The following is a 64,955-nucleotide window of genomic DNA, read 5'->3' as shown; positions in this document are numbered from 1 at the left end:
GGATTTAAAGGTAAGATGCTCCTAAAAGTTTTGTCATCTGAAAGGGGTGTAGGTAAGGTGTAACCTCGGGATTCAGTCAGGATCATTGCTTTATGTGAAATTACTCAAATGGGTAAGTCTCTTACGCTTTTAGCATTCAGGGCATTGATTTCGACTTGGCTGGACAAGTTAGAGTTACTACTGTTGTGTGTTCAGTCCTGGTAAGTTTTAAGTTTGATGAGTTAATTGGAACCAGACTTGAGAATAGCTGTTAGAAAGTCACATGAGAAGTGGGTACAGTGAGTCTGTGGTCAAATGCCTGAGTTTGTGATGGTGAATTGTGTCCTAAGAATTTGACCTCCCCACAAGATATTTTAATGATAAGCTGTAAAGTTGAAAGTTCATGAGAGACATCTATGATGAGGGCTGCAGCCCATTGTAAAAAGCATTGCAACACAGAAGTGTCCATTCGTGTACATATGCCTGCTCTGTATTACAGTGGCAGGTGTGTGTGCTTAACCGGGAAAGCCCCAGTTCATAATTATCTGGCCTGTTACAGAAAGGTGACTAGTCTGTGTCTGAGTAAGTCACGTGGTCAGTTGAATACATTAACTGGTATTAACATACTTTACTATGCTGGTTTTGCATAAATATCACACCAAAAACTTGTTGGGGTTAGCATTGGCAGTTTGAGCATGAGCTGCTGTCGGATTAGTCTTGATCTTGGAGTAGGCCAAGTGTCTCTAAACAGCTGTGCTGGTGGAAAGTAGGAAGTCACTGCCCTCAGCCAACTTCCAGATTGGAAGTCTTCACAGTGTGACTTAATGTTTCACGAGTAGTAGATAACTTGTTTTTTATGTTAATTTTGTTTCCATTAAGTCACATTTAAAAACATCCTCACACCTGTTTTAGGTTAATTAACTGTTGACCTAGACATTTTTCTGGCCACTGATTATTTCTTGAACTTTTCGATTTGTATAAGTCTTATTGTTGGCTTCGTTTTTCTTGATTATGCATCTTCCAGTCTGAGCCAATTGGCTTTTCAGGGATTCCTGTGTCTCTCAATTAGGTCCTTAATTTCCTAAATCCTTCCACTTGTTTGGACATATGTTTTCCAAACATTGAGACCTTGGTCTTCAGTACCATAGCCGTGTCCCTAGTTGGGCTGGACAGAGGCGGGTTTGGTGAGGGGGTTTGTTAATTTGAATCTAGGTCTTACATGAAGTCTTTTAAGTAGGATTTCTACCTTGTCACTGAACTGTTCAGTCTAAGCACCCAGTGGCCTCTTTAACTGAACTCAAAACTTCAGATCTGGGATATGTGAATTGATTATGAATTACTGGGATGGGTTTTTATGTTCTTTTGTTGTTTTTTGATTGTTTTGGTTTTTGGTTCTTTGTTGTTGGTCATGAGGCCTGGGCAGAAACTTTCCCTACTTCTAGTTTCTACAATTTAAAATAAAAGCGAAATTCATCTTAGAATTTTTCACCCTCTTCCCCAAGCTATTAAAATCAATCTTAAGTGTACCCTTCATCTTTTTTTTCTTCTCTAAGGCTTTTACTGGTAGCATAATCCTTGTAATCTCAACCGTGGGAAGGCCGAAGTGGATCCTTGAGCCCAATCCAAGGCTGACCTGGGCATTGGCCAGAACCGAGGAGCTTAGAGAAAACACATGCAAGGCGTCTTCCCTTACATCCTGTTGCTTGGACTTGTTCCTGTTCAAAGTTTTCAGTGGATGCTGAATGATTGATCCTTTGCTTCCACTGAGGAGTGGAGCACTTTAAAATAGATATTTTTATTCTCTGGTGAGGGTTACTGGAGTTTTCACCCTGCCCGAAGGGTAAATCTGGCTTGCAGTGTTTTTAATCTCTTCTTTAAGGGAAGAAGGCAGATGGATGTGTCCAGAGAACCACAGTTGCTTCAGAAACACTAGAATGGGCGAGTCCGGTGGCTGCTGGAAGATGTGGTGGTCTTACATCAGACTTGAAACCTGTCCTTTCTCATTCCCCATATGTCTACCAGTACTTGGGCTACCACTTAGGCCATTGCGGGCTTTGCAGGGACGTGCTGACAAGCAGTTTCCTTACCTTTGCTCATAGACTTGTAAAGCTTATTTTCTCTTAAATCCTCCCACCCCACACTTAACAAGCCCTGGTAGAGTTTTCAGAAGAATGTTGGCGTGTGTGTGTGTGTGTGTGTGTGTGTGTGTGTGTGTGTGTGTGTGTGTGTGTGTGTGTGTGTGTGTGTGTGTGTAGGTGGGTGATGAAAAGTTTGAGAGAGATGAGGTCAAAATGTTGACAGCTCATTTTAGAGTTGTAGTTCAGTGTACATGTGGTGGACCTGCTAGTATTTATTGCCAGCCCTTAAGCAATGAGCGCCCTGGATCTTGGTTTACTAAGTATATACTACCAGGCGAGTCATTTCTCTTCCTGGAGTTTCTCATTTAACACTTTTATATGCTGTTCCCAAGTTAGAATTGAAAGTTGTTGATTAGGACAGCTCATCCTGAATAAGTTCCAGTTCCCAGGGTTTACGTCCTGCACATTAGAAACTTGTTCGTGTGCTTTTATTGAATTTTTGTTTAATTTAGACTACCTTCCACTTTGAGTTTTGTGTTTAGGATGTTGAGGTAATAGGATTCCTGACAACCAGAACCACTGAACCCACTACCTAGTATATATAAATGTATGCCTTTTTGATTTTTTTCTGACATTGTCACACCATAGATCCATGCTTAACTGTGATAATGACATGCATCCGCCCACCCAGCCCCCCTGAGACAGTTTTTCTGTGTAGCCCTGGCCATCACAGAACTTGCTCTGTAGACCAGGATGGCCTTGAAATCACAAAGGTCCTGACTCTGCCTCCCCAGTGCTGGGATTAAATTCGCGCATGCGTGCTTCTGTGGTGTGTGTGTGTGTGTGTGTGTGTGTGTGTGTGTGATAAATCCTATTCACTGCTGGCCACATTAAAGTTGTAACAGTTGAGAAGTCTTGTCTGAATTTCCTTGGGTAAAAAGATCCTAGCCAGATAAATACCCTTCTGTGCAAATTCAGTTTGCTGTTAGAATTTGCTCTCAGTTACCTGTAATCTGGTAGGTTGGAAGGAGGTTGCTTGTAATGTACTTGAAGGAGGCCTGTAGACTTGTGCCTGCATCAGTTGTACAGCACTGTTTCCTGGCTTCCTTATTTCACATAAACTCCCAAGTATTAGCCATGGTGATGGCTCTACTGTGGAAGAAAACTATTCAAAAGATTGTTAGCATTATAGTGAGGATACGTGATGACAACAGTAAGTGGGGGGAAACAGCACGTGGCCATGGTTGGGGACGTGCTTAGGCTTTGTGGCTTTTAAATTCTATAGGCAGTATAGTCTGTATGCACTTTGACCCTCTTACCAGTGACATGAGTCATTTATTGCATTATGTATTAACGGGCTGACTCACATTGTCTTGAGTTGGGCTCATTATGCATTTACTCCGTTGACCTGAGTGGTGGCTTTATTATAAACAGCCTTAGATAAAGAGGGAGCTATATAATTTATGAAGGTGAAAGATGCTACTTCCAAGTTGAGGGGAAAGACCTTCGAAAATAACATAAGGAAGGAAGCCTTGGGTTATTAATTCCCCAGTTTAAGAATGCTTAAGAAGTAGATTCTATGGAAGATGAGGGTGTTAGATCAGTCCAAATTTTTTATTATAAACTTGCAGTGGGAGGAATTTTTAAATATCAGATAGACACACTCATTAAATACACTGATAAAAGTCTTAGAATTCCAATTTGGGGAATGATGTTGGCAACACTTCAAAGTTAATTTGTATATGTTTGTAATTTGATTGGTTATATTCTGTTGCACTCTAGGATTTGAAGGCAAGGTTACCTCGGCTTTTTATTTTGTTTGTTTTTTGTTTTTTTTTAATATTGAAAGGGATTTCAAGAGATCTGTTAATTCTGGTACCTGAATGTGGCATTTAACATGTCATTGGAAACTGCTTTGAATAAATACTTGAGAAAAGGAATTAAATGATTGCTGTTTTTGTTGTGTGGATGGGTGTGATTATACTGAGCTTAATCACAGTTCTATAAAGCAGGTGTGAGACTGAAGTGGAACCCTTATTAAATGTGGAAGATGGCCTTTGAGTATTACACTATAGATTCAGCTAAATCAGTAAATAAAACTTTGAAACAAGTTTGTTATAAATTGCTTCTACAATCATGATCTATAAAGCATGCTATTGCCGATCAGTTTTATGTATTAAGACCTATCAGCATGTCCTCTTTCGTACTTGGTTGACTTCATCTTAAGTTACAAGATGCTCTCTGTACTGTTGAACATTTCCAGGACTTATTCTTTCCAGGCAAATTCCATCGGACTGTTTCCATTGTAGAAGCTTCCTTAGAGATTCTTCAAGGGAAGCCTAGAGTGCGCTTTCATGGGGTTTTAATTTGCACTAAATTTTATTTTCGGAACGATCACTTCTGTTTATAATGTAGTGCTTTTGTCTCACAATTAAACTCGTACAGCACTCATGCATCTTTTGCACTGTCTTTTTTTCCCCCCAGTGTAAGCTGTTTTCTTGGACGAGTATCTTTAAATAAAGATCTTGGTTTTAGTTGAGAAGGTAAGAGAACTGTAATGGTTGAACAGCACGTAAGAATTTGAAGTAATGGTTCCTTTGGAAATTTAGAGTCTATACACAAGTAGTCAAAAAATTACATTACACATTGAAGAATCAATGAGAGTGCTAGAAAGAGGACCGTTCATGAGAAGCCTGTGGGAGTGGCAGGACTCTCTGGCTGGTGCGTCATTGGGTCACTGTTTAGAGAGCAGTAAATGTAATTAGATGTTTAGCCGCAGCAGCACGGCCAAGGTCTCAGTAGAGGTGAATCCAGGAAACAAGGGCACTTCCGTTTCCTTTTCCTTTTTGAGATAGAGTCTTGCTTGCTATGTATTACTCCTAGGTGCCATGGAATTCATAATGTAGACCAAGCTGTCCTAAACGTCACTCTATCCTGCCTCAGCCTCTCCCAAGCACTGGAATTGCACCGTTAGCTCAACTTGTTTAGACGAATGTGGGTTATACTTAGTGTTGACCTTGCCAGGGCGCTTTGCAGGTCTTACTGAATGGCCTGTTTGAAAGTAGCCCTTTCTTTAAGAAGAGAGAGTGAATAGGTTTTACTGTAGTTCACAGGAGCCTTGTGAGTTTTGAGCACATTGAGTGAGAGTGGCTTTTGTTTAGTGGATTGTGAAGCTTGCGGTTTTGTACATCGCATGGGAATTGTGTGCAAGACCTGCTGTTTGCACACCGATGTTGGAAAATTAAACTCCATTCATTTTTCCAGTATAAAATGTTAGGCACTTCTTTGCCTATGGACGTAGTTGAGGCATAGTGAAGGCTTTGGAATTAGCACCTCCCGGCCTCCTCAAGATGTATGGGTCCCAGAGTGTAGCAGGGTCTTGGGAGGTGGAGCCCTGGTGCCTGGTAAGATTTCTGGATCTGCCCTGATGGTGGCTCTTAGCCTTCCTGATGCTGCAACCTATTCCCTTCCTGTCATGGTGACCCCCACAACCATAAAATCATTTTTGTTGCTACTTCATAGCTAATTTTTGGCACTGTTAGGAATCATAATGTAAAATCTGATATGTACCCATGACTGGGGTCATGACCACAGGTTGAGAAACCACTTTCTCACTGTGGGAGACAGAAGTGGATAACCTGAGTTCAGGGCCACATAGGAAAACCCTCCTTCAAGATGTCTGAGTATAATGCTGGAGCCTGGGAGCCGCGCTTCACTTCCTTACTGCGTGTTCTCTATGGAGCTTATACGTGAGAAAGTGGCTGATGCCAGTGCCTCTGCTGGGCACAGGATAGAGGAACATGAAGCGGTACAGTTAACACCATCAGCACAGGACAAGTGCCCTGGGCACTCAGAAGGAGCCCTGCCTTTGCTTCTGTAAACTTACAGAATGCTGGCAAAGAAGTCTTGTGTTGCTGGTTGAATTGGAAAGGAGAGCTGAAGGGAAGAGCTCGAGAGTTTTACAACTTCAGGTCACTGGATAGCTAAGCTCCATGTACTGAAACTAGAAAGGAAGTCAACGTGAGCGGGTTTGTGAAGAGAAGACAGCCGAGTTAGGGAATTTAGTTTGAGGTGCTTGCATGGTGTCCGAGTGACTGTAGTAGGTGGGAGTTGAAAAGCTAGTGTAGGGGGAGCAATGGGGGTGTGAAGAAAAGCACCCTGGGGAATCAGAGAGAACCAAAACCTGGGCTGCCGTAGACTGAATGACCGCATGATTCTGTTTCCCAAGGCCTACTGTCCCTCCAGCAGCGTCCAGTCTTTGTTGGTTTCCTTCCTCTTACTAGTCCAATGACCTGTGGGACAACATGGGCTTCTGTCGTCCAGGGTGGATGATGGAAATCGTCTTAGAGTTGACGGAAAGATTAAGAGTCTCAATTGCCAGCACATTGTGCGCTCAATAATTTGTCACTGCTGACTGCTGCTTCTCACTACTGGTCAAATGGAGCTTGTACGGTCCAGATTCCAGCTCCTTTGTAACTTAGGACATCTAGTGACTTGTGCCTGTCTTGGCCATTCCTTGAATTTCCTCTCCGCTGTGCAGTATGCTACTTAGGTAGATGCTGTTTGATCACATCGGTGTCCTTTCCCCTACTTTCCTTAACTTTCCTTAGGATTAAGGAGATCCTAATGCGAGCTTTTCTTAGGACTATAGCCACTTGTATGTACAGACATCATTCTGCTGCTGACATGAGGTCTCTGTGGTAATGCGTCCAAGCTGCTTGGAGCAGAGCAGGGGCACAGCTAGTTTGAGACCTAAATGAACAAGGTCTGTGATGCCCTGATACTTCTTGCTGAGGTTTCTTGTGGCAGCCTAAGCACGAAAGCTAGTAAGAGAATCATTTCTAAACAGTGCTTTCCGTCTTCCAGATTCCTTCAACCTGTACATTCACATTATCTTGAAAAACCCTTCAATTCTGCTTGATTGTGCAAGAAAGCATTGAGATTCCTTCAACCTGGAGCCAGGGCAACAACCTGTGCTTTTACTGTACCGTGTATTAGAGATGAGCTTAAAAAACTCAAAATTCAAGACGGGCTACATAACTCAGGGATAGCGTTTGCTTGGTATGTGCAAGGTCTTAGGTTCGACCTCTAACTCCCACCTCCTAAAGGTCACCGTTCTTTGAGGCTTTTGACTCTTGGCTTTCTAATATGTAAAATGAGGCAACTAGGCTAGTCGATGTTGAAATGCTTACCTTCCTAGTAATAATTATGCTAATGTGTACTATTAGAAGCTACATGTTTTATATACAGAACTATAAACCACTTTGCCATTAGCCAGCTTCGTATGGTTTCAGAAATAATGTTAGTGAGATATGCGATGACTTTTCTTACTGTTAGAATTCTTTCACCTAAAAACAATGTACCAGACAATAGACTGTACCGATTGTCTGTCTGACCCACAGCTAGGGCGTCAGTCAGTCACTCATCACTGAAATGGACCCTGCGGCTGATAGAAGTGAGTACTTGATTCGGGAAATATCAGTTTCGAAGCTGTGTGATCTTAAGGATTTCTTTTCCTCATCTAAAACAAAAATCCACATGAGGGCTTTTATGTGCCTACAGTGACCTCTAATCTTCAGCTTAGGCCGCTATACATAAAGGTCCTTTATAGTGTCACAGTACAGTGTAGTGATGCGCTATTCACCGAGCCATTACTATGTTGTAAGAGGCATTACTGAGCTGCCACCTTTGCCCCGGGCACGTAGACTACTGGGATTATGTATTGGGAATGATATGTGCTTCTTTTTTTTAAAAAGTATATTTTTTATATAAGTACACTGTAGCTGTCTGCAGACACACCAGAAGAGGGCATCAGACCCCATTACAGATGGTTGTGAGTCACCATATGTTTGCTGGGATTTGAACTCAGGACCTCTGGAAGAACAGTCAGTGCTCTTAACCATGGAGCCATCTCTCCAGCCCCTGGTATGTGTTTCTTTAGTTGGAGGGATAAGGTGGGTGTTGGAAGTGCTGGCCGCTGATCATCACCACAGTTCTCTAAAGCATCATCCGCAGTACGTCATTTCCGTTTGTATTTTATTTTTTGTCTCTATATAGTCCTGATTGGTGTGAGACCCGGTGTGTGGACCAGGCTGGCCTCAAGCTCAGAGAGATTGCCTGCCTCTTCTTCCTAAGAAGAGGGACTGGGGACTAAGGGAATGTAGCACCATGCCTAGATTACTTTTCTATTTTCTTTTTTTTTTTTTCCGGAGCTGGAGACCGAACCCAGGGCCTTGCGCTTGCTAGGCAAGCGCTCTACCATTGAGCTAAATCCCCAACCCCTCTATTTTCTTTAAAACACTACATAGCCCAGACTGACAACTGCCTTCCCCCAAAACTCCCAAATCTGCCTCAGACTTGCAAAAGCTGTACTTAGTGCATGCATAAAACTAGATGATTTTTAAAACATTTAAGACCTGGAATGGTGAGATAGCTCAGGGGGGAAGGGGCTTGCTGCCAAGTTTGATGAGCTGAGTTCAATCCCTGAAATGGACCTGGTGGGAGATGAGAACCAGCTCTCATCAAGCTATCCCTTGACCTCCACAGACACACTGGCATATGCATGCAGACGCAGGTGCACAGTGGACAGATGCTACAGGGAAAAGAGCTTAGTTTCCATGTGGAGAACACCGCTCCACACACACACACACACACCCCGTTAGTAACTGCTGAGTAGAGCAAGAGTGGGAAGGTCTCAGTGACTGGAGGTTGCTGGGAGCCATGCTGTAAGCAACAGCAAAAGCTGTCGGGTAGTGAGAGGACAAAGCCTCTGACCTGGGAGAGAATGTGGCCTAGTAGGTTTTCGATCCTTCCACAAGGGATTGCCTCCTATAAAACACAATGGTGTGCATTTTCATTCCAAATGAAACTATGTGAAAGATAAAACTATGCATTCATGTGAAAATTCTCATTTCTAAGGATATTTTAGGGTTAATTGTAGGTTTCTGTATGATTATCAATAATTAATGGCATTAATCCATTAACCCACTATTAATAAGATTTAGATGACATTTACTTTCTTGAATTCAATCGGTATCAGCTCCCAGATAAGGAACAGGACATGATATATCTTGTCCCGAGACACAGACATGACATATGTAACTTGTCCCAAGACACAGACATGACATATGTAACTTGTCCCGAGACACAGACATGACATATGTAACTTGTCCTGAGACACAGACATGACATATGTAACTTGTCCTGAGATGCAGACATGACATATGTAACTTGTCCTGAGATGCAGACATGACACATGTAACTTGTCCCGAGACACAGACATGACATATGTAACTTGTCCTGAGACACAGACATGACATATGTAACTTGTCCCGAGACACATAGAAAGAGCTGAGTTGAGCTTCAGGAGTAATGCAAGGGTTTGTGCTTTTCCAAATTTCTACTTTTTTTTTTTTTGGTTCTTTTTTTTCGGAGCTGGGGACCGAACCCAGGGCCTTGCGCTTCCTAGGCAAGTGCTCTACCACTGAGCTAAATCCCCAACCCCAAATTTCTACTTTTTGAAACAAGTTCTCACACTATAAGTAAGCCCAGGTTTGCGCTGGAGAACACTATGGAACTAGGGGTGGCCTTGAACTCCCAGCAGTCCTGCTTCAGCTTTGGGGTTAGCATGTAATCCCTCCAATGATGGGAATGCAGGCATGAGTCTCCTGTTCTGAGCAGGATGTTAGAGATGGGCTAGCCACCATCTCAGATCTGCCCACCGAGCCTCCTGAGTGCCGGGGGAAAGGTGCACACCAGGGCTCAGCCTTCCAGAGGGGGAGGCCATGGAGGAAGCACAGCAGTGTCGGGAAATCAAGGCACAGAAACAGGAAGGGGTCAGAAGATGAAGGGCCAGGAAAAGCTCCATCCTCTTCCCCCATTTCTACCCCTGAGCGAGCTCACAGCTATGGGTGCAGAGCTCTGTAATGCCACACAACACTTTATTGGTCAGGTGGGTATTACGTGTGCACTCAAGAGGATGATAATGATTGACAGGGGGATGGCAAGGGTGGTGACTACGATCTTGAGGCACTTCCACCATGTCCTCTTGGGCATCTTCTTGGCGTCTTCAAGTTCTTCAGCCTGAAACAAAACACACAAACTCCCAAGTTTCTATTTCTGAACTTAACGTTAGCAGCACCACTGATTAAAATCATTCGAAAGGATAGACTTAGTTAACGTTAGCAGCACCACTGATTAAAACCATTCGAAAGGGTAGACTTAGTTAACGTTAGCAGCACCACTGATTAAAACCATTCGAAAGGGTAGACTTAGTTAACGTTAGCAGCATCACTGACTAAAACCATTCGAAAGGGTAGACTTAGTTAACGTTAGCAGCATCACTGATTAAGCAGCACCACTGATTAAAACCATTCAAAAGGGTAGACTTAGTTAACGTTAGCAGCACCACTGATTAAAACCATTCGAAAGGATAGACTTAGTTAACGTTAGCAGCACCACTGATTAAAACCATTCGAAAGGGTAGACTTAGTTAACGTTAGCAGCACCACTGATTAAAACCATTCGAAAGGGTAGACTTAGTTTACTTTTAACCAATTCCGACAGTGGTCAGTGGGACCCGGAGGTTTGTAAGGAGAAGCGAGCGCCACATTTCAGGCGCCTGTGCAAAGCTGTGACTGTCAGCGTTGGCACCTTCACCACCTTCCTGTCTTCATTTTTTTTGTGCTTTTACTGAATTAATTACCATGTACTGAGAGTTCTGATCTTGATTTAAATTCTACCACAGTTCTGTCCTAGACCCCTTCCTCTCAATTCTTCAAGATTTGTTTGCCTGTGTGCGGCGTGGAATTCCCAGGAGCTGAAGTTATAGGTGGTTCTGGGAACACAGCTTAGGTCCTCTGGAGGAGCTGCAAGCAGGCTTAACTGCTAAGCTGTCTCTCCAGCCCCCTTGCTTCCAATGCTTTATTTTCTAGTTAATCGGTAAGTAAATGTCACATGATGTTTGTCTTAGGTTCCCATTGCTGTGAAGAGACACCATGACCAAGGAACTCTTATAAGGACAGCATTTAATTGGGGCTGGCTTACAGGTTCAGAGGTTTAGTCTATTATCATCATGGCGGGAGCATGGCAGCATCCAGGCAGGCATGGGCTGGAGAAGGAGCTGAGAGTTTTTGATCTGAAGGCAGCAGAAAGATACTATAGACCACACTGGAGCATGGGAGACCTCAAAGCCCACCCACCACAGTGACACACTTCCTCCTAATAGTGCCCCTCCCTGGGACGAGCATTGAAACATGTGAGTGTATGGGAGCCATGCTTATTGAGACCGCCACACTGGACAATCTCCTGAGGACTCCTCAGGGCCTCTGGAAGAGCAGTCAGTGCCCTTAACCCCTGAGCCATCCTCCAGCCCCTGGTATGTGTTTCTTTAGTTGGAGGGATGAGGTGGGTTTTACAGCAGTGAAGAAAACAAGGCAGAGGCTTTAGTTAAGGTGTTATAAGTGATGGGGCTGGAATTGAAATCTAGAGCTGAGTGACTCCACACACCGGGAAAATGGAAACATTTAACTAGACTCTGCAACCCTCTTCCGTAATGTTTCCTCCCTCCCTGCCCCTCCCCTCCGTTCTTTTCCTTTTTCTTTCCTCTCCTTCCCCAACCCCCTGGAGTGTTTCTCTGTGTCCCGGAACTTTCTCTATAGATCAAGCCTGCCTCGAACTCGCAGAGACCCTCTTGCCTCTGCTTCCTGAGTGCTGGGATTAAAGCTGTGCCCTCACCCCTAGCTGCTAATTTGCTAATTCATGGACTGATATATGTGGTTTCAAACCCGAGCCTACAGCCCGTACAAGCCAAGCCAGCGTGGCGGGCCCTCTCCCACCCCTGGGCCTCTCGGAAGTCAGTAACTTCAGGTTTGGAGGTTTTGTAGAGCCTTGGGCCTCTCCATCTTGAGCTTTTTTCTCAGAGGTAATTATTTTTGTTTGTTTTGTATGGCACCATATCCGTCATATATAAAATAGTATTTCTCAACTGGAAGGCAATTTTTGCCACCTAGAAAACAACTTATGGTGCAAACCTCCCTCAACAAATCTCTAAGGCCAAGTATCTCGAGGCTGTGGAACCACAGTATAGAACGGTGTTTGCTGTACAGTAGGCTCAGCCGACTGTAGGATGGCCTAATTCAGGTGTCCAGTCTCTCCTGTGTCTGCTTCCTGTGCTTTTTTTTTTTTTCTTTCTTTTCTTTTTTTAGGAGCTGGGGACCGAACCCAGGGCCTCGAGCTTGCTAGGCAAGCACTCTACCACTGAGCCAAATCCCCAACCCCCTTCCTGTGCTTTTCTACAGAGCATTGGCCACCTCCCTTTTCCTGTTGTCAGCCTTGGACAAGAACTCATCTCTAAGCGCCGTATTTCCTTCCCGAAGTCTTCCTAGGCAAGTGGAGTGTTGTCAGTGTTCCCTCAGCCACTCGCTGCACTGACTTGAAGGTCTGTTGTTTATTGCTAATAATCTTATTAACTTAGAAATATGTTGGTTTCTCTAAAGCTATTACTGTGCCCACTATTGCTGGCTCTGTACCTGTTATAAACGTTTTTGTTAGTTTTCTACCTGTTCTCCATTAATCCATGTCCAGAGACTCCGAAGAAATAAAAATTCCTCTTTATCTGTTATTCAGGTGCTGGTTCCCTTCGCTTCATCCCGACTAGGGCTCAACTGTCTGCTAACTATGTATCGTACATATTGATTTCTGATTTATCTGTACTCATGAGCTCACATGCTATATTCTGTGTGCTCTCCTTCTGCTCTGTGGGGTCCAGAGATCAAACTTAGCTTGTCACGCACAGTGGGGATGTCTCTGCCGCCTGGGTCATCTCTCTGGCCCATTAACAGTCTTTTGACCTGTCCCAATCTGGTTTGGCTGGCTAATTTGTTATACGTTTTGACTTTTGATTTTTGCTGCTGTTGCTGCACTCAATATTCACTCCAAATGACGGATTTCAAGTAGGTGTTTGGTTACCAAGGAACCAGATAATGTGACCACGTATCTATCTCTTTCTATCTCGGGACTTCAGGCTTTTCATCTGCCAGTCACGTGCGCCTACTTGAAAGACTGCCTTTAGGGTTTCTTTCGGTGCAGATACTAAGACCTAGCGTCTGACATCTCCTGACCACGGTATGCGTCTCTTCCGTCACACAGAACTGTTGCTGGCAAGAGTCCTCCAACCCCGGACTCCATCTCTCAGGCTCCTCTCTCTGACACGTGCTGTACATCTGCAGGCAGTGGAGAAACTAGTTCTTACTAGTCAGATGAAGAAAGCCAGGCTCCCACTTCTGGGCTGCTTAGGAAGAAAAGGTGCGCCCTCTAGCTGCCGTCTTGTGTCCCCTCGTGTGTACGACTTAATCTCAGCTGGTCTGCCTGAGACGCCCTGAGTGTGAACCTCAGCCCCTCACGCAGCCTCATTTCCACTCAGACAAAATGGAAGAAACAATCTCGAGCCAGGAGAAAGTGCCAAACTGCAGGCACAAGTGCACATGGGTGGGAAGGGAACCGCTCGAAGAACGAAGAAGGTGGTTCACGGAACAGCCACAGCAGACGATAAAAACCTGGAGTTCTCCTTAAAGAAGCCAGGGGTAAACAACATCCCTGGTATTGAAGAGGTGAACGTGTTTGCAGACCAAGGAACAGTGACAGGTTTTAACAACCCTAAAGTTCAGGCATCTTTGGTAGCAAACACCTTCCCCCTGACAGGCCGTGCTGGGACAAAGCAGCTGACAGAAATGCTTCCTTCCCAGCGTCCTCAGCCAGCGCGCTGCGGACAGTCTGACTGGTTAGAGGAGACCAGCTCTGCCCGAACAATCTGTGGATGGAGAGCACCCCTTGCTCCTGGAGAGGAGGCTGAGGAAGTTCCAGATCTGGTGGAGAATACTGATGGAGCTTCAAGAACGAGACAAACTGACTTAAGGCAATGTCTGAAGACGGCGACACTTGCAGAAATTCCAGGGACTGCTGTTTTATATCAAGGCTGCTTTAATAATTCTTTTGTTAATGGGCCTGAGAAAATCTTTTAAACTCCAAGACCCCTGGACACTGCAGCTCTTTTCAGCTTTCACCTATACCTAATTCATTCTTTGTAGCAAATTAAGCTGAAGAATCCTAGGAATAAAGTTTGGAAAGGTTAATAAGATTCTTTGCCTACTACAAAAAAAGGCGTCTTTTCCACTCTCCGTTGAACAAACTGCTCTGTGATAGTGAAAGGTTCTACTCTGTCATTCAGGCTCCACTTCCCCTCCAGGCCTCTGACAAACCTGTAGTCACACTCAGTGGTCAATGACTAAGGCCAGAAACAGCCAGGGATGGAGACCTTAGGTGGGGAGTGAATGTGACAAGAACAGACTCCAGGAAGACAGCTCCTTTAATGAGGGAACAAAGGCTATTTTAACCTTTAGGGCAGGAGAAGGGGCTATAGGGTAAGTGAACATCATTGGCCAGGGTCAGGATGCCTCATTTGCATAAGGGGGATTCCAGGTACTGCTCACATGATCTTATAAGGGGAGAGGTACCTGGGTACTGGGCTACAGGACCTCCTTTAATGAGGCAAAGGTCGGGGCACAGGGCTATGTGTGCTGCGACAGGCAGGCCTAGGGCAGGGTCCAGGGATCGATCCTATTCCTGCCATTCACAAGATTTCTGAGGTTTGAGCCTGACTCAACCCCACTATTGCTCAGGATAGGTTCCCTACAGCTCCATGGCCCCCCAGCCCCACGGTTCTTAGGCACAAGGCACTGTAGTGGCACAGAAGGTAAAGAACCTGGACTGCCAAGGCTGACCACAGAAACCTTCCCTCAGGCTCTCAGACAGCAGGAGCAAGTCCATGGATACTGACCACTAGGGTTCCGAGGCTGCTGCATTAGCTGCTGGCTGTCCCACACTGAAGTGGGAGAGACAGCACAGCCTGGACTGAAGTGATTGATGGCTCAGTGGTTAGGAGCACACACTGTCCCTGCAGAGGACCTAAGCCTAGATCCCAGCACCCACAGCAGGCAACTCCCCTCTTCTGGCCTCTGTAGGTACCTGCACTCACGTGCACAGACAGCACACACGAACACATAATTAAGAACAGTTTTAAAAAGATGAGCCGTACTTGTTACAAAACTCTAAAAGCACGTGTCATGCAGGACAAATGCTTCCTAAACTCACATGCGACAACACTGAGCCCCTATGTGGTCTGTCCGGGTAGAAAGGCTGGACAAGAGAAGGGCTGGCGCTCTGTGGGTGCGGCTCGCAGCTGCAGGCGGTTGGCGGCAGAGCAGCGGGTGGGGTGGAGGCGCTGAGGAACAGGGCCATCTGTCCCGCCTCTTCTGGATCCCGCCTCCCACCGCTGCACACTGGCCTCCCTCCTGGGCCTTGGTCCTTCCTTTCTGAGCACCATTTGCTCCCCATCAGCTCCTTCTCTGTTGCTGGTATTTTCATCCCTCTTTTTATTTAATTTATTTTATTATTTTTAATATCTATGCTTTAATCAGATTAGTTTCATGAACAAATAAAATAACACATTAGAGAAAAAAGGCCTTAAACATAGCTGTATTTATATCCCACAATTTGCTCAAATACTGGTTTTCTTATAAACTTTCTACAGGATGTTTTTAAACAAATTCTTCACATCTCACGACGACTCCGTATGTTGACTCCGTACTTACGGAATTTCAGGGAGATAGTTCTGTTTCTAATAGCTTAATCTGTACTAATGGGGTGGCACGTGTCACACGCGTCCATGCGGGGTTCTAACACGACACTGAGTGACTTTTCTGACGGGGACCGTCCCTCCGATGCTGATGGTAGTGCATCTGAAAGAAGGGACTGCAGACCTGGGTCACTGCTCTCTGCGTCCTCCAGTTCTTCTGTTATCTTCCCAGTTAATGTGGAATCTTGTGACTCTGGGGTTAGAAGCCAAAATATTCCTTTGATGCTTAGAAAAGTCTGGCTTTACTGATGGGTTTTCAGTATATTCATTATTTACACAGTAGCCAACTCTAATAAATTCTTGGCCTCGGTAGGTGCCAGTAATCAGTACAGCTGCTACCCGCACTGCGCCTGCATCTGGGATGAGCCCCGCATGCGGTGCGTCAGCCGGAAACGCAAACACACGCCTTCCTGCAGGAACAGGACCCACTAAAACAGACTCTAAACTTGATTGTATTCCTCACTTTCAGCAGAGCCCACGTAGATGATTTTCCACTCCAAGTCTTCAGCCAGGTCCTCAATGCACTCGAAGGTGATCTCGAACTGGAAGGGCTTGTAGGAAGGCGCCGGGCTACCCAGCACTACACTGTTCACCTGAACCTTCGCCATCGTTCGAAGAAAACAAACAATGCGGCCCGGGCTCGCGGCTCCACCGAGTCCCGCGCGCGGCCGCTCTGAGAGCGCAGACTCCCGCCCCGGCGTTGTGCAGCTGCGACTTGAGAAACGTTTTTTCCTTTTAATTTACACAGCAGCACTCCACAGTATTTGCAGCTTTCCCATCTCACTAAACCACGGCCCATTCTGCTCTGCTAACTAGCAGCGTTGCCGCGATTGGCTGCTTCGTCTCTCCTTTTAAAAGATGTCTGTACTTGTTTGGGATGCCCAGGAGCATTGAAAGATTGGATATGATTTTGACTTTCTGCCGCAAACAATAGAAGAGAAGACTGGAGGCCAATGGATTAAAAATTCACATTAAGCTGGGTATGGTTGAGGCACGCCTTTAATCCCAGCACTCAGGAGCAGAGGCAGGTAGATCTCTGTGCGTTTGAGGACAGCCTGGTCTACAAAGGGAGTTCCAGGACATCCAGGACCAGAACACAAAGAAGCCCTGTCTTAAAAAACAAAAACAAACAAACAAACAAAACAAAACTAAATAAGGGCTGGAGAGATGGCTCAGTGGTTAAGAGCACTGACTGCTCTTCCTGAGGTCCTGAGTTCAGTTCCCAGCAACCACATAGTGGCTCGCAACCATCTGTAATGGGATTCGATGCAGTCTTCTGGTGTGTCTGAAGACAGCTACAGTGTACTCATATACATAAAATAAATACACCTTTAAGAATATTTTTTTTTTGTTTTGGTTCTTTTTTTCGGAGCTGGGGACCGAACCCAGGGCCTTGCGCTTCCTAGGCAAGCGCTCTACCACTGAGCTAAATCCCCAACCCCAAGAATATTTTTAAAAACCTAAATAAATAGTAAATAAAATAAAAATAAAATTAATTAAAAATAAATCAAATTGCACATTAAGTTTACCCAGCCTCAAAAACAATCTTGTTCAAAGCGACAAAGAACTTGAACGATCACTTATGTAATCTGGAGACAATGATTCCCAAGGATACGAGAAGGCCCTTGGTACCACTGTCCCTCAGGTCATCTGAAATAACACGGGTTCTTACAGTCACAACAGTAGCAACGCCAGGAAGAATAATGTTGGAAGAATAATGTGATAAGACAGAAGGCCAGGTGATTCAGTGACTGTGGAAAATGGTTGGGCAGTTAAACAATTACCACAGGAGTCAGCAATTGGGCTCCCTCCCACCTATACGGGAAGACAATCTGGGGCCCGGATGTGGTGGTGCGTGCCTTTAGTTCCAGCACTCTGGAGACAGGCAGGTAAGCAGATAGGCAAATCTCTATGAGTCTGAGGCCAGCCTGGCCTACATAGCAAGTTTCAGGATAGCCAGGGCTACATAGAGAGACCCTGCCTTAAAAAGATGATCTGAAACTGTTTTCAATTTTGAAGAAAGTCCTGTAAAAATGAACTCGTGGGATCAACAAGATGGGTCAGGAGTTGACGGTTCTCGCCACCAAGTCTGGCAGCCCGAATTTGATCTCCAGAGCCCATATGACAGAAAGAAGGAACTGGCTTACACACATGCACACACATGTGCACACACACACACACACACACATACACACACACACTCTGTATTAAATATGTGCCTTATAGGACTTTTATTATTCACTACAGAGGATGCAGGCCAGATGACTACCATCCGGGCAGTTGGGAGGCTGAGTTGGAGGAATGCTGAGCGTGAGGCTGCACGGTGAGACCACACCATGACAAGCCAAGAACTGCGTATCAGTGCAGCGGGCAACAACCTGCCCTAGCATTTGCAAGGCCTTGGGTTTGATTCTAGCACCACAAAACAAAACAGCACAAAAAAGCCCCAAATGTTTATCAGTTCCATTAATGGATAAGCAAATTAGGGCATATGGAATGCTAAGAGAGTGGAAGATACTTCAGTAAGGAGAAGAACAGTAAGGAAGTTATTCATGCTTCAACATAAAGTTCAGGTCTAGGCGCTACAGGGAAAAGAAGACAAGTAGGAAAGTTCCTATATGGTTCAGGATACACAGAGTACACAAGCCCATGGAGACAGAAGGCGGTCTCCTCTGGGCTGGGAGAGACTAAGTGCTGTGCTTCTTTTAGGGGAGGTGAGAATGTTCTGGAAGGAGATAGAAGTGATGGGTAGACAGCACTGTAAGTGTAAAGTCATTGAACTATACGCTTCCTAATGCTAACTTTACAGTAAGTGCATTACGTTCATTTGGGGACAATATTTTGGAGTCTGGAGAGGTGACTCAGTGGCACTCTCAGAACTCATACTGCCCACGTCCAGCACACTCTGTGTTACTCCAGCTCTGAGAGGCCGAGGAGGGGATGGGACCACTGGGCTTCCTAGCTTCCTGTCTAACTGAGCCCTAGGCTCAGGGAGAAACCTTCCTCACGGGAGCAGAAGGAGAGGGACAGAGCACGGCTGGTGGCCTCTTCTGGTTCTTTCCACACACTGTGCACACACTGACACATGCACATACAAACAATAAATTAATAAAAATTCTACCCTGTAGGAGAGATCTGAGAAGTATGCAGGCCTCTATTCAAGCCACGTGCTTCCAGAAAGTTATATCACAAAAGGTTAGAAATGAAAAATAAGCCTGCCCACAGGCACAGCATAGACCAGATTCCATGGAAATATGTCACGAGGCATTTCATACATAGCTTGTAGAAATGGGTAGACACAGTGTTTGAAGACAGCAGTCACAAAACTACAAACCGCTGACTCTGGCGGGGCATCCGAGCAGACACGATGACTCTGAACGGTATTTTATCACGTCATTACATTAAGGAGGAGAGGTCACTGTCAGCGCATAAAGGGCGTTTGATGACAGTTAACTCTGACAGAATTCCTGGCAACGGATAGGAGTACAGAGGACTATTACACATTGGAAAACGAACCGGACCTAAATCCGAAGATAAAGTCAACAGTCGGCTGGGAGCTATTTCATCCCACTATGAAACGAGGGCTTCCGATAGTGCCATTCCTGTCTAGTTCCTGACGACTACGAGCAAGGAAAAGTGTAAACACATACAGCACGGTTAGTGTACACACACTGATCTGTGTACGACTCAGATCTGGGGATGCGATCCATTTGGATGTAAACCATGTAATATCTAATTTTGTTACCAAAAAAATACATTATTTTCTGTGAGTAAAATGTTTTTAAAAACTATTTAAGATTTTATGTCTATCATGTTTAACTTGGTTTCTATGTATATTTTATTATAAGAAAGATGACATTATTCTAAAATTATATATGTATATAATTTATGCATATATTTAAATGTACTATCAGGAATATTTCACTTATTTATTTGTTTTTTTTCTTTATTTATTTTTGGTTTTTTTGGAGACACGGTATCTAATGCAATACTGCTCACAATACAGAAAACTCAGAATGGAGAGGGTGAGAGATCAGGCGTGACACGAAAGTGGGAGGAGGCTCCTGGGGTGCAGGGACAAGTGAGAGGGCGGAGGAGTGAGAAGTACCAGGAGAAACTGAAATTGAAAAATGCTGTGCTAAAACCCAATTCTTTTTAAGGTAATTAAAAAGAATCAATGTTTATTAAAATAAGGACAAGAAGATTTTGCTTTTAAAAAAAGTAATGACGTTCTGTAGGAGGGTAAGTGGTTATAGTTCAGAAAAAAGGTGAAATACAGAACCAGGTTGTAGAAAAATGGTTAAGTTGGATTTCTTTAGTATAAAACAAAAAATACTGGGGCCTATTGGATGGCTCACCAGGTAAAGGCTGCCTATTGATGGCTCACTGGGTAAAGGCTGCCTATTGGATGGCTCACTGGGTAAAGGCTGTCTATTGGATGGCTCACCGGTAAAGGCTGCCTATTGGATGGCTAACTGGGTAAAGGCTGCCTATTGGATGGCTCACTGGGTAAAGGCTGCCTATTGGATGGCTCACTGGGTAAAGGCTGCCTATTGGATGGCTCACTGGGTAAAGGCTGCCTATTAGATGGCTCACTGGGTAAAGGCTGACTATTAGATGGCTCACTGGGTAAAGGCTGCCTATTGATGGCTCACTGGGTAAAGGCTGCCTATTGATGGCTCACTGGGTAAAGGCTGACTATTAGATGGCTCACTGGGTAAAGGCTGACTATTAGATGGCTCACCAGGTAAAAGCATCCTATTGGATGGCTCACCGGTAAAGGCTGCCTATTGGATGGCTCACTAGGTAAAGGCTGACAAGCCTGACTGACGACAGAGTTCAGAGTTTTGTGGTTCGCTGGGGCAAAGGCTGGGACTTTGGCTGTTCATGTGAGTGAGGGAGACCTAGGATGAAAGCTCTCACGTCTCCATCGAGGTTCCAAACTCCAGGGCATCGAAGCACGTGAGATGGCACATGGGTATAGGTAAATGGAGTCACGATGAAGGATCGACCTATGCGGCCTCTGTTGTGACTACTCAAGCTGCCATGTTAGTGTGAAAGCAGCAAAAACAAACAAAACAAAACAAAAATCCCTAAACCATTGAGAGGCTCCGAAAGCCCAGGAGAAAGGCTGGTTGGCGAGTCTCTGGAGTGTGAGCTGACTCGGGGAGATGTCCCCTGGGCACCACACACATCTGTGGATTTCACAGGCCCACTCCACCCTCACCCAGTAAATGAAAGTTAAGAAAGGCCCTGGCATGTGAAGGTGGGACGAAGGAAAACCTGCATCAGCCAACAGAGCTCAGCCTGTGTGCGCTCTGCTCTGTCATGGCGGCTGTGTGCGCTGGTGGTGAAATTTAGTTGAAAATGCTGGAGAGGAGCCATGCAGATTAGTCTCCAAACAAGTAAACACTTGGGGAGACAGGCAGAAGTTGGCATAGCCAGGACGCGCCACAGCCACCCAGCACCAGAGTTCGGAGCTGTCAGTGTGCTCGCTCGCGGTTCCCTTTCCCCTTCTCTATCCTGATGCAAATGCTCGGATGTTATGCAGACATCCTTTAGCCGCCAACATCTCAGTGTGACTCCTTCTAAACGGTGTACAATCCCAACGACAGCCTCACTATCACACCCAAAGTTACCAACAATCCTGGGGGTACGGACCGTCCCAGTGTTCTTTTTCAGAGGTTATTTACTGTGTGTGTGTGTGTGTGTGTGTGTGTACCTGTGTGCACACCCACAGGCCACTGGGCCAGTGTGGGGTTAGGACGGCTTCTCGGACTCAGCTCTTTTCCTCCACCCTTTCTGCTGTGGAGATGGAACTCAGGTAAGGGAAGCACGTGCCTGTGAGCCTGACCTGACTGTTTCAATAACACATGTTATTTCATTCATTTGTATACACCGTTGCTGTCCTCAGACACACCAGAAGAGGGCATCAGATCCCATTACAGATGGTTGTGAGCCACCATGTGGTTGCTGGGATTTGAACTCAGGACCTCTGGAAGAGCAGTCAGTGCTCTTAACCATTGAGCCAACTCTCCAGCTCCCCTGACTCTTTAATAATTTTTAAAAGAAATGATTAAATAAACCATTTAAAGAAAATCACTGAATGCACTGGTGTGACTCTCTCCCCTGCTTGGTTTGTGGTTCTGTTTTGCAAGATTACACTGGGGCAGCTTGTGGTGTAGTTGATCCTTTGTAAAAGTTTCTCACTTTTTTCTTTCTGGCTGCAGAGACTTGTCTCACAATAGCCTTGTGTGTCTTTGCCTAGAGCAGGCTGTCCCTAGGGCAGCAATACTGTGTGTGGCTTTCCTCACTGGAGCCCCACATACACGCAGATCACTTACAGTTGCCTGGGGGTCACCAGCCTCTTCCGTGAGGATTCTCACTGTTTCTGTTTCTTTTTCTAGAATTGTGTCGATGTTTCTTAACATAATACTTTTGACGTCAGACACTTGACTCTTCACTGTCGACAGCACCACGCGACTTCGATTTTTATTGTATTCCATCTACACAGAAGGGAAATAGAACAGAAACTTAAATCGTATTAATGACACACAGCTGTCAAGGGCACATCTCACTTTCATAAAGGATCAACTACATCACAAGCTGTCCTAGTCTAATCTTGCAAAACAGAACCACAAACCAAGCAGGAGAGAGAGTCACACCAGTGCATTCAGTGATTTTCTTTAAATGGTTTATTTAATCATTAAAAAAATCCCCAGACTTTACTTTTAGAGACATTTTATGTTTACTGTAAAAGACAACGTCCTGGCTGCCCCCTTGTTACCACACAGCATGGAGTGGAACATTTGTTACGGCTGATACCCCCAGTGCTGTTCTCATCCACGCTGTGAAGAGGATGCGGATACCCTCAGGCAGTTTTAGACACACCAACCTCACTTCTTGCCCTTGGAGAGAAGCTGGAAATGTCTTCTGATCAGGCTGAAGGGCAGAAAGGCTGTGTGTGCTGTGGGCTTTGTTTCCTTGTCTGGTTTCTTGTTATCTATTTCTTCGGCTGCCCTGACAGTATATGTGGGGTACATCCCCAACGCCACTCCGGATGCCTGGGATGGAGAGGCACAGGCCACCTTGTGTGCCAACTATACTGACCAGCTCACCCCACACACCTCAATCAAAACAAACTCATAAAGGAAGAACAAACGCATGGCTCATTATTCCTAGACAGGGCCATCAGTGGCAGCCCCTGCAGTCTAAGAGCTCCTTGTTCCCTTTCTTGTGGCCTCCCTCCTCAGTCTCTCGCCTCAACTTGCCACAAGCTCCTCTCTAAAGCTCGCCCTCCTGTTTACTACCCATTGGATTCATTCTTCAGCTGTGGAAGGCTAACAACCAGGAAGACATGGCCTGGGGTGGATTTGGTGGCTGTTGATCCCCTCAGATCCAGAACATAACCCCAAGTCATGTTCACCAGAGGCAAGAAAGCCTCAGTTTGCTTTCAGTGACCCCTACTTTCATCCACATCAATCAGTCCAATTACTTTAAAAATAATTAAAAATATATTTAAAAATCATTTTATGTGTGTTTTGCCTGCATTTATGTGTGTGTACTGTGCTTATATGTGTAGTGTGTGTATGTTTGTGTGTGTGTTGCATGTGTGTGTACACATGTGTGTGTACTGTGCTTATATGTGTAGTGTGTGTATGTTTGTGTGTGTGTTGCATGTGTGTGTACACATGTATGTGTACCTAGTACCACTGGAGACCAGAAGAGAACACTGGATGCTCTGGAAGGAACTCGAGTCCTGGACAATTTTAAGCTGCCACATGGGTGCTGAGAACTGAACCTGAGTCCTGTGCAGGGTCAGGTGCACTTAAGTGCCGAGCTGTGCCTCCAGCCCACACCTCCATTGCTAAAGCGTCTTTTATGGCCAGTCAGACACACCTCTGACTGCCTTCTTGGTTTAATTATTAGGTCCCCGGATGGTGGAAACCTCTGCTGCTCCTTCTAACGGTGTAACAGTGTGACGATTCCTGGAGTGCCGCACAGTCTCACTCTTTAATACGTATTTTAGGTTCTTCTGTCATCATTTCTTTTCTCTTATTTCCATCAACAACTTACCTGGCTTTTACCTGACATTTTCAAATCGCCATGGCAACATGAAATATCCCAAAACAAGACTTCAGAAAATCATTACTGATTTTGCATAGGAGAAATTTTGGAACAGACAAGTCTGTAACTGAGATGTCATTTCACAGCTTTCTTATTTTCTTTAATCTTTATGTCACTTACATGCCAGCTTCTTTGGCCTATACAAGAACATCTAACACTGACATTAACGACTGGACCCCAAGCTACCTTTGTTTGGCTGCCAAGTCTCCCATCTTCACTGCTTTTAATAGCTAAGAGCCTGACTGCTTTTCTCCCCTCCAGTGCATTGCTGTCGCTGTTTGCTCTCACACAGCACAGACAGGTCCCTGGGAGAAGGACTCCTGTCCCTGTCCCCACTGAGATGTCACTGCTGTCTGCCAGGATTACGTGGTGCTGAGGTTGACTCATTACATTTGCTAGCAGAGAAATGCCTTGCTTTCTTTTCGCCTTTATTTGAGTTTTGTTTTTAAATTGCTGTTTTGGGCTGGCACACAAAGTTGGCTTCATCATAGTATCTTCATACATGTGTGCTATTATACTCTGTTATCCACTCATTCATTCATTCACTCACTCATTCATTCACTATTATTCCTTACTCACCTCCTCCTTCATTAGCCTCTCATCTCCTCGCTCCACCTCCAGCTAATTCCCTTCTTCCTCCTGCATTCTATGCCCTCTGTTTCTGCCTTGATTTCCTATTACTACATGTATGTAATACCCTTTCTATACCCTCCTCCAGTAAGGTATTTTCCTCCCCATCCACAGTTCCCTGTCTAGTGTCATGACTACAAACACATGTATGTAAATAGGTCACTTATTTAAGATTTTTAAAGTTTTAAATTACATTCCCTCTTTTTCCTTTTTCATTATATGAGAACATGCACCCTGGCACACATATGGGAGTCAGAGGGAAACTTGTAGGTTGCTTTTCTCCTCCTACTGTGTAAGTTCTGGACTGAATGTGGGTTTCTCACCTGCTGTCAGGTGCCTTTATCAGCTGAGCTACCTCACCGAGATCTGATGTTTCAATATAAGCACACAGAGCAATAAAACTTCCCTCTTAGAACTGCCTTAGCTAGGGCTTAGAGTTTGGTTCACTGGGCAAGTGCTCGTCTAGTACGTACAAGGCCCAGCACTGATAAACAGGAATTTAAAATATTAAAAGACCTATCAGCGATATCTCAAAGATTCTGTTAAGTATGCTTTCTTTTTTATTTTTCCTAAGACCTTTAGGATTCCCTTTGTGAGTTCAGTGACACAGTGGTCATCCAGGAGCTTCAGCATCCTTGTCTCCTGCTGTCCCTATAGATCTTCTTGTTACTGATTTCTAGTTCATTACCTGACAGCTGGAGAGTGGTGTGCGTCAGGGAAGGGTTCAGTGTTGGATGTGCTCTGTTTGTTGGGTGGAATGTTCTGTACTCTTCTTTTTTTTTTGGTTCTTTTTTTCGGAGCTGGGGACCGAACCCAGGGCCTTGCGCTTCCTAGGTAAGCGCTCTACCACTGAGCTAAATCCCCAGCCCCATGTTCTGTACACTTCTATTAATGCTATTGATCTATGGTGCAGATCAACCTGAGGCTTCTTTGCCAGTGTATATGTTGGATGACCTATCTAGGGGTAAGAGTCATTACTGTTATATTATATCCATCAGTATTTGCTTTATAAAGCTTGGACTCCCAACACTTAGTGCACAGATAATTGTGTCGTCTGATGATGAGTCGCCCTCCTTGTTAATATGCAGTGGTCTTACTTCTGCTTAATTTTGCTCTGAGGTCTGCTTTATCAGGACAGCTAGGCCAGTTTGTTTTAAATTTCCTTTTGCCTGACAGATTGTTTTCTACCCATTGCCTTTCAGCTGTGTCTTTCCCAGTGAGGTACATTTCCTGGAGACAACAGAGTTGGATATGGTTTTTAAATCTTTCAGGCAATCTAAACAGAAACAATTTACATTTAAGGTTATTACTGAGAGATGTCTACTAATTCCAGTGATGACTTTAGTGCTGCTGCTGCTGCTGCTGCTGCTGCTGCTGCTGCTTCTTCTTCTTCTTCTTCTTCTTCTTCTTCTTCTTCTTCTTCTTCTTCTTCTTCTTCTTCTTCTTCTTCTTCTTCTTCTTCTTCTTCTTCTTCTTCTCTTCTTCCTCTCCTCCTCTCCTCCTCCTCCTCTTCCCCCCTTCCTACCTTCTCCTCCTCTTTTTGAGACAGGGTCTCACTCTTGGTGCGGCCCTGGATGACCTGGTTCTCACTTTGTAGTCTAGGCTGGTCTCAAACTCAAAATCGATCTACCTGCTATTGTTTCTTCTTTATGCTTTCCCCTATTAGTGCACTGTTTTAGACATGTTAAGAGTCTTCCTAACTTTCCTTTGTTCTCTATTCCTCTCATGGAATTTATTTTTCCCTGTGTTCTCACGACTGACTGTTTCCCTCTGTGTAGTATTTACTTAAGTATCTTCTGTTAGCTTGCTGTTTGTGCTTTTCTTGAAATGTCTTTATTTCCATGTCAATTTAAGATGGTATATTTAAATTTGTAATTTTTAGTTATTTTTCTTCGAGTTAGGGTCTTTCTATCTAGCTCTTGCTGGCCTGGGACTTACTATGTAAGCCAAGCTGACTTCAAACACAGAGAGATTTGCCTGCCTTTGCCTCCAGAGCAGTGGATTAGAGATGTGTGCCACCATACCCTGCTTAAAAGATACTATTTATGGATATAATAATCTTGATTGGAAGATATTTCCTTTCATAACTTGAAATATATCAGCCCATGTTTTGTAGCTTTGAGGACTGTTAATGAGAGCAGATGTGACTCTGATTTTCTGCCTTTGTAGCAGTTTGTGTTTTGCTTTAAGCTTTTATCTTTTCAAGCGTTTATAGCCTTTAAACTTATTTCTTTGTTTTGTATTTTTGACATCTTGACTATGAAATGTGGTGAGAGTCTTTTCTGGTTATGTCTTGTTAGGGTTCTACATGCTTCTTGTTTTTGACTGTCTCTGTTTACATTTGGGGAAATTTCTGCTAAAATCTCATTGAGCGGATTTTCTATGTTTTTAGTGTTTATTTTGGTTCCTTATACCTCATGGATTGCTTTAAAAAACAATGCTATTACATTTATTTATTGTATATGTATGCCCACACATGCACATCATAGCACACATGTGGAGAGCAGAGTAAAATTTGCAGGACTCAGTTCTCTCCTACCACGTGGGTGCTGGGGACCGACTCAGGCTTGGCAGCCAGTGCCTAGACTTGCTGAGCCCTCTCGCCAGCCCTGGGTTGAGTTCTTGATTGGACTTAGAGCTCTCGGAAGGCTGTGGTTGTTTGTTTGTTTTTTCCTTACTAATGTTTGATGTAATTCATCAGCTTGCTCCCCCACCCCAAATGTCTTTTCTTCTGCTTGGTCAAGTATATAGGAGGTACTTTTGTCACTGTTTTTATTTAATTTATTGAGTTTTTCATTTCTAAAATTTCTATTTTTCCTCAAAATACTAATTTTCTTGCTCAGTTTTATTTCATGTTGCTTTCTTAGCATTTTCCTTCTGTGATGTTTACTGTCCTCCTTGGGCCTGGACTTGGCTCATCTGCTTGTGGTAGGTCATTTATCACTTGTTTTAAAGCAGAGTGTGTTCACCTCAGTGTCTCTGGATGCAGTACGTGAAGATCTCCCAGGATCTTTGGATCTTTGCCTCACTTTCTCCTGTCTCTGTTATTATTGCATCTGTTGGTCTGAATTCTTTCTTAGTTTCTTTTTTCTGCTGCTTGGATAGAACGCTTCATCAAAAGCAACTTTGGGACGGAAGGTGTCATTGAGATGCTGTCTGTCATGGGGAGAAGTCAAGGTGCAGGCGCTGGTCACACAGTCAAGCAGTAGAGAGCATGTCCATGCTCAGTTCACTATTCCACTTTATACAGTCTGGGATCGCCTGCCCAGGGAATGAATGGACTTGCTGAAAATCAAGCTGGGTCTTCCACATCAATGAGTAATCAAGGTGTCCCTCAGGCATGTCCACAGGCCCATCTCCCAGGGGCTCTAGAATTTGTCTAGCTGACAACAGTACTGATTCCTTCTCCTCCTAAGGAACAGCTTACTTCTGAAGCTCAACCGCCAGTCTTCTGATTAGCAGTGAGTCAAGCCACGGAAACTGTAGAAACACACTTGACGTCAGTTATAGTACATTAATATGTGAGCATAAAACTCAAAGTGGTAAAATGGAAACTGAGGTTAAAAACTCTCTAGGGTCAGCATGGAAGTAGCAAAGGGATGAGAGAGAGGAAGGAGACAGGGAAAGTGGATATGGAGGAGCAGCAAAGCTATGTGGATGGAAGGAAGAGGCAGGGGTGTGGGAAGTACTGTACGGAGAGGAAGAAAAAACGAGATAGGAAGAAGAGAAAAAAGAAACACAAGGAAAACTTTTCAACAATGAAAACATTCAAAACAAAAATTAGATACCTGTAAGAGGTAAAATAAGAGATTAACAACAATAGAGTAAAATCTAGCAAATCAACATATGACTAAATGTGTGTGTATGTGTGTGTGTGTGTGTGTGTGTGTGTGTGTGTGTGTGTGTGTGTAGTGGGCAGGGCCAAGGAGGGAACACACAGGGGACAAAAGCAAATAGAAACCAAATAAAATTTAAATGTTTCTCCCCAAAAAAGAATATGCACAAACAAAATTAGATGAATATACATAGGAGACTAAGTAATGAATAAATATAAAAATAAAATCTACAAAGGTATTCAACATTTTTTTAAATTTTACTTTTCTTGGATATTTTATGTATTTACATTTCAAATGTTATCCCCTTCCCCCCTCTCCCATTCTTCCTCCTCGCTCCCAGGATTCTATGAGGAGACTTCCATTCCCACCCCACCCACTCCAACCTCAAAACCCTGGCATTTCCCTACATTGGGGAAAGGAGCCTTCACAGGACCAAGGGCTTTTCCTCCCATTGATGCTGGACAATGCCATCCTCTGCTACATATGTAGTTGGAGTCATGGGTCCCTCCATGTGTACTCGTTGACTGGTGGTTTAGTCCCTTGGAGCTCTGGTGGGGTCGGGTTGGTTGATATTGTTGTTCTTCCTGTGGGGCTGCAAACCCTTCAGCTCCTGATGTTCAACAGGAGTCATCAGGGGACATCTGAGAACAGATGTCACTTACACCTGCCACAATGGCTAAGATCAATAAAACAAGTGACAGCTCGTGCTGGGGATGATGTGGAGTAAGGGAAACACTCATTCATTGCTTGTGAGAGGGAAAATTTGTTCAGCTACTATGGAAATCAGTGCGGAGGTTCCTCAGGAGGCTGGGAATAAATCTACCTTGAGAGCCCGCTGTACCAGTCTTGGTACATACCCCAAAGAGTCTACAACAGACACACTGCTCAATGATGCTCACTGTTGCTATATTCATGATAGTTAGAAATCAGAAACGATCTAGATGTCCCTCAGTAGATGAATGGATAAAAGGTACATCGTCTATAAAGGAATACTATTCAGCTGCTAAAAAGGAAGCCATGAAATTTGAAGATTTAAAAAAAAAAAGAAATTTGCAGGTAAATGGATGTAGCTAGGGGTAAAAATCACCCTGTGAGATAATCCAGACTCAGAAAGAGAAATAATATGCATGTTTTTATTCACTTACATATACACGTTAGCTGTAACGTCTCCAATGAGCAGGGTACAGTCCCTGTAACCACAGAGACTAGTTATGGAGTGAGGACAGAGAAGTCTCCCTAGGAAGGAGACACTAGATAGTTACAGATGGAGGGGGAACCTGGGATGAGAGGATTAGATGGTGACAGGGAGTGTGATATGGGGATGGGAAGGTCAGCTATAACTAAAGGTCATGTGAGGGGTTGTATGGAAACCCAATGCAGCAGGATCTCCTTAAAATACACACATATATGAAGAAGTCAGTTGGGGTCACCCACGTTTTAGCTGGGGAGGGGTGCCTCTCAAGTGCACTGGGAGTGTGGCCAGCAAGCACAACACCGCAGTGGCAGGGAGAACCTGCCGGCCCCCTCTCAAGGCCTCATGAGACTATCACCATGCTGGTGGAATGCAGCAGTAGGTATCACGCACACCCCGGGACCTTCGGGACCGCGGACGGCTGCCTCCAGCACCAGCTCTGGCCCAGGAATATCAAGTTTCAGGGTAATTTCTGCGATGAGATCTGCTCCTGACCATGAGACCTAGCCTCCTGCCTCCTGTGCTCTCGGTCAGTGCTTAACCCTCCTCTTCCCCACAGCTGCCTCCGTGGGCTTTGCCTCAGGCAGAGGACATGGAGGGTCAAGCTGAAGCTCCCCATCTTGTTCCCGTTTCCCGATCCTAGGCCCTCATGGTAGCTCACTTTAGACAGTTGATTTTCTCAAGGTGTTGCACAGCCGCTGTCCCACGAAGCACACGGTGTGTCCGAATGGGAATACTCTGCTGCTAATTCCTTGCCAGGGTTCCTCCTGCCCCTCTACATGCCATGGCTGGAACAAAGGTCGGTGAGGCCGTGGGCACTCCTGACTGCCCGTCCTCACCTGGCTTACCTTCCCTGTGTCCTCGTGTGTTCTCCGTTCCTTTCCGGTATCTCTGACTTCCTTCCTGGCTTTTTGTTCTTTATAACTTTCTTTGGGATGAAGTCCATTTCCCTATTTTGAGCCTCCTTTCACTGGCTCACAGAGAATCAGCCTCTAGTCTGCCATGTTACGAGGGAGCCCTTACATGGCTTTTTTGTGGCTTGATAGCTCACGTGTGAATAACAGCTGTCTGTCTGGATGCTCCATGGAGTAGTTTCCCAGTCATCTCTGAAGGGCGTCTTGATTGTTTCCACTTTATGCAATTATAAATAGAACCGATGGAAACATCCGCATGTAGGTTTTTGTGTAGTGATGTTTTCAAGTTGTTTGGTAAAATGTCAGGGAGGATTGTTTATTTTCTTAATTATATTTATTTGTTAGTTTCTTCAGGCGAGCATGCTCTATAGCCTGAGTGTGGCAGTCAGAAGACAACCTCCAGGAGTCGACGTTCTCATCTGTGGTGTAGACCTCGGGGAACAGACCTCAGGGCCTCAGCTTGGTGGCAGTTGTCTCTTATCCGCTGAGCCCTCACTAACTTCAAGGTTGGAAGTCTTTTCACTCGTGTGCGTGTGCACTCCGTGACTATATGCAGTTGGTGTGTGGGAGTGCATGGAGACCAGAAGGAGCCTTTGGGTCCCCTGGAGTGGAGTTGCAGGTGGTTCTGTGTCACCCAATATAGACACGGGGATTGACCTCAGATCTCTGGAAGGGCAGTCAGCCCCCCTAGCCACTGAGCCATCTCCAGCCCCTGAATGTTTGGTTTTTAAAGAAAGAGCCAAACTTTGTATGGATCTGGCTGTCCTTGCATCCCACCAGCCTGTCGCATTGCTCGCCTGTCGCATTGCTCCACATCTTTGCTAGCACTTGGTAACGTCGGTATTTAAATGCTTTCAGGCACTGTCTAGTAGCAGTCCCGTGTTGCAACTTACTGATGAAGTGTGGACTGCAGGTTCTCAGCTCAGCTTCTGCTGAGTTCTTCTGCTCATTCAGTTGCTTCTTACTGCTGAGTTCTTTTTATATTTTGAAGATTTATCTATTTTTATTATTTTATTTAAAAAATATATTTTAAATATTTATTTATATTGTTTTATGAACATGCATGCTTTGCCTGTTTGGGCTGTATGTGTACCACATGGATGCCTAGTATTCTCGGAGATGAGAGAGTGTGCAGGATCCCTTGGAACTAGGGTTCCTGACAGTTGTAATCCACTGTGTGGTGCTGGGAACCGAACCCAAGTCCTCTGCACAAGCCACCTCGAGCCATCTCTCCGACTCCCTTAGAACATCTATGTGTATGTGTGTGGGGAGCAGAGGGGGCCTCAGACCTGTGGGAACCAGCAAAGCCTTCCTGTGGTCCAAGGGTGAGCATGTACAGGTGGTGAGCCACTGTTAGATACCGCAGCTTCCTCCTCCTTACGATTACTAACACGGTCTACAGTACCTCTTACTGACATCAGCCGCCGCCGCCTCCTCCTCCCCCTCTCCCTTCTCCTCTCCCTCCTCCTCCCCCCTCCTCCCCCTCCTCCTCCTGGGAACCTCACTGAGGTTCTGGGCTGTTGCTTAGTTGGTGCCACTCCATCGAGAAAGTATGGCCCACCTGATCCCAGCTTTCCTGTAAGCCCTTCTGTGTCTGTCCTTTCTCTACTCCTTATCCTCCAGTCAGGTCTCCAAAGCCAAGCTGATACATGTCTACTTATGCAGGTTTTCTTCTTTTTAAAGATTTGTTTATGTATTTTATGTATGTGAGTACACTGTAGCTGTCTTCAGACACACCAGAAGAGGGCATCAGATCCCATTACAGACGGTTGTGAGCCACCATGTGGTTGCTAGGAATTGAACTCAGGAGCAGTCAGTGCTTTTAACCACTGGGCCATCTCTCTAGCACTACTTGTTTTTTAAGATAGAGTTTCTCTCTGTGTAATTGCTAAATTTCTTTCATTTTTATAATTTTGTATAATGTTTTTTATATTCACTTTGTTAAATTTTACAAGCATTTACATTTTGGGTGCAAAGGTAAACGGTATTGTTCTTCGTTTTAAACCCCACTGCCTTGTTTCTAGCTGGCTTTAGAGTGTTTTGTACCTTGCTATAAATGCTTTTTGGTCAATTCTTTTTGATTTCTTGCACAATCGTGTCACCTGCGAACAAGGTCCATTTTAGATCTCCCTCCCAGTGTGCACGTCTCCTGCTTTTCTTTCCTGCCTCGTGCACTGGCTGTGACCCCGCTCCAGTGTTGGGAAGCAGTGGTGAGTGAGTGGGGCACTGGAGGTAGCTACAGTAGGACAACTGTCAAGAAGATGAAATCAAAATGCCTACAAGACGGAATTATGATTCTTTTTCTATGAAGGTGGAGTTAAGAACAAAGTCAAGGGTGGGGGAGGCTGATGAGAGAGGAATTATGGGAAGGGGTGGGGGAGGCTGATGAGAGAGGAATTATGGGAAGGGGTAGGGGAGGCTGAGGAGAGAGGAATTATGGGGAAAGGGTGGGGGAGGCTGATGAGAGAGGAATTATGGGAAGGGGTGGGGGAGGCTGAGGAGAGAGGAATTATGGGAAGGGGTGGGGAAGGAATATGATCAAAAGATACTGAATTCATGTATGGAATTGTTCAAAGAACTGACAAATATTATGTTAAAAATGGGTAGAGGAGATCTTTTAAAGGGCGAGAGCTTAGAAGTATAAAAGCAAGGGTCTGGCCATTCAAAATTTGAAATAAAGTTCTTTTTAAATATATATTTTGTAGTTTCAGTGGCACACACATGTGACCAAAGTTGTCTCACCTCTGCTCCACCCTCTCCCAGCGTGCTGTTGCTTCAGTGTTTCGACCAGGGAAGGCTTTACTGTTTTACTCTCCATGAGACGCCTCCAAACGGTACATACTGGAGTGGATGGACACATCTCTTTGGTTTCTAGAGTCTTCTTTATGCCTTGCATTTGTCATGGCTACTCTACTTTGCTAACCACACACTTACATGTTAGTTAATTGAGCACGCCAGCCTCTCTATTTCCAGGGAATCAATCAATCTCAATCAATCAATTAATCTCTCTCTCTCTCTCTCTCTCTCTCTCTCTCTCTCTCTCTTCCTCCTCTTCCTCTTCCTCCTCTTCTTCTTCCTCCTCCTTCTCCTCCTCCTCCCTCCCCAGAGTTTCGGGCTGGCCTCTGCCTCCAGAGTGCTGAGATTAAAGGCACACACAACCACGCCAGGCTGACCCAGGCTGATGGCCTCTTCTTTTAAGCTTAGGAACAACCAGTGGTGTCTGCTCTGGCAGTGTGCACTAAATTGGAATGATACAGAGATCAGCTTTTCTCTGAGCAACAGTGACAAAGACATTTGTGATTTGTTCCAATTTTAAAAATGAGGGGTCTGGAGAGAGCCTCAGTGGTTGGGTCAGTGCTCGCTGCTGCTGTAGAGGACCACGGTTCTGATCCCAGCATCTACACTGGGCAGCCTACAGCGGCCTCTAATTCCATTTATGGGATCCAGTGCCCTCTTCTGGTCTCCATGGACACTCCACTCATGTATATCCACGTATCATAAGTAAAAATAAATAATTTTTAAAAAAATGAAAGCAAAAAAAGAAAGAAAAAAACAAGAAAGAAAGACAAAGAAAACCCAGTGGTGTTAGGTGTTTCAGACCTGTTTTTTAAATGATTAAATTCCAAATCAGCTTTTTCCTTATTTCTGATTATGTATTTATGTTTTAAATAGAATATTTTTATCAATTCTTTGAGAATTCCATACAATATATTGATTGTATTCACTCTCTACTCCTCTCACATATGACTCCTACCTCCTCACCTGGCACACTTCACGATCCCTATTTTTGTACCCACTGGTACAGTTTGGCTGCCGTGGTGTGTGACCATTTACTGGATCAGTCCGCCCAACAGGAGCCACACCCTTACAGAAAAAAATAAAACTGACTATTCCTCTGATAGAGGCCACAGCTGTCCTAACATCTCAGTCAGGCTGGGCGCTCCAGACATTTAGTGATCATCATCATCAACAACAACAACCACCACCACCTAGGCCGGTTACTTTGCTCAGGACTGTAGAATTGTCTCAGCACTCCATCATTAATTAGCTGGACTAGACCCATGAGGAAAAGTGGAGCATAGCTAATTTAGCTGCGAATGTTGGCTCATGTGTGTGACCTCAGTGTGTAGGCCAAGGCAGGAGGACTGCCTGCCACAAACCTGAGGAAAGCCTGGGCTACAGAGCAAGACCCTGTCTCAAACAACACAAATAAACTAACTCCTACCCACCAAAAACACAAGAAAAAGGGAAAATACAACTTTTACCCACCAACCATTTGCTTCCTTTGCGGTAGAGGTCACATAGGCAGTCAGAGTATGTGCTTGCCCCTGTCCTGGCATGTGTGCTGTGAGGGCCGGGAGAGGCAGTGCTCATGTCTCCCAAGGCTGGCTGGGGAGAGGCACCCCACTCTGGCATCATCTAGGAACCCTGGAGTTGAACACGCTTATGCTGCCCTTGGTTTGTGAGTTATCCCATCACTGGCCAGTGGCAGCTGGCTGTTCAGTTGGCTCCTGTCTTTGGCTGGCTTTGATAGCATCTTTATTTCAGGCGTGGTCACGTGTCCTGTCCTGCCGTCAGATCACCCTCACACACTGGGTGGAGGACAGTTCAGACTGTCACCCTCCCCGCGTGCTCACTCCTGTCGAGTTGGTCCCTGTGTCGCTCTAAGTGGACAGGCACAGACGTGAACTTTTCTCTGCAGACTTGGAAGGAGATTTCACGTGGTTTCTCTCATTTCTCTCTTTATAACTAAGAGTCTTTATAGCTAAGGATCCTGACTTAACCACATTAACATATCTATATCTATATAAACCATATTGTTAGTAACAGGTGACCCCTGGAAATAAATGTCTGAAAATGTACTTTCAGGTCTCTCTCATTAGGCTGCAATCCCACTAGAAATGGACACTCAGATGACCGCTCCAGACTCATTCGACAGATATTCTGACATAAAATCTTACCACTGTAACAATGTCAATGTGCGATTTCACTGTTATATGTTGCAGTGAACCTCCAACCCCAGTAAGCCATGCAAAGCACGCAGCTCAGTTACAACACTTAGAAGCTGCGCGCCTACACCGGGCGGATCCACCACTGCACTGCTCTCCCCAGCTATGAGACCCCTTGTTACTTGTGGCTCCTCCAGGCCATGTGGGTCTGCTCCACTTCCTTCCAACCCCTCTTCCTCCAGCTTCCTCTCTCTCCTCCACCCCCTTTCTGTCCTTCTTCTTCTCTCTCCCTCTCTAAAACCTCAAGCCCCACATTTCCCTTCCACTGCCCAAGCACAGGCCCCAGCCTTTACTTGACCAGCCAAGCTGTGGAGAAGGTTCATGTGGAATCAGCTCCTCCTCAGGGGCAGCCCCTCTCTATCAAAACACAAACAGCACCAGGGCAATCCACATTCCCCCTTTGGCCAAGTAAAAGGCTCTTTTCTCTCAGATATAAGTTGAGCACACTTGCAATTATGTAATTATAAAGTATAAGGTACATTTACCACCCAGTCCATCAATCTTGTCAAATTGGATAACGCACCCTACCAACTATCCTAACTTAAAGGCTTACAATTTTTTTTTACTTTAATCACGTCCTGGTTTTAGCTTGTATATCATCTGAAAACCATCCTCAAATCCATAGCAACTCTCAGTGCTAAAGAGCTGGGTCGGCTGTGAGACCACACCCAGTCCTCAACCCTGTTAGAAATCTGAGAACGACTTAAATATTACCTGAAAATATAGGAAGCACAAAATGTAGCTTCCAAAACCTAACCAGAATTAACATCAAGACACACCAGGGCAATCCACGGCAGTCGTGCCATGGACAGAGGCACCCAGATCGACTGTCTCCACCTCCAGTCCTTTGCAGCTACACTCCACTTTCTATCTCCAGCAATTTAATAATTCTCAGTACCTCATGGACATGGAGTTAGAGTATTTGCCCTTAGTGACATCCTATTTCATTCATAAGGACTGGTTTGAAAATGTAAGAGTGTTTTATAATTATACACAACAATGACATGGTTTAAAGTCTAAGTTTTCCACACAGGTTTTATCCAGATGCCCAGTTTCTCTCTGACAGCTCAGCCGCTCTTTGCTTCCCAAGCCCACACAGGCAGCCAGGTAAGCAGTTTGGTTTATCCTTTCACCTTTAAACTAAAACAAGCAGTTTGTATACTTGGTATTTACTCCCGCGCTCTGCAATGGCTGCATGTAAGAACGTGTACGATCCGGCAGCCCTCCACGCCTGCTCTCTGCTGCTCTGGGACATCCCCAGTGAACTTAGCTCCGCACACAGTTCTCACCCTTCCCTCCCACTCGCATGACTGAGGTTGGTAGCATGGATGAGCTTAGGATACAAATGGAGGTACATACCATGTGCTGTGCTAGTATTTGTTGAAAATCTGTAGCAAGTGCATTTGAAGGAAAAAAGTGTTCTTGTGACATCAAAGGAATTCTTGTAAAAATATCACTAACCTGGGGAAATTAACGGAGATGTGTAACCTGTACGGCTAATTCCAAGTGCAGAACAACAGAGTAAATAAATGCACTTTTGAAGCAAAGCATGGCAGAAACTTGAAACGCTGCATTTGAGGGCAGGGCACCCTTTCTACTATAAGACATGGTAATTATCATGCGTGAGGCACAGGCTTATCCAGGGCTCTAGCACTACCAAGAAAATCACACAGTATGACTGCAGGCATTCCCTTCTTCCACTGTTACATCCAAGAATGCAAAGCGAGAACAGGCAACCTGAGACGGGAGACATTTTCTAAATTTTGCTATCATTTCTCTCTCCTGCCCTTGTCTTCAAAATCTACTCAAAATTTACAAAACAATGCTAAGTGCATTGCTTTTCTATCAAACGTTAGTCATAAGACAGTCTAACACCTCAAAAAAGAGTCCACCAATTACTGTGCTTAGCACTGCATCTCTCAGAGATACTGGGAAATGACCTGGCTAGCAGTCGTGTGTCACCTGCTTCTCAGAGAGTGGGAAAGTGGGCAGAGAGGACTACAGCAGTGTTTACTCAGCACAATCTCTAAAATGCTTTACCCTCCGAGCTGGACTCTGACTGCCATGCAGACAGACCACAATCGTTAGGCTGTACCGTCTGACTTTATACACAGCTGCAGTGGGGGCTGCTCTGAACGGATAAACTATATGCACAGTGGATGGACAATATCTATTAGTAACTGTAGGAGTTTAATGGAGTCAATGTTTTTATTAAACTATTTGTCTTATTTATATACGTGTAAGATCTACTTGTGAAGATTAGCAACATGTACTTTTAAAAACAAGAAACAAGGACTGGAGAGACGGCCCAGCAGTCACGAGCACTTGCTGCTCTTGCAGAAGTCCCAGGTTCGGATCCCAGCACCCACATGGTGGCTCACAGCCATCTGTAGTCACGGTTCCAGGGGGTCTGGTGCCCTCTTCTGACCTCCATGGGGACTGTACACATGCAGTGCATGTGTATACATGCAGGCAAACGACTTAGAAATGTAAAATAAACATAAGAAGCTACCACAGAAATTACTAGAAGAACAGCCTAGACTCTAATAGTGGACGGTCTCTGGAGAGCCCGCCTGAGAGTTGGGGGCAGATGCAAGTGGAACCATTACTAACGAACCACAGGACAGCGATCTCATAACTTCAGTAGCTTAAAATGTCAACAGAACGTGTAAACAGTTACTTACTTGTCTAAGAAATGCAGACGGTGCCATGGTGTCCAAGCCATTGTCTGTAGCACACAAATAAGTGATTCCGTCAATAAAGAGAGTGTGGTAGACATAGCTTTGAAAAGAACACATCTGTTTATAACACTGAAGGAGTTAATTACCCACAGCCTGAGTTACTTGTCTTTCATTTACAAGCAGTCACTGTGGTATAAAAACTACATACAAAATTTATATGTAACTTTTTTTTTTTTTTGAGACAAGACTTCGCCATGTAGCCCAGGCTGACTATCCACTTGCTATGTAGCCGAGGTTAGCCTGAGACTATTGAAAGTGCTGTGTCCCGAGTGCTTGGGTTACAGGCATGTACCATCTTCCCTGGCAAGACAGGGAACTTTGGGTTTCTAGGTCAGGGCCTTGCTTTGTGGCTCAGGTGACCTGGAGCTCACAGCAGTCCTCTTGCCTCCACCTCCCAGGTGCTGAGACTGCAGCTAGGAGAGCTTTCGTGTGTTTCAAAAACTAGATGCCATTAAGTTGAAACTGTATACAATTAATATATTTAAAGTTTCGTCAATGTAAAGAAATCACACTAAAGAGGAAATGGGGTGACCTGATTATATCTATCATCTAGACTTGAAGTGTCTTTAAGAAAGTGAGATAACAAGTGTCAGTCTCATCTGACCAGGTGGAAACACTCTGCCATGGACTTCCACTCCCATTCATTTGGAGGTGGCTAGAGGTCCTTTGGCCCTTCCTGGCTTTCCAATACGATGCATTACAAGTGCAAGCTGTGAACTACCAATGCCGAGTAGTCTAGAAGACAGGACAAGTGGGGAAAGGAGAAAGAAACTCAGTCGATAAAGTATTCATTGTCTCGACAACAGCAACTTCTAGCTGCTGCAGGCTCCTGGGGAGCACCTCCATTATTCACTGCTTGGTACCTCCACTGCAGTCTTTTGAAATACAGTGTGTACTGGCTGGTCCTGTGTGTCAACTCGACACAAGCTGGAGTTACCACAGAGAAAGGAGCCTCCCTTGAGGAAATGCCTCCATGAGATCCAGCTATAAGGCATTTTCTCAACTAGTGATCAAGGTGGGGAGGGTCCAGCCCATTGTGGGTGGTGCCATCCCTGGACTGGTGGTCTTGGGTTCTATAAGAGAGCAAGCAGCAAGGCAGGGAAGCAAGCCAGTAAGCAGCATCCCTCCATGGCCTCTGCATCAGCTCCTGCTTCCTGCCCTACTTAAGTTCCTGTCCTGACTTCCTTTGGTGATGAACAGCAACGTGGAAGTGTAAGCTGAATAAACCCTTTCCTCCCCAACTTGCTTCTTGGTCATGAAGTTTTGTGCAGGAACAGAAACCCTGACTGAGACCTAGAGACCTGGCTGAGACACAGCACCTCCGAATGGTTCACAGGCAGCAGACTGTCAACTATTAACTGGATATACGTGAGAACGGGAAACTGAAGAAACGGATCATATGAATAGAATGTGTCACCCAGGATGGCCCAAGCTCTCCAGCTCCTGCCCTCTCCCCCTGTGCTGGGTCCTAGGCATAAGGTACCATATCTGCTTTGTGTTTAACGATCTTGGAAGAATGTGCTGGAACCAGGTAGCCACCCCCACCGTCTCCTTCAGAGGAATAGTTTTATTTAAGAATCTTGATGCCTGGGTTGGGGATTTAGCTCAGTGGTAGAGCGCTTGCCTAGCAAGTGCAAGGCCCTGGGTTCGGTCCCCAACTCCAAAAAAAAAAAAAAAAGAAAAAAAAAAAAAGAATCTTGATGCCTGATGTGAAATGAAGAGGTATCTTAAATTTATGCTTAGACTATTATTAATAACACCTGGAGGCTATTTTTAACACTTAAAAATGCAAATACTCTGTATCTAGAACATATGTTAACTGACAAGAGCGTGTTAAAGTATCCCACGTGCACGTGCTACAAGGAGAGAAGTAGGAATACCTATGTTTGTTACGTAAGACATTCTTAAAGAAGCAGTCCTTGTAGGAACAAAAGGAAGAAAAAGAAAAGGAAATTATAAACCCACACCTTGTTCAAAGTGCTTGCCTATCTATAGGGGGAGAGAGAGCAGTGTGTGGAAAAACAGGAATGAAAATTAGACCTGGAAGGAAACTTGCTCTGGGTTTCATTTCGGAAGCACATGTTGTTTTCATAAGTGCAGAGGATATTCAGCAAATGCTTTCAAAGAAACAATCCTTAGAGATTGAACAAAATGAGAAAGATGACTTTGTGTCGACTGTCCCAAACAAAGATGATGGTGGCTGGTTGCTGTTGGGAAGGGAGAGGCAAAGATTTGCTGACTGACTGGATCGGATTCAGAAGAGAGGAAGGTGAGAGACCCTGAAGGTTGCAGGCACGAGGCACTGAGTCTGGATGGCTGCTGACACCTCAGATGGAAAGGTAACAAGGTATTAAACAGCACCAAGCACCAAGAGTCCTGCTGAAGACTGAGCCTCCGGGCCTGGCTGCTTGGAGCACGAGGATCTGTTTGCTGGGTCAGCAAGCCTAGACAATGAGGAACTATAAAACTTTAACAATCATCTGTGTGGGAAGGGAGGGAAGGGGAATGTGCGGGTTCAAGAAGCATAAAAGGAATGAAGCTGGAAAAGGCAGGGCTGCTCTGTCACTGAGAGGCCCTTTCAGGTACCGGCAATGAGGAAATGACTGCAGAACGAGGTGGCTGATACTCAGGAACGGAGGAGGCAGGGAATGCACCAGACACATGGCAGGTGGCTGGCAGGGGACTGACTGCTTTTTAGGGACAGGTGGCAGCTACTATTGGGAGAAGTCCCTTATAATAAGCTATATGCTTTTTATTTAGTTCAACATAGATTTTGCTAAGTTTCCCAAGTTGGTCTGCAACTCCTGAGTAGCTAGGACCACATGGGCCAGCTGGCCTGGATTTGTTCTTTGTAACTATGTTGTTTTTTTGACAAGTTAAAATAAACTCCTTTTTATTAAAAAAGAAGAGGAGGAGGAAGAGGAAGGAAAGACAGGCAGACAGACAGACCAGCCAATCGTGGTGACCCACACTAGTAATCCTAGCATTTGGAATGCTGAGGCAAGAGGATTGTCATGAGTTCAAGGCTAGCCTGGGCTACCCTGTCTCAAACAATAACAACAGGCAAGCAGCCTAAAATAACAAATGCCCTTGATCTGCCCACCTGGTTCTTTAGTGGTGTTTTAAGGCTGGTTTAGAATATATGAAATGTCCCAAGTAAAATTTAACAGCAATGGCTATCTTTATTGGTATTAGTAAGTACATTTTAAAGGCAAGTTTCTTTCCTTTCTTCTCTCTCTCTCTCTCTCTCTCTCTCTCTTTTTTTTTTTTTTTTTTTTTGATGAAGTTATTTTTAGGTACACCAAAACCCGTGGAGAATAACAGAACACTCTTTTAGCCCCACAGCCCAGCAAGGACATTTCTGGCCCAGTGGTGGCCATGTAGCCTTCAGTTGCATGGCCCTCCCTTCCCTTTGCATAGGTAGCCACTGTCCACACACAGAAGGCTCCCTTCCCGTGAGGCTGGCAGTAGTATGTGCCGTGCCTCCGTTCTCCCTGTCATTAGATTCATTCCCTGGAATTACAACGATCAGAGGAGACTCGTGACTGAGCGCACCTTACCTTCCTATTTGAATTATGGTCGTCGGCTCAGCTTTCAGAAGCGCTTGCCTAAGCACCTTTGCAGCCGCCTCCTAGGAAAAAAGTCAGCATTTATTTTGGAGAAGATGGCAGGATCTCCTCAGTGTTCTCCTCCTGAAATTACCAACGTCTGATCAGTTTATTAAGGAAAACCCTTTCCCCAAGAGAATTAGGTGGTATGACGCATGCATGCTAGGAGGAAAGACGCCACACAATGCTTGTATGAATCAAAGGAAAACATATATGCACATGTAAGTCTGCAAATACAGACTGCATTAGTCTTGTCTTTACAGTCAGATATCATGTATGGCTTTTAGGCTGCGAAGCAGTGGCTAATCAAGTATCTTTCCTATCTTTCCTTTCCTTTCCTTTTTTCTTTTTTCTTTTCAAGGGACGAGGACCAAATCCAGGGCGTAGGTAAGTGCTCTACCACTGAGCTAAACTCCCACACTCTCAAGAGTCTGTCAGTTATCTGATAAGACTGTGTGCAGAATGCTCTGGAGGCCGGAGAGAAGGCTCGGCTGTCAAGAACATTCAGGTAAACACAAGGACCTGAGTTCAGACCGCAGAACTCATGTAAGAAGCCAGGAATGATCCCGGGTGTGCCCTGGGGCAGGTGTGAGGGAAAAGGGGGTGGGGGAAGGGATCCCTACAGCTTGCAGACTGCCAACCTGGCTGAAAGTGCAAACTCCAAGCTTAGGGAGAGACCTTACCTCAAAAAGTATAAGGTGCACTTGATGCTTTCCTCTGGCCTTCGAGCACACACACAAGTGAGCATACAGCTCTCAAACCTACACTCAGCACACACAGCACACACACACACACACACACACACACACTCTAAGTTGTGTGTATGTGAACACTATAGGATATGTGTCAGACACATGAGCTTCTGAGGATCCTCCCGTTTCCCTCCTATCTCTGCTCAGGTGTGCTACAGTTACAGATGCTCTCAGCTGTGTGTGTGGCTTTTACATGAGCTCTGGGGATGTGAACTCAGGCCCGCAGCGAGTGCTTTTACCCACTGGGACATCTCAGCCACTCTGGAGCGTATATAACAAACGTTAATGGATTAAGGACATTTATCTTCACTCTCTGAAGACATTTAGCAAGTTGCTATTCGTGATTGCTCCCTCAATACTCCAACGTTCTTCTCTGTGTGCATGTGTGGGGTGCAATCTGTGAGTCGTGTGGCTCTCATGTGGAGCTCAGAGGACCCCTTTTGGGAGTTGGTTCTCTCCTACCTTTAGGTAGGTTCCAGGGTCCAGGAATCTATCTCAGGCCATTAGGCTTGGCAGCAGTGTCACTACCCACTGAGCCATCTCACCAATCCTACTCATTTCTCTTTAGGAAACTAGCATTTGCTGAGAACTCTTGTACCTGCCCATTCCTTGCGCAGGCGACTCCTTGGAGACGTAAGATGCCATAACTGTGCAGAACACCTTACTGTCCATTAAGCGGAGTCCCATTATTTTGCTTTAGAAGCATGGAAGGAATCCGAAAGTTACCTAAGATGCCACAGATAGCCACACTCCTAGTTAACTTTTCGTTTTCACATATAACACTTAAACAGAAACCTTTATGGACGAGAAAAGCCTTAATGGCGGAGAGCAACTGCTGCTGCCTGAAATGTGGAGGCAACATTCTCTAGGAAAGAATTTCCTAAGACATTGAAGAATCAAAGGGATGCAACATTCCTGTTGCTTCACTATGATTACTAATAATTATCACTATTATTACAAAACACCTGTGCAGCCTCCCCAAGTGTTTCTTTTGCATAATCTAGATGATGGTATCCTTGCAAGACTGAAAACAAACGACAGAGGAGACTGAGCGTGTGACCAAGGGGGCTCTTGTGTCTCTGACATTTACCTGCTGCAGATCCACGGACTTGTCTGGGGGCCCCGGGAAGAATGCAGATAGTGAACAGGGCACTTCTAGAACCCAGTCTAACCTTGGAATCCTGGAACATGGTTGACTGGCTCTTGTGACTAAGTTTGGTATCAATTTTTTTTCAAATAGAAAGTCTCTCTCTCTGTGTGTCTCTGTGTCTGTCTGTCTGTTTGCCTCTCTGTGTGTCTGTCTATCTATCTGCCTGTCTGCCTCTGTGTGTGTGTGTGTGTGTGTGTGTGTGTGAGAGAGAGAGAGAGAGAGAGAGAGAGAGAGAGAGAGAGAGAGAGAGAGAGAGAGAGAGAGAGAGAAAGTGCATGAGTCTCTTTGGCACCATGGGAAGCCCCGATACCATTTCTTCCCTTCTAATCCTAATGGTCCCTTAGCGGAGCTGTACTCTTCATCCTCCGTGGTTGGTGTTTTGCACAGCAGGCAATTGCTACCTGCAATCCACTGCGGGGTGGCAGACTGCTTCCCTCTTGTGTTCTTACCTCCGGTGTGCTTCAAGGGAGAGACCATTTGACTTCCAACAACCTTTGACTTCTCTTAATAAAGTGGGTTGGGAACTTAGAGTGTGTTATGCTTTCCTAACATTTGACTAGGACAGAACACAGAGCTGAAACATTCCCTTTCCTGAAATTTGATGACAGAGACAGACAAGAAAAAGAAGATTCCGGTTTGGCTTGGTTAAGTCATTTCGTACAGAGATGCCAGTTAGCCTAGGCATAGAGAAAAGGAAAAAGTGAGAAAAGTCTCAAAGTACCGATGAGATTACAATGCCCAAAGTGAAGAAAAATGGTTTCCAGGCAGAGGCCCAGAAGTACAGAGGTGACCGTGGGGGTCGTGGTGAGAGGGCAAAGCGAAGTTCAGGTTAGCAGAGGGTGGGCCAATCGCATGAAGGAAGGAAAGAGCAGAGGAAACACCCATGCACTGTCCACTGTGGGGAGGGCCTGGCTGCCAAGTGGAGGAGTGCTTGCTTCACTCTGAATGCAACCAGAGGCCACCAAACACGGTGAACGACAGGAGTGTGGTGCTGAAGGTATTTTGGGGAATAGTCACTTGAGCAGCCGTGTGGAAGCATCCAGGAGGAAGACAGGCCAGGAGGCACTTCTATGGTAAGCTTGGTGAGAAGAAATTAGGGCTGGAATGAAAATGTGGTCAGGAAGAGAGATGGGTTCCAGGTGTGCTCAGGAAACAGAACACGAGGGTGATGGAGACGAGAAAGGAGAGGAGGGTGACACTTAGGCTCCACTCTGAGAGTCCCAGAGGGAAACTCGTGCCTGGACCACATGAGGAAAAACCAGGGGCAGGCGTGTTTAGTAGGGTGTCTGCTATTAGGCCGTAAAACTCTGAAGGAAAGGCAGCTTCGGAAGTGGAACGATGCCACAGGAGAGTGTCTGTGTCTGGCTAGGAAGGACTGCAGCAAGAGTCCCAGAGTGTAAGGGACTGCAAAGAACTTCAGAAACAGGCTGAATGGCATACCCATGCTCCCTCCGTCCCCTCAAAGCAAGAGGCTGTCCCTCTGACCAAGGCTCACGCCTCTCTTGCTGGCAGTTTGGGTCCTTCCGGCCTCCTCATAAGTGTGCCCACCTGTCATACATATTCTTTCCACAGAGTAACATGTTTAGGGATGTCTCCACGTATTAACAAATGAGGGCCTGTCCTGGGCCACGCGCCCTTAGTGTCCCTGCCTCATTTCCTATAGAAGTTCAGAGAGAGAGAGAGAGAGAGAGAGAGAGAGAGAGAGAGAGAGAGAGAGAGAGAGATATCACTCCCCCATTTCCTGCTCAGCTGGCCCAAGGCAATCTGGCTTTTGCTTCTACTCTACTCTTCTTCCAAAGGTCGCACAGTGTGACCCACTGTCACCTTCTGTTGTAGAGCCCGCCTCTTCACTCTTCTTAAACAGGGCTCTCTGCTCGCTTTCTTTCTTTCTTTCTTTCTTTCTTTCTTTCTTTCTTTCTTTCTTTCTTTCTTTCTTTCTTCCTTCCTTTCTTTCTTTCTTTCTTTCTTTCTTTTCCATGTACACTTCCTGGGCAACCTTACATTCGCCTCCTATTTCAGCTGCCACGCCCAGCCTTTTAGATAGTAAACACACTCATGACCTACTGGGCACATTCTGGCTTTCAGAAGTAAGGCAGAAAAACAAACATATAAAAACGCACTAACATTTTAACAAGCCATACAATTTAGTATGTTTCAAACTGTAATGTATCCTTCCTTCTGCATTCCCTCCACCGAGTCCCCTAAATCCTAGCCTTCTCTGTATAGTCTCTGATCTTCAAGGCCACCAAAGAAAAAACTGTGAGAATTGTCCTATGTAGTTACGCCCGTCACTTCACATGCACAACCAGGACTCAATGCTAGAGGGCACTTACTAAGTTTCTGTCGGATCTGCACCTCCATGTACCATGTACCATGGCTGCCTTAGCTCAGAGCCTTAGGATTTATTTATAACCAAATCATCTTAGTTGGTTGTTTCTCTTTCAATCCGCCCTTAACGTTGTAACCAGGTAATCTTTGTACTTTCATTTGTACATCGTGAATTGCACCACGATGCAACATCAGTTTTCTAGGGGACACACACACACACACACACACACACACACACACACACACACACACACACAGAGTCTGGCTTCACCTCCAGAGATTCTGTGCCCTAGCCATAGTGAAGCTCTTGGGAATCTCCAAATTCCATGCTGTTCCCTCCATGGTGTCTACCTTTTCTGTGCTACGCTAGGAGTAGTTTCTCTGAACAGCAGTATTACAGCCTATCATCAGCGAAACACTTTTTACCCTCTGGTATGGCTCTAAGGTCCAGATACAACATTAGATGGCATCTGACAAGTTTTAGGGGTGTGTGTGTGTGTGTGTGTGTGTGTGTGTGTTTGCTGGGGACTGAACTCGGGACCTCACATACTCTGGACAAGCGCTCTAACACTGCGCTACACTTTGTGTCCTCACTTTTTAAAGACTGGGTCTACGTAGTAGTCCACGCAGACCTGAAATTCATGGCCCTCCCACCCTGAGTGCTGAGAGACCAAGCTGCGCTGTCAGGGGGGCCCTCACTTTCTGCGACTGTAGAAGTTCTGCGACCCTTACACGTTCACTCAGTGTGTGCTGAACTGCAGGTCATTTCTGGGCGGGGAAAGTCTTGTAAAAAGACTATCAACTTGGAGACAGCCATAAATCTCCGCCAGACGCCCGCGTGCAGTACCAGCCCCAACCCCTGGGCGGCGCAGGCGCAGCTCCCGCCTCGGAGTCAGAGCTTCGGGAGGGGCGGGAGGCCTTCGAGGTCACCCCGTGCCCAGAAGTGAGGCCCGGCGGGCGCCAGCCTCGAGGAACCGAACCCTCGCGCCCGAGGCGCGACCCGCAGGTACCTGATAGGAGCCGCCGGTCAAGGCTAGCTCCGCCAGGACCGCTCGACCATTAGCAACGCAGCTGTAGGTGATCGTCATAGCCGGCAGACCAGTGAGAGAAGCTGACCGCCTCCTAACCGCCCGCCACAGCCGGGCCGCCGCTCCGCGCAGGCGCGAGGGACGGATGATTGGCAGGAGAGGAGGCGGGGCCACCTGTGGGTCCCGCAGAGCTGTGAGGCGGGGAGGCGAGGTCTGCGGAAAATGCTGGGGGTTCCTGAGTTCTAAAACCATTTAAGAGTGGTTTAACTGCTTGGGCCACACTACATATGAATCAGTCACAATCTACACACGGGGAATGAAGACTTGGTTTTAAAATACAGTTAATTGTGGCTGCGGAGGGTAGGCAAACTTTTCCACGAGATCTGAGTTCGGATCCCCAGAACTCATGCTTAAAAAAAAAAAAAAAAAAAGACATGGCGGCTGGAGCGCGGAATCCCCTTTGAGGAGTGGAGTGGTAGTGGAGACAGGTGGGTGCTAGTAGCTCATTGGCCTACCTGAATTGATAAGCTTCAGGTCCTGTGAATCTTGGTTTCAAAAAATGGTGGAGAGCAACCTTGGAAGATGTGTCTACGTGTGCATGCACATAACACACACACACACACACACACACACACACACACACACACACACACACACACACACTACCCATAAACATAAAATTAAAAAAAATGTTGGCCACTCCCATATCCTTTGTGCTCCTTTAGTGTGCTTGTGGGTTCTGGATTCTTGTAGGTTTTTTATGGTTTGTAGCTTCGTGAAACCGGTTACTACTTTTCTCCTCCAGTCGTGTGCAAAGCACTTTCCAGCACCACGAGTGCTGGTCAGCAGGGCGGATCTATTTGGGCTTCAGTTTGGTTTCTCCATGTTTAGTGAGTAAATGTTTCTTCAGCCGTAGAGCCGTGCCATCAGGTCATGGGTCAGCTTGTTTGCCGCCTTTTTCTAATATTTCGAGATTATAATAATTATAGCATAGCACTTCTCCCTTTACCTCTTCCAAACCCTCCCATAAACCCCTCCCCCTCTCCTCCCAATCCATGGCTTCCTTTCACTAACTGTTATTACGTGCATCCATTACATGCATATACATATATATTCCTAAATGTAAGCTGTTCGCTCCATATAATGTTCCACGTATGTCTGCTTTCAGGGATGACTGTTTGTCATTGGACAATCAATTGGTGTGCTCTTCCCTGGGGAAGACCATCTCTCTTGTTCCCAGCTCTACTTGGTTGCCTGTAGCTCTTTGTGTAGGGTTGAGGGCTCCTGGGCTTTCTTTTCCTCATCCACGATGGCGATGCCCCTGGGTGTCAACTTTGTTCAACTTGTGTTTGTCCAGTCATGTTGGTGAGACTTTATCAGAGTAGTTTTTGAAGTTACTAGGAGACACCACCTCACAGCAAACTGCCTCTCTTCCCCAATATTCCCTTAGCCGTAGGTTTGGTGAGAGCATTTTATTGAAGGTGTCTGTTGCGGCTAGACTTCACAACCTGACTGTGGTTTTCTGTAGTGATCTCTTTGTTACAACGTGACGGTTCCTTGGCGTCATAAGTGACGACGACACTTATTTATGGGTCTCAAGACAAATGTTGATAGAGTGTTGTTAGGGATTCTGATGGTTTAGTAAATCAGAGGTTGTACATTCTCTGCTAATAGCCGTGTCCTCACGAGCTCTGAGTGGTTAGCTAAGTTTTCGGGAGCAGGCAGGATGTCTCTCCTGTTGAGTCTTAAAGAGCTCTTGGTCACTGCCAAGACAAGCGCACCATGCCTGCGCCCTTAGCCTTATCTCGTCATGCTGGTCACAGACGCGGTTCCTAGGCACCGTAGCTGGGTAGGACTTCCTCCCTTTGGGAGTTTGCATGGCACCATCTGGTACCATGAGAGCTACTCCTCAGGGACTGAAAATTCAGGTCAGTTCCAGCTAGGGGGTCTCTGGGCGTTGTTTCTGAAGTGCATGGTGTCTTCATCAGCTAAATTTCCTATAGATTCCAGGAAATAAACCACATCGGGCTGGGCCTCCTACATCAGTTATCAGTCAAGAAAACCCCTCATAGACCTTCCTACAGACTAACCTGATAGAGATCCACTTGAGTCTCCTTTTCAGTGAATGCTAACATCCTCCTGTCCCATCCCACTTCACCCCTGCTTATGCCTTTAAACTCCAGCATCCTCCCCCCTTTGAAATTTTGTATGTATCCTGCCATCCCAGCAGTTTTTACAAATTGGGTTGTGAGAGCGTAGGCTTCCATATAGTTTTTTATGAGCCCTTCCTTTGGCTTAGCCTTCCTATCTTAAGGTTTCTATTGCTGTAGTAAAACACCATGACCAAAGTAACTCAGGGGAAGAGATGGTTTATTTGGCCTGACAGCTTGTAGTAAGGAGGTCAGAGCAGGCGCTCAAGGCAGGAACCTGGGAGAGAGAGAGCTGATGCAGAGACGATGGAAGACTGCCGCCTAGCAGCTTGCTCCTCGTCGCTTGTTTAGCGGCCAATCTCACCAAATGAGAGCAAAGACTGCTGACCCAGATTCTTTAGTCAAATTAAGCAAGCTTTACCTTCTGCCAGAGAGGGCTATCTCCCTAAAGTGAGGTTTGAGAAAATGGCACTGAACACAGGAGGAAGTGAGGTTTATACAGCTCAAAACCTGCAAGACTAGGTAGGGCGTTTCCAAGGGTTTTTGGTTATGCAGGAACTTGGCAGAACTTCTCAAAGTTATTCGTCACAACATCTTATCATCAGGGTGAAGGTCAGGCTACGGTCAGAATATAGGGGTATGAAACATGTCAAGTTCCAGAAAATGGGTCAAGACATGGTCAAACTTAACTTTTACAGGAAACAGGAATGGACTTGCGTTGACCTTGTGATAAGATGGCCTCTAGTCTTAAGATATAGTCAGACTGGTCCATCAGACGATGCCTTCTTAGCACCCAGGACAACCAGCTGAGGGTCTCTCCACCAACACTGAACTGTGCCCTGTGACAGTGACAGTTATGAGAATGCACCACAGGGTCAACCACAGGCCAGCGTGGTGTGGACGTTTTCTCAGTCAGGGTTCCCTTTTCCAAAATGGCTCTAGCTTGTGTCGAGTGCCCTTCTTTCTGGCCCCCTGCCCACGCAGGGTGTGGGCCTCCTAACAGTGGGAGTGGGGTATCTCTGACTCTCATCCGTTCTTGGGACCCCTTTCCTCCTGTTGGGTTGCCTCTCCCAGCCTTGAGGGCTGGTGCCTGGTCTTCTTCTGTCTTGTGCTGTGTTTGGAAGATATTCCTGGGAGGTCATTTTTTAAAGGGGAGCAGAGGAGGGGTGGATCAGGGGAGAGGGAAGGTGGAGTGAGGACTGGGAGGAGTGGAGAGGGGAGACTGCAGTTGGGACGCACTGAAAACAAAACAAATGGATAAATAATGTACTCGTGCAGTGTTTATCTGAAATTCCCCCAATCACCGCTCTTGAAGTTATAAAACCCATAGACTGCCCAGAGCTTCCAAGGGGATCTGGTCCAAGGTCTTGTTGAACATGGTACTGATCCAGACAGAAAGGGCGTGGTAGTTACGCAGTATCTCTATCGTGCTGTACGTGGGCAGCCAGAGACAGCTTCTGTACTTGTACAACATGATACTCTAAAGGAAGACAGAAGAGGTGCACATCATGTGGCTTTGAAATGCACGGGGCATGTGTAGTGTCATGTGTGGTATGTGTAGTGTCATGTGTAGTATGTGTAATGTCACATGTGGCATGTGTAGTGTTACACAGGGCATGTGTAGTGTCGCATGGGGTATGTGTAGTGTCACATGGGGCATGTATAGTATTACACGGGGCATGTATAATGTCACACGTGGCATATGTAGTGCTACCCAGGGCATGTGTAGCATCACACATGTCATGTGTAGTGTTACATGTGACATGTGCAGTGTGGGAGCCTGTGTAAGAAAGTTGTGAGCTTAATGAGAACTAAGGACAGGGCAGAGGGCAGAGTGGTCTTCAGACAAGGTAGGCTTCTCGAAAGACATGCATGAACTATGATCGGCGAATGGACTTGAAAGTAAGGACTTGATGGGACCCCCTGACGTGCTCACACTATCTCTGTGGGAAGGTGACGGCCTGGGAGGGAGATTCTTGGCTTTTTTTTTTTTTTTTTTTTTTGCAGGACCAAGATTGTGTTCCTAAATCTGAGCACAGGTGTGTTTCTTGGGGTGTGTGCATGTGGTTAAGCTACTGTAAATGGCAATTGCGTTGTGCAGCTTTAATAATAAGGAAGAAAGTGCTTTACTCCTGAGCGCAAACTCCTGACATTCTCTGGTCAACCTCCTCGGATCTTTGGCATTTCCTTCAATCCCCCTAGACTTAGTGTCTCTGGGGTGAGTCAACAGTGAGGGGCCAATGTTTAGATGCTCCAGCGGTCCCAGAATGAACATACTGCTGAGGAAAATAACTGGAAAGATACCATTTACGATTAAATACTTTTAAATAAGTATTAGTGGATAAAAGCTGTTTCCTGTTTTTCTATAACAAATACCTGTTCTACTCCCGAATTTCTTAAATAAAAAAATAATATTAAAAACCCCATTCTGGGCTGGAGAGATGGCTCAGTGGTTAAGAGCACTGACTGCTCTTCCAGAGGTCCTGAGTTCAAATCCCAGCAACCACATGGTGGTTCACAACCATCTGTAATGGGATGCTCTCTTCTGAAGTGTCTGAAGAGAACTACAGTGTACTAACATATAAATAAAATAAATAAATCTAAAAAAATAAATAAAAGTAAAAACCCCATTCTGGGACCGAGGCAAGCCTCCAAGGCATTTTTTAAATTAGTGATCGATGGGGGAGGGCTTAGTTCATTGTGGGCAGCGTCAAACCTTAGAGTTCTCTAAGAAAGCAAGCTGAGCAAGCCATGGGGAGCAAGCCAGTAAGCAGCACCCTCCATGGCCTCTGCATCAGCTCCTGCCTCCAGGTTCCTGCCCTGCGTGAGTTCCTGGCCTCATTGCTTTGATGATGAACCCAGGACTGTGAGCGAAATGCCTCCAGCCCCCATGGTTCACCACAGTAGCCGGAACAAAGACAGGTTCGAACAAAGAGGAATGAAATAGGTTGATGTGCCTGGGTTTTAGGCAGATGCTGCTTGAGTCTGTGTACAGAGGTAAGCAGGTAACCCGAGTAAAGGAAACGAAGGCAGAAATCCAGGTTTTATCCTGCTTTCGGGGTTACGAGGTAGGCTCAAGTGTGGAATGAATGCTTTAAAAAGTACAGTGGTTTATAAACCTCCCCAAACACCATTTAAAAAACGAGAGAAAAAGTTGAGTTTTTGCTGGGAAGCATAGTCAAATTTACGAGAAGAGGCAAACAGTGTTGAGGGTCACTGTGATTATTTTAGACCCGGCTGCTATGTCAGGGCCAGCAGAGGGAGCACCGAGCACAGCTTTGAGGCAAACTAGCTCTGTGGCGGAAACCCGAGAAGCCCTCAGGGCTTGTATCCAGGAAAGCAGATGAGCTCTGGGGGAAGACGGCCCCCTCCTCTCTGTTACCTCCTGTGCTCCTGTCTGTTTCTCGCTCGGGACAGACAGCACTGCTCTCATCCTTTCTTTTGTCCCTTGCTCTGTCGTTTGCACAGCCCTTCCCTTCCCTTAGGTCAGCCGCACTACAAGGTCCCCACGCGCCACCTTGCTCTCCCTGCCGTCTTCTCTTTTGCCTAGTCAGGTACTTGGCTTAGACATAGGGGATGGATGGAAAGTTCTAGAAAATTATACAGTAAAGCCATTATGCGTCCTGAAGGGAGGCAGAGAGGGCTGAGGTTAGTTCTTTGGTGCATTAGGAGTCAGAGAGGCAACTGAACCGGACAGGAAATGCACAAGTGGGTCGGCCAGGCAGGGGATGCACCATGCTGCTTCACTGTCCTCCACAAGCGCAGCCCAGCTCTGTGGTGAGCAGGTGTCTCCAAACATGCAGATCCTAAAGTGGACCAGAGTCCATTTGATATGTCTGTGTGTCTGTCTGTGTGTCTGTGTGTCTGATGTTTACCATCTATGTATGTATGTATGTATGTATGTATGTATGTATGTATGTATCTGTCTGTCTATCTATCTATCTATCTATCTATCTATCTATCTATCTATCTATCTATCTACTACTATTTTTCTGTCTCTTTGTGTATCTATGTATCTATATATCTATTTCTGTAATACTAGGATGCTAATTGGTATTATCTGGGGATAAATTTGTTATCAGATAAATGTGTAGAAATTATGGAGCAGATTTCTTTGCTCCTTCTTTCCTTCCTTCCTTCCTTCCTTCCTTCCTTCCTTCCTTCCTTCCTTCTTTCTTTTCTTTTCTTTTTTGTCATTTTGAGACAAGGTCTCTCTATATAGCTCTTGCTGTACTGGAACTCACTACATAGACCAGGCTGGCCAAGAACTCACAGACTTCAGAGAGATCTGCCTGCCTCTGCCTCCTGGCTACTAGGATTAAAAGTGTGCACCACCATAGCAGGAAGGAGCAGATTTCTTAGCTGTGGTAATTCTTAGATCTTTAGTAAATGAACAGTTGGTATTCAGGAAGGAATACCAACTGGTGTCCCTGAAACTTTTTTTTTTTCTTTTTTTCGGAGCTGGGGACTGAACCCACGGCCTTGCGCTTCCTAGGCAAGCACTCTACCACTGAGCTAAATCCCCAACCCTGTCACTGAAACTTTTAAATAGGTGTAGGTAGTTTGTGGGACAAGGATTCTATGACTTATGTTTTTGGAAAGTGTTGTCTAGTTTGGAGCTTAGATAACTAGTCCATCAAACACATGAAGCACATTCAAAAGGGGCAGAATCATCTAAGACCGAGGTTGGTTTCCTACTCCCACTGGAGGAAGAATGAGAAAGCTATCCATGTGAAGGAACGCATTCCAGAACCTTGATATTTTTATATTTATTTTTTGAAATCCCTCGTATCCCTTTGTATCTTTTGTTAACCCAGGACTTGACAACAGCCTCATTACCTTCAGTAGCGAGCCTCTCCTGTGAACTCCCCTCTCAGGTATAGTGGAGGAGCCAAACCAGTGGTTAGCCAGCTCCTGTGGGTTGGGGCTAACATCCGCACGCTGTTCCAGGTGTGCCTTTGTCTTTCCCTACTCCATGGTCTTTCTAACTCTACTCTCTATATGAAATACTATGATAGCCAATTCAAGTCTGGTGACCTGGCAGAGATCATTTATGCCAGTTACAAGATGGACATTTGGATACATAACATTCCCCACACTGTCCTAACCCCTCTTCTGTTTAAACGCCACTTCTTTCATAAGTCTACAGCGACCCCCGGGGCTAGGCTACACCTTTTCCTTCTCGTTATTGGTTTCAGACATTAACTATGTTCCACCAACTCCTCGTTAATTTTGTTGACTTTCAAAGTTTATAAATTGATGGTCTGAAGTGTAGAACACACTCCGAGGAAAATATTGTAGTTGAGTCAAGAAATATTTGATGTAAAAACTGTAGAAAACAGTCTTTAGGATTAAATAAGCAACTGCACTGAGTAATCAGAGTGGGGCTCTATGGACTGAAGTCTTCTCCTTTCATTTATCTTGATGCTGGTGTTTAAGGAAGAGGAAGTTCATTAAGGAGGTGGAGGGCGTGGGAATCAGTTCACTTTCCGAAAGGGTCTTAGGGGCCAGTGTGGCAGGAGACTCGGGCTCTGTAGCTGCAGTACTTCACAACTCTAGGTTTCCATTTCTGTGGTAGTGGTGACGGGCTACTTCCTAGTGCTTTTGTTTCACCATAAACTTATATTATTCCAAAGGTCCTGAGTTCAAATCCCAGTAACCACATGGTGGCTCACAACCATCTATAATGAGATCTGGTGCCCTCTTCTGGTATTCTTAATCATAATAAATAAATAAATCTTAAAAAAAAAAGAACCGTTAAAAAAACCTGCAAAATTATTTTTCAATGACCAAACTAACATTTTCAGAGCTCTAGAAACTAACCAATGGCTTTTAGTATCCCAGGGATCTTTTATTCAAGGAAAATGGCTGCGTCTCTATGAATGGTGAACTCTGGCGTTCTGATTTGTTCCAGTTCCTCCCACTTCTTTCCAGCCACTATTAGAAACAATAGTGACAAGCTTTAGGGAAGCCTGTCAGCCACCAGACAGTGAAGCACGGATCTGGAACTTCCTCTGTGCACACAGGGTCACACACGTGATGCCAGGACACAGGGGGCCAGGGCAGGAAGTTCAAAGTCAACCCAGGTGACATAACAAGACCCTGTCTCAAAACCAAACCAGGCACAAAGCAACCCAGCCAAAACACACTTTATTAGCTTGATCCATTTCTCATTCAATGCAAGGAATGGGGAGGGTTTTCCAAGGTCGTTATAGACAAGTGGTTTAGCTTTGCAGGAGCCCGAGTTCACCACTGTGGCAAACATCAGATGAACAGGACACTGAAGAGGAGCAGTTGTAGAATGAACTGTGTGCAAGGGCCTTGGGCAGTTCTGTTGTGTTTCTGATCCTGTAGCTGCTCGTGTGGACAGATGGGACAGTGAGTCAGCCGAGCAGAGGCTGAGCTAATCCTAAATTCTCACCTCTGGGTTCACCTCAGATTTCTGCCCTTCTGAACATTACAAAGCATATAGGTTTTACTGAATAACTTCTCAAAAGGCACTACATCCTGCATATAGAGCTGAGGATTTGAGTGCAAAAGTTTTCACAACTTCAGATATTCTGCTAGAGATGCTGGGAAACGAACTCAGGCCGTGTACAAGAACAGTATGAGTTCTTAACCTCCAAGCCACCTTTCCAGCCACACGTTATTTTATTTTTAACGTCTAGTCTTTGAAAAAAAAATAAAGCATGTATAGAGTAGAGTATTGTCCATTTAAGGAAAGAAAAACAACCAATAAGAACTGTTTTCATGGCACCTGAGATGTTGGGTTCACTAGAAAAACACTCCACTTTCTTTCTTTCTTTTTTTTCTATTATTTATTTTTTCTCCATCTTTATTAAATTGGGTATTTCTTATTTACATTTCGATTGTTATTCCCTTTCCCGGTTTCCGGGCCAACATCCCCCTAACCCCTTCTCCTCCCCTTCTGTATGGGTGTTCCCTTCCCCATCCTCCCCCCATTGCCGCCCTACCCCCCACAGTCTAGGTCACTGGGGGTTCAGTCTTGGCAGGACCAAGGGCTTCCCCCTTCCACTGGTTCTCTTGCTAGGCTATTCATTGCTACCAATGCGGTTGGAGCTCAGGGTCAGTCCATGTATAGTCTTTGGGTAGTGGCTTAGTCCCTGGAAGCTCTGGTTGCTTGGCATTGTTGTTCATATGGGGTCTCGAGCACCTTCAAGCTCTTCCAGTCCTTTCTCTGATTCCTTCAATGGGGGTCCCGTTCTCAGTTCAGTGGTTTGCTGCTTGCATTCGCCTATGTATTTGCTGTATTCTGGCTGTGTCTCTCAGAAGAGATCTACATCCGGTTCCTGTCGGCCTGCACTTCTTTGCTTCATCCATCTTATCTAGTTTGGTGGCTGTATATGTATGGGCCACATGTGGGGCAGGCTCTGAATGGGCGTTACTTCAGCCTCTGTTCTAAACTTTGCCTCCCTATTCCCTCCCAAGGGTATTCTTGTTCCTCTTTTGAAGAAGGAGTGAAGCATTCATTTTGGTCATCCTTCTTGAGTTTCATGTGTTCTGTGCATCTAGGGTAATTCAAGCATTTGGGCTAATAGCCACTTATCAATGAGTGCATACCATGTGTGTTTTTCTGTGATTGGGTTACCTCACTCAGGATGATATTTTCCAGTTCCATCCATTTGCCTAAAATTTCATGAAGTCATTGTTTTTTGATAGCTGAGTAGTATTCCATTGTGTAGATGTACCACATTTTCTGTATCCATTCCTCTGTTGAAGGGCATCTGGGTTCTTTCCAGCTTCTGGCTATTATAAATAAGGCTGCTATGAACATGGTGGAGCACGTGTCTTTTTTATATGTTGGGGAATCTTTTGGGTATATGCCCAAGAGAGGTATAGCTGGGTCCTCAGGTAGTTCAATGTCCAATTTTCTGAGGAACCTCCAGACTGATTTCCAGAGTGGTTGTACCAGTCTGCAATCCCACCAACAATGGAGGAGTGTTCCTCTTTCTCCACATCCTCGCCAGCATCTGCTGTCACCTGAGTTTTTGATCTTAGCCATTCTGACTGAACACTCCACTTCCAAATAACTCTTTAAACTAGCTCTAGCAAAAGCAAGCCATGTGCTGAGGATTAATGTGCTATAGCATCTCACCAAATAGAGGATATTACAAAAATGTATAAAAAGAAACACACACAGAAATCCCCGAGTTGACAGCGCCAAACCCGAGGGATGACTGGGAAGTAGCTTGGTGGGTCAAGCACTTGCTGTGAGTTCTGGGGGCGCTGAGTTAAGATCCTAGGCTGAGTGGATCAAAAGCTAGGTGTGGCGGTGTGTACCTGTAACCTCACCACTGTGGAGACTGAGGCCGCTCCTTCCTTCCTTCCATCTTTCTTCCAATAGGACTTTATTTTTTTAAAATTAATTTATTTTATTTTATGTGTATTGGTGCTTTGCCTGCACGTATGTCTGCATGAGGGTGTCAGGTCCCCTGGAACCGGCTGACTCACTGTCCATCTGTCCACATGAGGAGCTACAGTATCAGAAATACAACAGAACTGTCTGAGGCCCTTATGGGGTGTTCATTCCATCTGTCCTCCCTCTCATGGTTCCCTCTGTCCCCTACCAGGTGTGACCAACCTGTGTGCCATGGGTCATGCCTGGCTGCATGAAGTGGAGGACAGCTAGAAGTGTAGCCCGTCATAAAATGGTAAACTTACCTAAAGCATGAAACGTTTCGTCTTTTCTTTTGTAACTCGGTTGCACGGTTCTTGAGCACGAATTCCGAAGATGACAAGGCTGTGTCATGATGTCAGAAGGTTGGCCATGCTTGATTTGCTTCTGTTTTCTTGCCACATGTATAATCCAGAAACAAGAAACGGACGAAAATACCTAATATTTGTCTTTTTGGAGATTGATTTAATTCACTTAACAGGATCATCTCCAGTTGTAGACACTAGCTGCAAATGACAGAGCTTCATTCTCCTTTAGGAGTAAAATGATTCCATTGCGGGCAGCGTTAATTTGACTCAGTGGGGTTATAATTGAAAAAAAAAATAAAAGAGGACGTGAAACGGGAAGGGAACTATGTTGGAGGGATTGGCTCCTGGGGAGTCAGTGGGGGTAAATATGAACAGAATACATTGTACGCATGTATGAAATTTACAAAGATTTAAAAAAGATTGCGTCGTATAATGCAAAGTGCATTTCTTTACACGTTTCTTTACTGTTAGATGCCTGGTTTTGTCCCATAAAGTGGCTATTGTGAACAGTGCTGCAGTACAGCATCTGCGGCCTGCTGACTTGGCTAAATACTTTGGCTAATACTCTTTGGCTAAATACTCAGGAGTTGTAAAGCTGAGTCATATGACAGATCTATTTCTAGTTCTTTTTTTAAAGTGTTTCAAAACCTATAACGTGGTGTTTAGATTCTTTGAGGACTTCACACAATGTATTTGGGCACGTCCATCGCCTGTACTTCCTCCTAGTTCCTTCCAGACCCACCCTTCCGACTGCCTGTCTTCTTCAAAAATAACATCCACACGACACCATCTGCAAGTACATACACTTTTGCTTCTTTCCCGCTTGCTTCTCTCCTCTTTGGGCTCCAGCTAAGACTTCAAGCAGTGCACTGATAGGAATGGGGTGTGCGTCTTTGACGTCATTTATGTGACACACTGCACTTGATTCGTTTGTGTGTCTTGAGTCATCCCTGCTCTGCTGGAGTGAACCCACCTACATCATGATGGTGCCTTTTTGAATAGGAGAAATAATTTCATGTACATGTTAAGCCTCGTTTTATATCGTATTATATGATCTGCTTTGGAGACAGTTCCATGAGCTGTGTAGAAGAGTGTATGTTTTGTAGTGCTTGGATGGTGTCTTTGTTGGGGTTTCTGTCGTTGTGAAGAGACACCCTGCCATGACAACTCTTATAATGAAAAACATTTAGCTGGCTGGCTTACAGTTCAGAGGTTCAGTCCATTACCACAGAGGGAAGCATGGCAGTGTGCAGGCAGACATGGTGCTGGATGAGGAGCGGAGAGTTCTACATCTTGATCCACAGACAGCTGGAGTGAATGCCACAGGCCTAGCTTGAGCATATGACACCTCAAAGCCCGCCCCCACCGTGGCACACTTCCTCCAACAAGGCCACACCCATCCCAACAAGGCCACGCCTCCAAATGGTGCCCCTCCCTATAAGCCTACGGGGGCCATTTTTATTAAAATCATAACAATACCATATATTCTGATTATGGTTTACTCTTCTTCAACTTCTCCCAGATCCTCCCTACCTCCCCCTCCCCTCTGAATTCAACTTCCTTTTGCCTCTCAGAAAATAAACAGACATCAAAACTTTGATAAGGAGCTTGCTCTGTTTTGGAACAGTATCCTGCACAGATCCATGTGCTAAAGGCTTAGGTGACAGCTGATGGCACACTGGGAGGTAGCAGTATGTATTTAGAAGTAGGACCTATTTAGATGGCTGAAGATACCATGATACTATGATACTTTGGACACAGGACTTAGAGGATCTGAACTGGATCTGACCTAAAAGCTTCCTCCCTGAGGTCTAGCTCTCATGGACAGAAGATACCAGGAAAGCCTCCAAGGAGTGGAAGTAACATTAGTTTTAACCAACTCTGATGCCTGTGAACTAAAACGATGACCAGTGTGGCATGATGTCCCCACAGGTGTAATGGTGACACACATACCTTGGCAGGTGCCAACAGTTTTGTAATTGTACTTAGAACTTGCTCAGGGCAGTAGTTTGAATGAGAATGTGCCCATAGGTGTATGTTTGAATACATACTTCCTCGTTGGGGGAACTGTTTGGAAAGGATTAGGAGGTGTGGTCTCATTAAAGTAGATATGGCCCTGTTGGAGGAGGTATAATACTAAGGGTGGGCTTTAAGGTTTCAAAACCTTATAAACAAGATGTAATTAAAAAGTGAACTTCAAAATGATCTAATTCTGAAAAGGGAGACTTAAGGGATGTGTTCCGGATCACTGATGCGGGGTTTAAACAGAAACATTTTTAAACCTTAGTATCTTCCCTAATTTTACCTTGCCTTTGTTACATGATAATTTGGGTAATGTGGCTTTGGAGAAAGTTTCTGGAAAGCTGACATATACTTCTGCAGTTTTGTTTATTACCGCAGGGCTTTGCTACTGTGGAAGGTCAGGAGCAGTCTAGAACTGTTACTATAACCACACGTCAGCTGTGGCCTGATGAGGGCGCTCTCACTCAATGCATGGCTGGAAAACTGAAGTTCAATCTAGTTAGCGTCAAAAATGGCCGAAGGAAATGAGTGTGAGAGTGCACTGCTTCTAAACCAGCTGGGCTATTCCGGGTCAGGCTCATTTTTACCAACAACAACCGTGAAAATGACAGTAACTTTATCATTCTCTCTGGTTTGAAGACACCACCGCACATATTGAAAATAATAAGAAATCTTCCAAAGTCAGCATGACTCTGGAGGGTGGATGTGGGATTGGGTGGCGAGGCTGGTCTCTCCAATGCGCAGGAGCCGACCGGGAGCTGGTATAACTCCTTTCCCTGTGGCCCTCTCTCCAGAGCGGTCTCTAGCTGCATGCACACCACATCGGTGGGATTCCCTTGAGCATGCATTCAGTTCTCAGAATAGCTTGTTGAAACTTTTGTCCCCAAATTGAACTTTACCTTTCTTTTTCTCGACTCGCTGATGGAAAAGTTATCCCCATGTTCTGCTTTTGTGTCCAAACTGTACATTTATAGGCTGTCATGTGTTTCTGGTTAGTTTCACTTTGCCACATCGCATGCAAGCATTGAATGTATACATTTTCTCACCCTTCCATGTGAGACAGCAATGGCGCTACCACTCTCTAACCTGGGAGTATCTCACCTCTTCCAATTGATTGCAGTTTCCCCACAGAATGGGGCATTTAAACATGCTGTAGGACAGCCTCATAGCATATGGCCTGAGCATTTTTCTAGAATGTCCTTTGATACTAAGACTTTGATTAATCCTCTTTGATTTCGTTAAAAAAAGGAACTTTTTTGAATTAATTTTTTATTAGATATATTTCTTTCTTTTTTAAAAAAGATTTATTATATATATATGAGTACAGTAGCTGTCCAGACACACCAGAAGAGGGCATCGGATCCCATTACAGATGGTTGTGAGCCACCACATGGTTACTGGGAATTGAACTTAGGACCTCTGGGAGAGCAGTCAGTGCTCTTAACCACTGAGCCATCTCTCAACCCAATATATTTCTTTTATTTACATTTCAAATGTTATTTCCTTTTCCGGTTTCCTGTCCATAAGCCCCCTCCCCCCCCCCTCCCCCATATGGGTGTTCTCCCCCCATCCACCCTCCTTACTGCCCCCCTCCCCCCACATTCCCCTGCACTGGGGGTCCAACCTTGACAGGACCAAGGGCTTCCCCTTCCACTGGTGCCCCAACAAAAAAATATGGAACGCTTCACGAATTTTTGTGTCATCTTTGCGCTGGGGCCATGCTAATCTTCTCTGTATTGTTCCAATTTTAGTATATGTGCTGCCGAAGCGAGCATGGAACTTTTTTTTTTTTAAAGAAACAGGTTCCCTTTTCTCCATCCCTGAACTCTAGCTCTTATTCCCAATGTGACCAAGTTATCCTTCCAGAATACTTCACTAGTATTTATATCTGTACCGTCGTCTATCTACCTCTCATCTATTTGAGCCTGATACACAGTGCGGTTTCTTGTGTAGCATGAGTGCCTCCGGGCATGGCTCAGTGTCTACCGTTCTCCTCAGCAGCCTGATACAGCTGTCTCCCGAGAGGCCCTGCCAGAGCATGACCAATACAGAGGTGGATGCTCACAGCCAACCATTGGACTGAGAACGGGGTCCCCAATAAAAGAGTTAGGGAAAGGACTGAAGGAGCTGAGGGGGTTTGCAAGCTCACAGGAAGAACAATATCAACCAACCAGACTCCCCAGAGCTCCCAGGGACTAAACCACCAACCAAAGAGTACATGGCGGGGGGAGGCATGGCTCCCGCTGCATATGTAGCAGAGGATGGCCTTGTCGGGCATCAATGGTAGGAGAGGCCCTTGGTCCTGTGAAGGCTCGATGCCCCAGTGTAGGGAATGCCAGGTCGAGGAGGTGGGAGGGAGTGGGCAGGTGGGTAGGGTAGCACCCTCATAGAAGCAGGGGGTGGTGGTGGGATAGGGGTTTGTGGAGGGGAAATTGGGAAGGGGGACAACATTTGGAATGTAAATAAATAAAATAACCAATAAAAACAAAGTAAAGAAAAAAGAAATCCAGGAAAAAAAAAAAAAAGAATCACGTTCCTTGGAAAGACGTTATGAGAGTTGGACCTGGTGGTGCAGGCCTATAACCCTAGCTACTCAGGCAGCCGAGACAAGGAGACTGACAGTTAAAGACCAACCTGGGCAATTTGGTGAGCGACCATCAAAGTCATTTCTTTTTTTTAATTAAGTTAAAAGGAGGGCTAGGGTTTCAGCTTGGTAGGAGAGCTCTCGTTCAGTCTGAGCGAGGTTCTATGCAGAGGATCCAGTGCTGAACCCCCCCAATGACCAAACGTATGACACAGCAATCAATGTTCTACACTCTGATATCTCTAGATTATTATACATATCACATACATGTTCATAACATACATGTTCATAACATATGTGTTTCATAGTGTATTAGTTCATCTCCATGAATGGACGTTTAGGATATTTCTACATTTTTCCCCCATTATAAAACATGTTTCTAAGCTGTGTGAGTCCCCCAGGTTAAGTCTGTAGGGCCTGGGTTTTGGCATCGAATGGCATCAGTTTTTCCCGTCTTTTTGCTTTCGTGTGGTGCTGGAATGGAGCACCGCGTCTGCACATGCTGGTCAGGTTTTTGTCACTGGGCTAGGCCCCAGTTTCCATTTACCAGTCTCCGTTCTTGTGCACGCTGAAGTGCACAGACGACTTTTAGCTGCGGACTTGGTCTTTCTCTGACGGGATGCAATCTTTACCTTGCTGTTACCTTTCCTTTTCTTTTTTGGAGACTTGATAGAGTGCCAATCTTATAACGTATAAGACAATAATATATCTAGCATTTTGAAAAGTTTTAATATTTTTCCCTAAACCTGGGGGCACTTATAACTTAATAGCCAAGAAGCAAACCAATATTGTTCTAACAAGTTTAGACTGATTCTGTTAAACGCGTCGTTGGTTAGATAACCTGTATCATTTAATGCTTTGAATGTTCACTTGACAACAACATGGGTCCTCAAACCAGCTAGTTCCTTCTGTAGCACAGGCGGCTTGGACATACCGTGCTCTATTTCAAAGAGACTGGAAACCTAATTTCCCTGCCATTTCACTGATGGTCCGTAGCATGTGGCAAATCCTGATTGTGAAAAGCATCAGCCTTGCGCTTTGTGGCTCGTCCTCTAGATACATTGTTTGAACACACCCGGTTTCTCCTGATTCTTTCACAATGGTAGCTATTTACCACAAAAATGAGATCCTGGGATACTGTGGTAGGAATACCTCCAGAGAGTTATCTTGGTCACTGAGTCCCATACTGAGAAACAAATGTCCTACTGTTTCCCTACAAAAATAGGTATAGGGGGCTGGAGAGATGACTCAGCGGTTAAGAGCACTGACTGTTCTTCCAGAGGTCCTGAGTTCAAATCCCAGCAACCACATGGTGGCTCACAACCATCTGTAATGGGATCTGATGCCCTCTTCTGGTGTGTCTGAAGACAGCGACAGTGTACTCACATACATAAAATAAATAAATAAATCTTTAACAAACAAACAAACAGCTGGTATAGGAGTAGTGGTGGCTCTCCCCCCTCCACTAATTTCTGTTCATATAGAACTGAGTAACCAGCAGGTTTTCTTTCTGAAGAGGTGGGAGGGGAGGCAGTGCTGAGGCCCATGGGAGTAGTGGCAACTTGCAGTAGATGCAGGAAAGTGTCCCAGAGCCTTCTCCTTTCAGATACAGACACACCGAGTGGAAAAGAAGAGAAAGAGCTGAAGAGACATTTCCTTATGTCCAGTGCATCAGTGTCGCCACAGGACACCACTTTGCAGGACAAGGAGCTCCCGAGCTACCGGCTGGTCTTTAGCACTTTGCACTGTATTGTGTTTTACACATGCCGTTCCTCGGTGCTTACAAAGCTCCTATGAAATAGGTTCTGGTTTTGTCTGTTTATGCTTGGTGGGAAAATGGGAAGTTAGAGTGTTTCCGGGTCATACTACTGAGAAGTGTGGAGTCAGCATACAAATAAAATCAAATAACGAGTAATTAACAACTGCAAGAATAAATACCCTGCTCAGCTCTTGGGTGTACTGTGTTTACTTCTCTCTCCTTCTTACCAATAGGAGTTCTTTATTTATTATAAATATTAACTCCATTTCTATTTTACATGTTGCAAATACTTGCCACAATCTGTCACTTACCCTTAAATTATTTACCTTCTGTCTTTTGGTATTCATTTCTTGGAAGACTCCCAAAGCAGTAGTTAAAAGTAGGACCTTGGATACCGTTGGTAAACTTTTTTTTTTTTTTTTTTTTTTTTTTTTTTTTTGAAAAAAAAAATAACCAAAATAAAGGGGAAATATGGTTTGGTTTGTGTTGAGTCTCAGTTAATCTAAGTCTGAAGAACAACCATAAGGGAATTAGTTGTATTGTTCACACCAAGGCTCTTTAAAATTACAATTACCCTGTAGGCATATTTGTAATTGGAAAAGAAGGAGTTGGCTTTTTTCATATTTATTAGATCGACGTTTGGGAAAATGA

General features: G+C 45.2%; 1 protein-coding gene, 1 non-coding gene and 2 pseudogenes across 2 annotated transcripts; 1 reads left to right on the top strand and 3 right to left on the bottom strand.

The window, feature by feature from the left end:
• Positions 1 to 9,980: 9,980 nt before the first annotated feature.
• On the bottom strand, positions 9,981 to 47,175 carry LOC116912353 (vesicle-associated membrane protein 712-like). Its single transcript, XM_032916407.1, has 6 exons — positions 47,048 to 47,175; positions 41,760 to 41,830; positions 38,143 to 38,239; positions 36,818 to 36,919; positions 22,095 to 22,256; positions 9,981 to 10,139 (listed from the first exon to the last, which is right to left on the bottom strand). Exons 1-6 carry the CDS (start codon positions 47,123 to 47,125, stop codon positions 10,005 to 10,007), a joined length of 645 nt encoding a protein of 214 aa, XP_032772298.1. The 5' UTR covers positions 47,126 to 47,175; the 3' UTR covers positions 9,981 to 10,004.
• Positions 13,485 to 15,340, top strand: LOC116912613 (annotated as a pseudogene).
• LOC116912612 lies at positions 15,741 to 16,358 on the bottom strand (annotated as a pseudogene).
• Positions 47,176 to 61,629: 14,454 nt separating the features above from the next.
• On the bottom strand, positions 61,630 to 61,736 carry LOC116913040. Its single transcript, XR_004389577.1, has one exon. It is a non-coding gene; the product is annotated as a U6 spliceosomal RNA (small nuclear RNA).
• Between the last annotated feature and the right edge of the window lie 3,219 nt (positions 61,737 to 64,955).

This window comes from Rattus rattus, chromosome 11 (assembly GCF_011064425.1).
Source record: "Rattus rattus isolate New Zealand chromosome 11, Rrattus_CSIRO_v1, whole genome shotgun sequence".
Taxonomy (NCBI): domain Eukaryota; kingdom Metazoa; phylum Chordata; class Mammalia; order Rodentia; family Muridae; genus Rattus; species Rattus rattus.
This window is presented reverse-complemented; position numbering and strand designations above follow the sequence as displayed.

What these genes read in the sequence shown, in the direction of transcription:
- LOC116912353 (XM_032916407.1), bottom strand. Translation starts at nt 47,125, where the DNA reads ATGACGATCACCTACAGCTGCGTTGCTAATGGTCGAGCGGTCCTGGCG. An exon ending in AAATACTAGCACAGCACATG is followed by an intron (nt 22,257 to 36,817) that starts GTATGTACCTCC and finishes CCTTCTGTGTAG; the next exon opens with ATGGAATACAATAAAAATCG. An exon ending in CTGGTGACCCCCAGGCAACT is followed by an intron (nt 10,140 to 22,094) that starts GTAAGTGATCTG and finishes GTTTTGTTTCAG; the next exon opens with GCTGAAGAACTTGAAGACGC.